We start from the raw sequence: 59155 nt of genomic DNA on the forward strand, positions 1-59155 counted from the left end.
CTACACTGGAGCAGAACTTCCAGGAAATCTTGCAGTAACTTTATGTGCCCACTGAAGGCCCAAACACCACATAAGTAGCTATTGGAGTGCCTCAGCTCCATGGGGGCTTCGCATGGGCCTGCAGGTCAGGAAAGTATCCCTTGTCCTGTCGATGAGGAGAGCCCATGGCCTTGGGCTTCAGCACACACCACAGATGCTCAAAGATGCTCTAAACCAGCACCTCCAGTTTCTTTCCCTCCCTGGCAGAAAGTTCCCCCAAATGTTTTTTCTGTTGTTGCTCAGTGAGACCAAAGCTGGGATAGTGAACACGCTCCAAATGCAAATGACAGCCCCCTGGGGTTTTAGAGACAAAAAGAGTTTGCTTCTTCTTCTGTCATGGCCTGGGCACAAGAGGGGTGTGGGAGGACAGGCTCTGTGTGCCAGAACAACTCTGCACCATTTTTCAGAAAGGCAAGACTGTGAGTAAAAGCAGCAATGAACTCCTCAGCCTACCAGCACTGAAAAATAGATATAGTACATAGGCATTGGTTTATGGAGCTTGGATTGATTAGGAAAAATCTCAAAATCTGGAGACTAGCCACTAAAAAAAACATCCTGGGCACTGAAATACTGCATTTCTCCCCCCAGATGCAGGAGAAAGCAGGGCAGACACACAAGAGCAGCACACCTAATAACAGTGATCAACGACTTGTCTGTCATGGTAAGGGACACGGCACACTGCAGAAACACATTGCAAGCAATGCAGAAGGGTACATCCAAAGGTAATGGCACCGGGAGAAAGTACCCAAGAGGAGTTCTTTTGGAAATTTCTGGATTGTTTACTGCAGGGTTAGGGCATCAAACCAGCTGCAAACTTGGACTGCACGGGACTGACTTGAGCACTATGGGGTGTGAGTGCTGCTGTTTCTGAGGACATGGCATGAGATGGAAAGCATCCTCTGTGGGGGAGAACATGTGCATGAGAACACGGCTTGTTGTGTAACTCAGCTTTACGTACACATAAACAGGTATACATCATTTTAAAGAAGACACCGCTCCCACTGCCACTGCTGCATGCATCTGAATATCTTTTCTGCTGACACAGGATGAATGTATTGAAAATGAGTGAAACTCTGTGGATGCATGTATAAACCACCTAAACCCACACACCTGGGGAGTGTGGGCAGTGCTGAATATGTGTTTTAGCACTAAAAACTACTTCCAAAGGTTATTTCTTTGGAACAACGTAGTGGCTTGCAGCAGTGATTCAGTGAGATGCTAACACTGCTTAGCATCTGTCTCCATGTCAGCTGTAACATTTACACAGACAAAAAGTAAAAAAAAACCCAACAAACCCACAACCAAACAAAAAGACAATAAAGTTTGTCCCTTCTTTCTTTAACCAAGCTCAAAGAACCAGTCAGACACAACCATGAATCACATAAAAACAAAACTAATGCTACAATACTTTCGCATTCCCTGGAAGAGGAAAAACGTGCACACATAGTTGCATCTTGATATGAAATGTGGTGTGATCTGTCTCAGCAAGACACCTAATGCAGCCCACTCAGCACTGTGGTACCTGGCTGTATGTGGCATTCCTCACAGCATTTGCTCCAAAATTTCAGTCTGCAGCCACATCCTGGCTCCCTGGCCCCTTCCTTTCTCAAGCTTTGATTTATATTTGTTTATATTTGTTTAAGGTTTGTTTATATTTGCTGGCTTTGACTGGTAGATATTAGAGACCGTCTTTGAGAAGCCTGGTTGACTGCTCGGGCAGTCCCTGCATCTCCCTCGCACTGCTGGCCAGGGAGAGCCCGGGACCCCTCTGTGTTCTGTGCAGGGCTGGGAGCAGCCCCCGGTCCTGCCACAGCCCCGCAGAACCACCACTCTGGCTTACAGACAAACCCCTGCTAACCAGAGGCCAACGAGTGGCTGAGAAGCCAGCGTGCCTCAAGCGCCTTCCAGACTGCAAAAGCAGCGCCGGGGCCGGTTTGTGCTCTCCTGGAGAGCTCCCCGGCTCACTTGGGCTTACACTGTCGGGAAAGAAGCCAGAAAAAAACCCGCAACAAACCAAACCGAGAGAGACGATACCTGTTGTAACTCCATCTGCTGTAAGACATGGTCTTGTTGCTGCCGACGCCATCCATGTCCGGCTCGGCTACGGCGCCCGCAGCATCGCTGGCCTCCCGCCGGGGCTCGGGGTCACGCAGCTGCCCGCGCCGGCCGCCTCCGGCCTTGCGCTGCGGGGCCCAGATCCACCGCCGAGCAGCGGCTTCGCATCGAGCTCCGGGCGCACGGAGCAAACCACTGCCCGCCCGGGGAGGGAGGGATGAGGAGGCTGAGGGGTCCCTGCCGAGGGGACCGGCGCAGGATGTTGGCGGCCGCCCGGCCGGAGCAAAGGCGCTCAGGTGAGAAACTGGAGCAAGGGTGCTAAGCTGCTTAAGAGATTTCCAGCCAAGCCATGCTGGGGAGCAGCGGCTTGTACGCCTCCTGCTCCAGCACACGCGCTCTCCTTATTTATTTCTTTATTGCGGTTGCCACAGATACGGGTCCGTCGCTCTGACATCAGCCGTCTCTCCCACGCCGCCGCGGGTCCCTGGGTCTCGCCAGCGCGATCTTCCCGGCAGACAGTGCTCACAGTCCCCTGTGCAGGAGCACGCCACAGCCGGCCCTTGCCAGCAGCTCTGCGGGACCATCGACTTCCCCTCACACCCTCCCCCTCCCCTGCCTGGTGCAGCTCCTGCACCTGACCTAGTGGGCAAGGGACAGGCTGCTCCAGGGGTCACTAAAAGTACAGTCAAAATGCTTCACATCCCGAGTTTCAGTCACTGGGTTTGCACAGCACACAGCCCCCTTCACCCAAAGGCAGGGCATCAGTGTGACATCCATCCAGCCTCGACCTGCCTCTCTCTGAGCACAGGTTTCAGGCGTAGCACTGGGCCAAGCCACATGCCACAGCTCCTGCCTGCCTTTTCCCAATGGGCACGGCTATCCAGTGCCAAGGCCCACACCAAGGAGCTGCAGGTCCTGCACCAAGGCATTTCTCACCTCTGCCAGCCACAGGGAGCACAGGGTCAGCTCTGCTCCCAGGTGCCCCATTCACATCTGTGTGTGAGGCAGAATCAGACCTTGCTCACTCACTGAGTATTTTCTGATAACAAGCGGACTGTGAACTAGAATTCACACTGAACCACTTACCAAAAAAAAAGTCTTCCAATGTGCTTGTGGTTTTCCTTACAGGAAAACAGAAAGTTCAACAGAACTTGCACAGCATTTCTGCCTTTTGAAGCTGCTTCATTGAACAGGTCTGCCTTCTTTCTTGCATGTCTTCTTAAAATGTTTGCTCGCCATCAGTTTCTCAGTGCCATGTGTTTGTGAAGTTTGGTTGCCATGATGCACAGCTGTGCCGTGAGAGGCACACAGAGATGACTGATGGTGACCCTCTGGACAGGGCACCCATCACAGCTCCTACCCAAGTGTTCAGTTTGGGCAGCAGATCTCAAAAGCATACCTTAGTGACACTGCTTGGTGGACACTCCCAGGCTAAGGAGGATGTCTTCAGGCTCAGGTGTGGGCAGGCTGAGCTCTGCCTCTCCAGAAGCCAGTTCAGAGCCACGCAGAGCTCACCATGCACAGCTGTGCTCAGGCCCCACGGCCCACTCACAGCCCTGAGGCACTGTACTCTGCCCTATGCTTCGCTCCTGATCTGAGGAGTTGCGGTTTCTCAATAGCCTGTAACACCCTGGGCAGAAGGGATTGCTAAGGAGACCTGACCATACCTTGGCTGAGAGAGACTCTACCAGAAGTGATGCCAGGTCAGCACAGTCAGTCCCTGGGCTGTCCAGCTGCACACAGAGGGGATGGGGGACCGCTTTCTAACCATTCCCAGGCAGCTCCAGCTCTCTGGCCTGCACTAGTCTCTCCTGGTCTTTTCTCTCACTGCAAGGTCAGCCAGGCACCCAGCCCTGCTCTTCAGCTATAGGACTCACTCCCAGCTCCTTAGGGTAAGATCTCCCAGTAGAAATGACTAGAAGTCCCAAACATTTATAAATAAGGACTGTAAGAGAATTGGGCTAATTAGGCCCAGTCCCTCATTTCATAAACAACCATGTCTGATGAGAGGCCTCAAGCTGAAGCTCCAGAGATTAATAGATCCAGAAGCTCCTAGAGCTCCAGAAGGTAGAGGAAGCTCCTAGCCCCTGAAGGCAGGCGTGCAAAAGCCTTTCAACCCTTTCTCCCAGGCATTTCTCAACTCCTGTGCAACTAATACAAAACAAACGCTAATGTCTTTGACAATGAAGCCTTGCCTGATTGTCTCTACAGCTTCTGCCTAGCTGCTGCTTTCTTATGCAAGTCTCCCTGCTCTGCTTTCCCCATCTGACTCCACAACTTGCATTGCTGGCAATATTACTGTAAGCCTGAACTTTTCAAAAGAACTTTGGTGGGGAAGCTGAGGCACTCCTAAGCTCTGCAAGGTGAAGACACCCCAATCAGGCCCACACTGGAGTTGTCAGCCGTGGAAATGTTCTTATTGCCGTGTGCTGTTCTCTATCAGCGGTGCCACAAGGCACACGTCATGTCTGTGCAGAGGCCCATCTACACACACCACGTCTGCTCCCTTTTTCAAGAGGTTTCCACTGACCACTGCAGATACAGAGGTATCTCAAATCAGGCCTGTTTCATCCATGGGGAGCAGGGAGGCCTAAGCTTCTGCATTACAACATACTGGAGCAGTAATAAAATTTCAGTTCTTCATTAGAAGCCTTGGAGAGCTGCGCCATGAAGTGACCATCCCAGTGCCAGCTGAGGGAAAGGCTGGAACACAGCTCCAAGAAAGCACAAAAACTTCTTTTCTTTGTTTTTTTTCAGGTGTTTAGTATATGGCAAATGACCTTACCACCCAAATAAATGTGATCTGGAATATTGGCTTGAGCTGCTGAAGTACCACAGGAATGAAACTGGCAGCAGTGCTGAAGCAAACAGGCTGCTCCTGCACATTCATGCTGGCACATACCATGCTGCAAAAAAGTGACAAAGTATCTGCTGAATCACTGGATGGTGCCTAGCAGGTTTAACAGTGGGAAGTCAGAAAAACAACACAGAGCAACTCCAGATTAGGTATTCTGGAAATACTATGAATTGTAAGCATATATTTTGAGCATCCCCAGACAGCAGTTTTTCCAGCAAAACATCGTGTTCATGACTAACCATCTGTCCCACCATCAGATGTCTGTGGCCACAGAATCTGCTCCTTTGTTACAGCCTAGCTCAGGTCCAGTGGGTAGCTCTGGAGAGGGACAGACAGGTCTCTGCATCTGTCCAGCCAGAAAGGTGCTGGCAAGAGCTGACTATGGTATTTGCTCTCATGCTCCAGAAATCCAGCACCAGCGTGGGTGTGCTCAGTGAATGAATCACCAGGATCTTCTCTTACATCAGACAGGGCTAGAGTTGCATCTGCCAGCACTACCACTGCCACAGAAAGTTCCTCAATGAGATTGCAAGTCCTTCAGCAGTGCCAATATGAGTGTTTACACAAGCAAGGATTTCTCCAAAGTCCTAGGCTGCTGCCTGGAGAAGATGATGCTCCTCAGTTTCTGCAACAGGGACCTGTGCAGGGGACAGAAGGGTACTAATTGTCCCTTTCTCCGTGGTTTGGACAAAAAAAAAAATCCTCCCCTTCTCCTGAGGGGTTGCCCATGTTCCACTCCCTGTCCACATGATCTCCAGGTGATGAGGAGATGAGAAAGGACTGAAGACAGAGGGCTCCAAGCCACGGGTGGAGGAGACCCGTCCTCCTAAGCACTGTCATAAACAGGGGCTTTTTTCTGACAATGACTGTCACATGCTTGGGGACACCCACTGCCTCTGGCATGCTGGGGGCAGAGTGACAGGGTGATGCTTATGAGATATCAGCAGGACACTACTGCATCCCAGCAGGTGTGCCAGCTCCAGAGGGACTGGAGCTGACTTGAACAAGACACTCTCATTCTCCTTCAAGGACCAGACAGATTTTAGGATAGCATGGGAAAACCCAAGAAAAAACAGTTATAAACCCTCTGACACCCGGGCAAGCCTCCTTGCAATCCCCTAACAGAATAAATATCTGGGTCTCACATACAATGAGACTTGAGTTTATACCTGAGCCCACACACAACAACCTTCTGGGGTTTAAACAGCAACCCCAGTGAGGTCCGTGAGCAAGTCAGCATAGCCTCAAAGCTACACACATCTATCCAGACAGATTTAGGAGTTAAGAGCCTCCATCATTTGTTGGCACCACTCGCTCTTCCTACAGCAAAAGGTATTTGGCCAGTAGCAACATAAGATGCTACATGTGTCCATGGGGACCAGTGTGAGAGCAGCACTGCAGAGACTGCCTCCACCTGCTGGGCTTTGCTGCCTTAAAAGGGACATGAGAGACCTGTGAAAAACAGCACATCATTAAAAAATATAACAACAAGAAAAAGCAAAGACAGGCTGCAAAGTAAATCATGTCCTACCACAGCTGAAGAAAACTGCACAATGGCATCTGTGTTGATGAAGACTGGCTATGCATAAGGAGGAGAAATCCTTACCAATGGAACCAGCAGTGGAGACTCCAGGCCACCTACCATCTGTGCTGGGGACTAATAAGCCAGTGCCTCGATTAATATAATGTTTTGTATTGGGGAACTAGAGATGGAGGAATGCTGCTGCTGGTTTTTCCACATGCCCTCATATTACACAGCCAAAATAAAGCTTATGAAATCTGGGCTTAACTATTTTGCCTGAAAAGAAGGTATTTACATCCTTACCAGCATCTGGTATGTTTCTGCACTTCATCTGCCTTTAAAAGGACAATTTAAAAAATATTTTAAAAGCTTTATCAAAGCTTCTAAAAATCCCCTCCAAGAGTCATTATAATTTTACCCTGCTCCTGATACAATAAACAACTTCATCCCTTAGTCTGCAAGCACTTTGCAAAGAAGCCAGCAGCACTATTTGCATCTTACAGAAAGGGAACTGAAGCAGCATAGCTTTCCCAACAGCAACCAAGAACCCAGACCAGAGCCCCGCCGTGCCTGCAGGCTATCGCTCTCCACTCCCACTGCAGTCTTCCCAACCCCTGCACGCGCCCAGGAGACACCCACCCTCTGATAATTCCCTGCCTGGGGGTGTTCTGGAACCTGTCATCCTTCCTGGCAGCCATGTGACCTGTGCTTGCTTCAGAGTTCCTCTCTTGACAAATACAAGCAACTGGGGCTGCATTCATGAGAGCTTGACTTCTTCCTCCCATCTGAGCAATTAGAAAGTGCTGTATTTACTACATCTACTAGATGTATGCTCTCTTTACTCCATAGCAAATTCTACAGTTACTAAACCAGAGACAGTCCATAGTAGCATGGCTGCTGAGCTGTATTTTTTAGCAGATTCTGCGTTCCTCATGGAGCAGACTGCTGACAAGACTGCGTGCTGGTTCCATCAATTTGTACAGTCCAGATTGCTAAGGCCATCTCTTAGTAGTTCATTAAGTATTCTCATCCTCTACTCATCTTTTTGCTAATTTCCCACTTGTGCAGAAAGTGTTGAACTTCAAACATAAGACTGTGCTGAGGGATGGTTTCAGGGGCCTTCAATAAAGCATTACTCTGTTAATAGGAATTAAAAATGAAACACAAAAATTGTTCCCTTGAGTTGAAAAACACACAAGGCTGTCCTGGACAATGCTGCTATATCCAATCACATCCCCCTCCCTTGGTGCACCAGTGGCACCCACACATTTGCCTGGGGCAGGAGCACTTTGCAGCAGCCCCATAGTCCCCAGAAGTCAGCTCACAGCTCTGCTGTTTGAGACAAAGCACAGGGATCACTCCAGCCTGGGGCTTGCTGCACTCAGGCTTTGCAGTTCAAAAGGTCCGGTTTCTGTTACTGAGGAGGCCCTAATGGTGCTGGGTTGTGCTGGGCATGCAGTTTGAGAAGGTGGCACTCTACTCACATGGATCTTATCATTTGCACAGACAAGCTAACAGACATCTTAAAACTAGACAAAAATGAGGAGAAGAGAGCAAACTTGACACAAGAGCAGTCCTGGGAGAGCAGAGCAGAAAGACACTAACATGGAAGAAGCTGGGTAGGTAATACATGGCCCCAAAACAGTGCTCAAGTCCATCAGCTCCAGAGATAGGCTGTGAAGGAATCATCCCGGAGTTTTAGAGGACTGAAAGAGGAGTTCAGAACTTTTTTAAGCAGAGAAGGGGTGGGGGGCGGGAAGGGAGGGAAAAATATTGCCTTGATTCCAGTCCCCATCTGCTGGAGAAGTTCTGTATTGCATCCATTCCCCTGCACCAGCATCCTCCTACCTGTGAAACGGACAGCTTTATCAACAGAAAAAAACATGGAGGCTTTTAAATATATATATATTTAAGAAACCTGGATAAAACGGTGACCCTGCCTACCATAATCCACATCATCAGCAAGGAACAGAAACAAATACCTAAGCATCAGAGAAAACACAGCTTTAGGGCTACCAAGCTGAGAGGACTATACTCACGAGGAAAGACTGGGAGACTTGGAGCTGTTTAGCCTAGAGAAGATTGAGAGGGAATGTCATGAACACTTATAAAGGCCAGATGTCCAAAGAATGGAACCAGTCTTTTTTTCTCTAGTGCCCAGTGACAGGACAAGGGGTAACAAGCTGGAACACAGGAAGTTCCACCTGAACACAAGGAGAGATTTCTTTCCTGTGAAGGAGCCCTGGCGCAGGCTGCCCAAAGATTTTGTGGAGTCTCCTTCTCTGGAGGTTTCCAGACCCACCTGGACATAGTCCTGTGTGATCTGATCTAGGTGAACCTGCTTTAGCAGGGTGTGGACTGGATGATCTCTGGAAGATCCTTCCAACTTCATTCTGTGATTCTGTAAGGATGAACAACTTCAATACAGCTCAGTTGAAGCACACAGCCCTGATGCATTCTGCTGCTGTGCATCTTTATCTGGAACGTGGTACGGGCATAGCTGGGCACTGCTCTGGGTGAGCCTTGCCAAATGCCATGCCCAGGGTGTCTTCAATCTGCTCCTCAGCCCCTAGTGCTCCTGCAGGCACTGGGCCCTTCCCCAGTGAGCCCACACTCACCTCATGCACACCATCTTCCAGAATAACCAAATCAGGTAACTTCCTCGTTGCTAAGACTGAGCTCCTGGTGGGAATGGGAATATGCAGCTGGGATGTCCCATAGTAATCATCCCACTCAATCTCTGCTCACAGGAGAGATTGCTCCAGCCTATCTCCCAGTCCTCATTGGTTACTCTCCTTTGGGCTCGCACCACTTCAACAATGATCTTGTACCAGGGGGCTCAAAACTGCATGCAGTTTTCAATATGGAATCTCACAAGTGGAGAGAAGAGGAAGGAATGTTAATCACTTCCCCTTGATTTAATGACCATGCTCCTGTCAGTACAGCCCAGGGTGCTGCAGGCTGCCTTTGCTGCCAGGGCACAGTGCTGGTTCACATACAGCTCGCTGTCCATCAGGAACCCAGGTCTAACTTTGTCAGACTGTCCCCACCCTGCATTGTTGCAGGGTTTTGTTTGTCCTTGTCAAATTCCATAAGGCTCCCATGGGCCCATTCCTCCAGCCCATCAGGGTCCCTTGGGATGGCAGTTCCTCTTCCAAGTATATTGTCTGGGTGCCTCGAGAGCTTGGTGTGATCTCTAAAGATAAGAGTGCATGCACTTGTCTCCTTCAGGTTACTGACAAAGTGTGTCACAATAAGGAGAGGCTGAACCCCTGTGGGACCTTCTTGTCTACCTGGAAGCCAGCCCATAAGCCTTTCAAGGCCAAGCCAAGAGTCAGTTTCTTACTCACCTGGTTACTCCCTCTACCCTGACTGTAAGGTCCTAACCCAAAAATACAGTGGGAGAAAGCAGTGAAAGCCTTGCTGAGTTACATCACCGCTCTCTCCTCATCCACAAACTCAGCCATTTTATCACAGAAGGCCGTCATGCTGGTCAGCTGTGACTGGCCTTGGTGAAATGGTACATTTGTGTGCACCATTCCCAACCTCTTCTGTCCCAGGTGCCCAGAAGGATGTTCCTGGAGGACTTTCTTTGCAGCTCCCCCAGGACAGAATGCAGGATGACTCCCTGCAGTTCCCTACATCGCTCTGTAGGCCTTGCTTGAAGATGGGTGCAACACTTGCTTTCCTTCAGGCACCAGGAATTTCCCTGATTTCCACTCAAGATGGCCATAGCTGACTGGGCAGCCTCACAAAGACATGAGGTAGTTCTCTCACCACTTTTGATGGAACCTGTCAAGTCCCATGAATTGGCAGGGGCAAAGTTCTGTGAGGTAATCCCCATCTGGATCCTCCCTCACTGCTGCCAGCTCTCCTCCTTGTACCGTTTCTCTAACCATGTGGGCCTGGGGAAGGATGTTGGCCAAGACTGAGGCAACAAAGCCACTGGGTACCTCTGCCATACCTGTGCCTGTCACTAAACTGCTCATTCCATTCAGCACGCCTCCCTTCTCCTTGTTTGGCAAGTCAAATATAACTTCTGGAAGACGAAGCCAGAGAGGAATCATCTGCAGTATATCATTACAAAATAGCTTGGAGGAGTAAGTGGGATTCAGCCCTAGTCAAGAATTCAAACAGTAGTTGCCAGTACTAAGGGTTCTGCCAGTGCCAGTGCTACGGTTCTGCAAGTAGGAAACAGGTGTGTATCCTCTATTTACTCATTCAGAGCTCTCCAAAGACATCAGGAATACTACTGTGGGAAGAAGTCCTCACAGAGCAGCCCCTGGCAGCACTGCATAGATAGTCATGGTAACACTAAGATGATCAGGGGACTGAAGCATCCTCCTTATGAGGAAAGGCTGCAGGAACTGGGGCTGTTTAGTCTAGAGGAGAAGAGATTGGAGGAGGGATCTCATTAATATTTACAAATATCTAAATGGTGGGTGTCAGGGGGTTGGGGCATCCTTTTTTTTTTGTTGTATCTTGTGACAGGACAAGGGGCAATGGGATGAAGCTGGAACACAAAAAGTTCAATTTAAACATAAGCAAAAACTATTTCACTGTGAGGGTGAGGGAGCCCTGGCACAGGCTGCCCAGGGACAGTGTGGAGGTTCCTTCGATGGAGGTTTTCAAAACCCACCTGGACCTGTTCCTGTGTGACCTGATCTAGGTTGACCTGCTTTAGCAGGGGGGTTGGACTAGATGATCTCTAAAGGTCCCTTCCAACCCCTACCATTCTATGATTCTATGAATACAGCCCAGACCTCAGGACTTGGCAGTGGCAGATTCCTTCCCAGGCGCCTCACAAAATCAACCAAATGTGGTATGAGACCGTGGAGGACATTGATTGTATCATTCAGCTGGCTACTGTAATGATTTGAATGATCTCAGGGGGTTGATCAAGAGAAAGATAAAGCAGCAGAGGTCTCAATTCCTTTTAATTACAAAAAAAAAAAGAAAAAGAAAAAATCAAGGAGTTAAAAAGACTACTAAAGGCACAGTTCTAAAGGCAACTGGAGTAGGGAGATGAGCAACATCAGTGTGTGACTGGCACATTAGGAATCCACAATACACACACAGAGTACTCCCTCCCATTTCCCAGAAATGCAACTGGATAAACAGATATTTAAAATGTGGGATTAGGGAGGAACAAGAAGTTAGAGCAAGGATACAATACTTTCTCAAACCTTGAAAAAGTAGCCCTTGGAATGACTGAAAACCAGTATTTTGAATGAGAGGGATGACAAAGTAGAAGAGGTACCAGGTCACACTCCTAGAGTTGTATCAAGGCACAGAATTACTTTGTAAATAATAAAAATCAGCTCAAGACACAAAGAGGCTTAGTCTCACTAGGAAAGGGATAGGACAGAAAAGCCTTTATGGTGAGACAAGAAGCCAGCAGTTCAGGAACATGACATTCTTCTGAGAGGTAGTGAAAGATGAGCATAGTTGACAGTTTGCAGAAGAAATAATAGAGTACCATGAATTTTTACTGCTTAAAAGTCACAGCAGGTGTTGTCTGAAAGTTGCAGTAGGAAAGAGAAAAGCATTAGAACTTTGTTTCACTTTCAAAGGTCAGTACTGAATCCAAGAGACTTCCCCACTCCTCAGGGAAATACCAGGACCGGTGCCTAGATGACAGGGATGTTTTTCTCATGCAAACAGTAATCCTCATTTAGATGCCTGATTTAGCTGAAGTGTTTATACAGGTTTCTGATTGTAAATTGTACATGTCCCTAATGATATACAAAGATCACTTGTCTTTCTTCTCCTGTATTTGTGCTATACTGTAATTAACCCGCATTTAATGGTTTAGAGTGCAAGTATCCTTCCTGCCTTTCACACAAATTTCTACAGAACCACTATTTATAGATCATTGTTTTTTCCCTAGCTACTGATTTTACAGAGTTCACAGAACAAAATATTCTCAAATAGCATTGACACATGGCCCCATTTAATTATAGATCAACAGCTTTGTTATGGTTCTTGCTGTTCATTCCTACCCTGCTTGTAAAAATAAGAACTTCAACTCTGTACAAGGGGCTGGGTCAAGGCAGCCCTCTGAAAAGCCTCCTGTGTGCCTACTATAGTGACATCTCCTGGTTGTCACTCAGATGGTTCTCCTGCATCTCCCATTTCCAGCAGGACTTAGTGCAGAGCCAGTGAGGTCACCTCACCAGGAGCAGCTGCAGGAGGGCTCAGTGGGTGAGCACCCGGGAAGTGCCACAGCTTCGGTTCAAATTTCCATCATACCCATTAACTGACATTTTCTTGAGCATTTCCTCTTCCTCATGCCCTCACCTTCACTGCACATGGCCTTTAATTCCACCTTTCACCTTTTGCTTAGAGGGGGATTTGCTATGTGAGCCCACTACCTTAGAAACAATCACAATGAAAACATATTCCACTGCTTGCTGCTGGCAGATCCTTCTTCAAGACTGCCTCTCTCCTCTATGCAGATTGCAGCTTTTTACAGGGAGAACAAACTTGCACCATGTTTTGGATATATGGTCTCTGATCTCAAAACGCTATTTATAGAATACTTTTCAAGACATATAAGCTATTCAAATCAGAGCAGGATCATTTTCTACATGTCATACGAAACAGTAGAGGCATTCAGAGGAGTATTTGTACCAAACTATTGCTCTGCAGCAATTCAGTTCAAGGGAAATTCAAAATCTCTAGTACACATTAATTCACACCCAAGAGACACTGAGTTATAACACTTCATCATGGCCTGTAACTGCATTTTTGGTGCCCATACTCTGCTATAGTAACTTCTCCCTCTCTAAAAAACTTTCATATTGGGAACACTTTATAAATTACTTCATTTTTAAGAAAGTGCTCATGTCACTATAAATTACTGTCTACCAGTTCACAGGACTCTGTTTAAAAAGTAGCTGAACAGACCAGTAGTTGCTGTCCAGTAGCAAGTCAAAGCATTTAGATCTATACACTACTTGCTGTCTGTCTCAGGAACATTGCATGCATTAATCCAATTTAGCTTTTGTGGGGGACATCATTTGCCCTTTATATTTCATCCACAAAAATGTTTCAAACTCTCCAAAATAACTGTGGTCTCAAAGTCTAGTGGCACACCTACAGAAAGGAAGCATAGCACACATTCACAACATTGTTTCTGGGTATTACAGAATTGTAGTTTCATCCACTGCCTTTTACACATCTGCTGCTTCTCATTTAAAGATCTTCATCTCTCCAGCTAAAGGCTATTAACAGTCCCACCCATCCTTGTTTCTGCACCCAATCTGTTGCACGCACTCAGGCCACAACACAGAAATGTGGCAAGGCTATTTTCCTCCTCCTTCCCTTCATTATCACTCCGCTGTGATTTTTCCCCTTTCCCACTCATATAGCCTGAACAAAGATTGTAAAAGACCAAGAAACAGATTTAGGCAGCCACAAAGTCAAAAAAGTCAAAGCCACAAAGAACAAAATTGATTCCTTTCAACCAAACCTTCCCATGGTCAGAGCTCTATGAGAATATCTGAATACCAAGAATATTCACAAGTGTTCTGGCCTTGCCACACAACACAACACAAGGATTAACACCTTGAACATACTTTTGCTTACCCTCTTCTTACAACCCAGAGCTCATTTTAACTGAGCTTTTCAACAGGAACAGGTAAGTAGGGCAGAAAAGCCATATTTACAAAGTGGGAAGTCTGCATGCTCTGAGCATGAGCTCAACTTAACAACCTGAAGCCTCCAGGTTTTGACATATACTGCAGCAGGTCAGTCGAGTAACATGGGAAGCAGCGCCGTGTGGTTTTATAAATCCAGTTAAGAGTGGTTATTATCATGGTTTTGGTCCACAAGAGTAATTGGCTTCCAAAATCTATGTGTAAGTAAAGTGAACAAATGCATTCCCTGTTGAGCAGATTCCTGAGCTTTTCCAGGCAACAAACTCCTAAATAGTAAGTGCAGAGAACTGGCAGTGCTCAGCCTGTGCTGACTGACTTCAGGAATCTTCTGTTTGGAATAAGCTCATTAAAGCTTTGCAACAAGATCACAGGGTACGGCTGGGCAACAAAGGCTACAGCCATGCCACGGGTGAAATCTTGTCACATAGCTACTGTTAGAAGAGCATTAGCTAATATTTGAGTCCAGACTTGAATTTTGTCAATGATGGCTAAGCACAAGGCCAGAGTTTCCCTTCGTATCAGTGGGTGTTAACTCCTTCCATATATTTTGCTTTATTAGCCTTTTTACTACAGCTTATCTCATTACCTGCTCCTACAGTGGGCTAGCCAGGCTCCCTTAGGGTATTGATCTGAGGGCCTCCAGCCTGACAGCCTAAACACTGAGCACTTCACAGAGCCCACAGCACTGCTCAGTGTGAGGCAGCAGCAGGAAGAACAGAGGGAGGGCACTGTCAGAATGCACTGCACAGCATGCCCTGCACACTGCAAGACCCTACAAACACCTTATTAGATAAAGGAAGGGAAAAGAACTTTGATAGGAATATCTCCCACTTCACATGCCTACACAACTCTGCAGCTTTGCTGCACTAGGTTAGTTTCAACCTGCAGCAGAAAGGTTGACGAGTTGCTGACACACAGGCCCAATGCAACAGGCTGGAAACAGGCTAAGCAAGTAGTCCTACTTATTTATCCCTTAACATTTTTCTGTGCAATCAAGGTTAATTTGCCAATTCTCATCAGCATCAGTGGCTCTACATCACAAAATAACAGATTCCTGGGGAGATGATGGAATAGTTCTGGAAAGTCTCCTCTTTACCCATTATGTTAGTGAACTTTTGAGTATGGACACAGAAATATTGCTCGATCAGAGAAAACCAATACATTAACCAAAGCAGGCACAAGGAACTACAGTGTACTTGCACAGAAGTAATTCTCCCCTTACTCCTGACCAGCCACAAAACTTCACCAATTGCATAACAAGGTTTTTGCCTATAAGCAGGTCAAGTCTCCTCATTGAGTGGAGTAGCAGGCATAGTAGGTGCAAGACCACAGAAAGTGAAGTTACTTTGTGTTTTGAAACAGTGATTCACGCTCTCCTCCTTGCTTTAGGGAGGAGCAGGAGGTCATTTGTGGATACATTTTAAGCACCTCAAATTCCTCAACTGTGAATTTAAATGTGAATTTAAATGGCCTTGAACAGAAGTAATCACAAACACAGGTGACAAGCCTTTAAGCACTTCTTCTGCCAGCCATAAGAAAATCCCTCTCAGGTTGTAAGCTAAGCTGCCATGTCACAGCAAAGTGGCAATGTTGTGAATTCCCAATCCAGGGCATATAGATCAGGGCTATTAGTTTTGAGAAGCAAGCACCACTCTAGAGACAGAAGCACCATTTTTTTACCATTACCTTCAGGTACAACAATTAGAAAGGCAAATCACTGAAATACATTAAAAGCTGTTTTAAACTCACAGCCACCTAGATCATCGTCACAGGTCAAAAAAGCCATTTTTCTAAATGCTTGCTTCAAAGAGTATCAAAAAGCCTACATTTAATAGCTCCTTTAAGTGCCACACACAAACTAGTCTCAAAAAAATATTTCCCTGCACATTCTCTCCAGTAAAAGCCTTAAGAACACATGCACAGGAATACACTGTCTTAATTAATAACCTTAGAGCAGACTTCCATAGCAGCAGCTGGTGCTCTCACTTCTGTTTAACATGTTTATAAACTGTGGCATGTTTACAATGTGGCTTCGAAGACAGGAGTAGGTTGTTTAGTGTCAATCACAAAGCTATTCTGCTTCCCATAAGAGTAAAAGTAAGGCTCCACCTTCTCTAGGAATTAGTCACATATTAAAACATCCATGTATACAAAAGGCTACTATTTTAAAACCTGTCATGAGTAAAAGGTTAAAAAAACCCCAGAAACTGATGGTTGTACCACACAAATTCAGTCTCAACACACAACCTTGTAATTTGATGTCTTAGCTCATTCTAATGCCACATATTTAGTGATTTCACTGCAGAAAGCTTTACTTGTTTAAGAAAACACATGGTGGCTGTAATTTTTTACATTGACTTGTAAAATGTAACCTAGCTTCCAAATGTACTTCCATTGCAGCTTCTTATTTGAATCTTCTACACATCATTTATAAGCAACCTTTCATTAACCAGTAACTTTTTCTAAAGGAGAGTCAGAGGGGTAGGAGGTAAGCTACCCATTCTCTCTAAATAGTACTATACAACCTAATTTAAGTGACATGGAAACCTTAAATCCCTCTGCTACACATGGCACTAGTGTTAATTCTAAGTCTAATGCTTTGCTGCCATAAAGGTAACTGGAATTTGTTTAAGCACTGTTTTCTTGCAGATTTTTACAGCTTGATGGGAAGGCATCTGACAGCAAGTAGAGCCTGGAAACACAAGAATTGTTGATCAGACCTCTGATTAGGTACTTCAAGTCAAAACAAACATTAGCTTTTATCATCTGTCACGACTTAAATCAAAATGGCTTTTCTTTACTTCCAAGTTTGAAGAAAGGTCACATTATCACAGAACAGTAGGGGTTGGAAAGGACCTCTAAAGATCCTCTAGTCCAACCCCCCTGTGCTAAAGCAAGTCAGCCTAGATCAGGAAGGTTGTGCAGATGTGTGTATCTGTCTCCTAACCAGGTCCCATCACCACCCAGAAATTCAAGTTTTGGAAGAGGAGTCAGAAAGAGGCAATGTGCTTACCCCCCAATAATGGTTAGATCATCTTTAATTCTAGCACCTGAAGTTATACAAGGGTTTGCTTAATAATCAAGTTTCAAAGAACTGTTGGACACATTCAGTAAGGTGACAGCTGTGCAATACCACTCAGTATTTCAATATCAGGGAACATACTCTTGAATTGTTTAAACACAATCCACAGAACTCAAAATTAAACAACCATCCACAATTTAACTAAACAATCATTTAAAAGTCTTACAGTTTAATAATTCACATAATGGTCAGTCTTTAGTAAGGGACATTGAAATTCATTAAAACACAACACTAGATTTTACTCTATGGGTGTGTTGGGCAGGCACATAATCGGCCATTCTTGAGTATAACCGGAAGAGTGAGGAGAAGTTTACCACAGTTTGGCAAATCCCACATTTTGTCAGTTAAAAGTGAACTGTGAGAATTAAATACTCATCTTTACATATACACAAGTTATGCTGTGAAAGCATATTTGCTTACAAACATATAAAAATACTTGTTAACTAGTTTGATAAGAAAATAATGTATAAAAGTATATAGCAAAAACATTTAATCATCTCTGACAATGGAAAGATCAAATTCATTTTTATATCACATGAAACAAAAACAGCTACAATTTTAGTTTTCCTTAATCCCTTACCCAGAAATACAAAGGAAGACACAATTTGCTCCAAACAAATGATGTGAAGTTTCTTAATAAGCTGAAATGCCTCGATTCAGAACGAGCTCAGGTATTTGGCCATATCCTAATAGTAGCAGTAATCATCCCGTAGCTGTTCTGGATTCATAAAATAAATACAGTAGACTGTTTTGGCCACTGAAATAAAACTGCAGCATAAATGAGAGATGAAAATTTTTGCTGACAATGAAATTCAGTGTAGGTTTCTTAAGGCTAGCTGAATACTCAAGTCTAATTTATTAAACTGAGGGCAAAAAAAAAGAGCCAATCCGCCCCTTTAAGTATTGTCTATACTTCAATATAGGTCTTTGTAATAGCTAGTGAAATGTCAGAAGTAAAAATAAATTAATTCACAAGAGACAACTTATGCATGACTTCAACACCTTGTCCTACACGGTTTTGTTTCATCTCCTTTGCGAATAAAACTCCACAAGGTGCAAGCTCTTAAGGGAGAGAAGGAAGGATCTGTGGTATTAAAGAAGCAGCCTTAGTGTTTTGTTTTGAAGTTTGCCCCAGGATGACTGAGTCTTCTTCAAGAACTATTCTGCCAGCTCCTTGGACTAAGGCTATTCTGGTGACCACTTTTAGGACATGCACATATAAGGCTAGACCAATACCAGAAGTGATGTAAAATGATGGAAAGAAAAAAAAATAATAATAATCTGGCAGTTGATAGCTTGGTTCTTGGGATTCTCAGAAAATAACACAATGGCAGCCTTTCTTGTCTTTTTCTTTCCGTGTGGGTTCTGGTGAAGGAGGGCACTCTTGTTCTTGAAATTTCCTGAAAACAGACGTTTGAAATTAAATTCAGAAGACAATTTTCAGCTAAATACAATGAAAGAGTATATTTAATGCTACTGTTTTCACACTTTTATAGACGATGGACTTACTTTTGACACACTCAAAACTACTGATTAAATAATTGATCTGTTTGGCTTATTGTTGTGGGTTGGTTTTTTTTTAAGGAACACCATTTTTTACAGAAGGTCAATCTCAGATTTAGTTTATCAGGATAACTTACTGGGTAATCGAGAAAATTCAAGACATTAAGGTGGAGAAATTCTCTTTCAAATAGACATTGCATTTTTCCTAATACACAGGAATGCTTTAGAACGGAAAGCATTGGTCCAAGTTTACAGGTAACAACAAGCAGAACTTCCCAGCAGCTTCCCACTACATTCCCATTCATTTGTCATAGCTATCCATTAACATAGCAACATTAATTACCTAGTCTGATGTTTATCATACCTTATAACTCTGACAAGTTCATGAAAAGCTTGGTCTACATTCAATCTGATTTTTGCTGAGGCTTCCATGTATGTTACTTTAAGCTGCCGTGCTAGCTGCTGACCTTCCTCCTGTGTCACCTGTAACAGACATCAATTATTACATTCAAGGCTTCAGCAAGTTCCTATCAGTAGGCACTACACACACACATCTATGTCCCCTCAAATAGTAATGCTTATTTGGACACAAAATATTTTCCACAGTCCACATAATACAACTGGGAAATAAATTCACATCTTTTCAAATGCAAGTGAAGACTTCTTATTTTTAAAAGTCTCTGCAAAAGACAAAGACTGACCCTCCAGGAATTTCCCTCACTGCAGCTGCTTTGGTCTTGTTATGCAGAACTGAAGACAAGTTTTCCTTAACAGGCAGACAAGAGTCTCTCACTCCTCAAAGCAAGTGCTTCAGCCAACATCTGCTGGATTACTAACAGAACTGTCAACACTACAGCTAAATTCACCTTCTCCCTGCTTCAGCAAAATCTGGAGAAAAAGAAAAATCAGATGACTACTTCTAAAACAAGAACTGGTATTTTGCTTCGGAATCTTTAACAAAGTCACTTTTTAAAAAACCACTATGATACAGCAAAGTATTAATATGGCCAGCTTTTTTAGTGTAGCTTAAATTACAAGAGATCTAAAAATCCACAACGCCTTCAGGCTACCCACAAAGATATTAAAGAAACCCCCTCTACCTCTTGAATGCCTGGGACAACAAAGAAAAAGGAGATGAAGAGGAAATAAGGAGCATCGTGAAGAGTTGGTATAAAGTTTGAAGTGACAAAGAGGAAGGCAGGAAGCCAGCAGACTATTATAGGAAGGAGGAGTAAGTCGGTCAGAGGACAAAACCAAAGGGGAGGACTGCATATTTTTGGATGAAGTAGAAAGATGCGAAGTCAGACCACAGAAGGCCAACCTGCGCAGTGCAAAGCTTCAATGGGAAGGTCACCCACAGGGCCAGGGAGGAAAGGGCAGTATTTAGTGATAAAGGGAAGTACAACAGATCTTGCCAAGACAATGACTAGTGTTAGAGATGTCACAGATTACACTGCTCCCACAGAAAAATATTAAACCAGCACACAGAAAGACTGATAGAGTGCGAACAACAATCAAAAGGTTTATTTTTAATTTAGTTTTGAAAAAGCATCCAGATTTTCACTTAAATTAAAAAGCTACACAGAAATGGAAATAGATGGGAACAGAAAAGTATCATTCACCGCAGTGCAAGACATAGAAGGACATTTTGACTTGCAAAATACTTTCCTAGCAGCTACACATATTATTTGAGAGCTTTCATGGACAGCCTGGTACTATATTCATACATCTACTGCTGAATTGAGGGCTGCTCCCATCAAATCCCCATGAAGCTTTACAAGGAGACCCCAGTACATTGTGCCAACAGTTGGAGTAACTCAAGATGCCATCTGCTGATCTCAAACACTCACAGAGACTCTGCATTTGTTTTCATGTTATTACCATCAGCTGAAGCCAGAAATATCCTCAAAACAACTGAACCTCAAGATCAACTACTGGAGCTGCATTTAACTGCAGGGCACAAAGTGCGAATGACTGGGATCCCTCAATACTTCACTACTGAAAACTGAATGGTATTCAAAGATTTTGCTCTCCTAGCCAGGAGAAATCCACTTCTATTTTCCTCCCTAGCCCCAGATGTTGAAATATCCTTACTTCAAAGCTTATGAAGGCTGCACTTTGAGAAACATTCACAGCTGTTTTCTGGCATATCAGAATCCCTCTAGGTTTGCACTGGAGCTTCCAGAACCTTCTGTGCATCTCTGCCTCATTCAGGAGACAAAACAAAATAGCAACATGGCAGTTTTTGCAAAAGTAACCCCCTTTACTTTTCCTCATCCCTGCATATTCTACTGCAGCCCCAAAGAGTGAGAGGGTAAAGTCTAATAAAAATCAGTAATTGGGAAGGAATGTGTAGTCCTAAGGAGAAACTGAACCCAGTCTTTAAATATACAGTTACTACTTTCTTCATTATTGTACCTCTAACACACTTCACATACAAGTCAAACTAACACTAATTCAGTCAAGCTACACTTCTATGATATTCTGCAGTTGAATTACAGATGCAATATTAAAGTCCTTATTGTATTCACTAGAGTATCTGCAACTGCTTAATTCCAAAACAATCTTTTTGTCACTCTTACAAACGTATTAGCAAGGAGCTTGTGGCCAATTTTAGTGACTTCAACAAAGTCAGTTAAAAAAATAGTTGGTTTTGGGCACACTACCAAAGCAGTGCCAAGGCTGTAAATTAGAGGCCAGAACATACCAGTTCTGTTTTCAAAGCTGAAGGAAACATAAGTACAAACCTGGAAATACTTGAAAACAAAAATATGAATTTACAAATGCTAGTTATCTATAGAAAGCTCAAAATCAGGCAAGCCATGGGAAGATATGCAGGTACAATCCACCTGTGAGAACAGAGGCATCACTGTACATGGCCATAAAATAAACCACCTCAAGAAGTTATTGTCACATTTTCATACAAGTTCACAATATTTAAGAGAACAGCCAAAATGAAGTGCTAACGAATTCTGGCAGGCCATCACCAAGGTCTCTGTACCCACCCACCACTTGGGCCAAGCTGTGAAGCAACGAGTCTGCAAAACCAACATTAACTGCTGTTTACTAGCACTTAGGTTGATGGTGATCGAGGTCAAAGCAGACAGCTGCTCGCTTGGGATCATCAACTTTACTCATCAACTGTCTCTGCACAAACTGAAGTCACATGGACCTCTCTTTAAAAAACCCTGTTTTAAAGGTATCTAGCAGCAGAAATGAACTTAGCATTAGGTCATTGTATTAGTTCCATCATGATGCAAAAGCCAGAGCTAGCATTTAATGAGAGCACCTTCCTGTTGCAACTTGGATGTTCCTTGAAACTCAGCCATCCGGGGAATGATCAGACTTGACCCAGTGTAAGTAAGTGGTTACCTACAAAGTCATCCTGCACTGACAAGTCTACTCCTCCATCAGTAGTGATTATTACTAAAACAACTGGTCCTTGTCTTACTGTAGAAACATCCAGATTTGTCTGAGTTGTTTGGAATTAATCCATTTGAGAGAAAGCCTGATACACAGCATTTACTTTAAGGGAAGAACAGTGAAAGACAGTGCTTCAATTTTCATTTCAGTCACTGATTTGTGACTGATTGGGGAACCTGAAAACCCTGGTGGCTTTATTCTTTATCATACAAATCCCGAAGCTTAATGCTTGTTCATCCTGTAATAACTAATTTTTCTTTGTCAACCTAACCTGTAGTATGCCTCCCATACCACAAAGGAGATAAAGTTACAAGAAGTCTGCTTAACTCAAATTACCCATACAACTATTACTATAGCAAATCACTACTTCAAATTTCCTTTCACTTCTCTTCTTTTGAAAGAGTTGTATTACCCCACTGCTTTAGACTACACCTTTGCTATGCCCCAACACTTCATCAAGATCATACTGTCACCTGCACAGTTCTGCTGTACCACCCAGTTCACGTGTTTCCTGAGGAACGGTTGCCACCACACAAGGATTATTAGTTATGCATCATTTGCTTCTACATTCATGTTATCACAATGACAGTACTCTGCAGTATGTTCAGCTACAAAACACAGTTACTTGCATAAAGGTGTGGTCAGGCCCTCCAGACACCCAAACTTTCATACACATTTAACTCTTTTGTGCTCCAGAAAGATTTGTTTGTCAAATTACCATTTGCTGATCAAAACATACTCTAAATTAAGTTCTCTAACTTAAGTTTCATGCTCTCAGAGGTAGCATCTGTTCTCTATTTCATTGGTTTGCCTCTTGTCTTTCAGGAAAAGGCAGATGCCTAGTACAAGTAGCTTTGCTCTGAAAACCTTATATCCAGCTTCCTGAATTTCTAAAAATGCTACTTAAATTCTGAAGCTGACAAATGTACATTTGTGATTAAAAAAGACTGTGAGATGACTTCCTATAAAACTGCCAGATCAGTAAAAGGACTGCAGTGTGACACTCTAGCCTAGCTGACCAGGTTTTGTTGTAAACAAAGCGAGGCAGACTGAAAATGCAAAAAAAAGTGCAGAGTTCTAGCACTTCTCAAGTTTCTGCCCACAAGTCACAGCCTGGGACACCCCACACCTCCCACTCACCCCAGCACTCCTAATCAAAGTGAGGGAGTAATCTCACCAGCAAACCTGCAGCCAGAGCAGGCTGACATTTTTCCACACCTGGGGAGGCATGGTAGCAGGACTAGCAAGCTAGTGCACCTCACTGACTGGATGTCTGCATCAAGACTTGATATGCTGTAGCAGGAGCCACCCCACCGATGAAGTGAGGACTCTGGCTGCATTTCCCATCCAGTTGATAACATCTAACTGGTTGCTGCTGCCAAAGGCGAGGTCTCACTTACTTCCCCCCACCCCAACTCCTCCCCTCTCTGCCCCAAGCCACAGTCCTTCCCACCCATTCTTTTGAGCGCTGGCACTCTAATCTTTCTGCAAGCTGACTTAAGCCACACAGGTCCCAGAAAGCCATTCCAGCCCATCTTTTTTTCCCTCCTGTCTGGAGAGATGATTCAACTCACAAAGTGCTTGAAGCAAGAGCTAAGGCCAGCAAAGGAAAGAAGGGGAACATGAAGTCAAGAAGGAAGGGAGCCTCTCCCTTCTGGGGGCTGATTATGTCAGCTCAGCATCCCCAAACCACTCCTTCGACTGACTTAAGGCCAACTGAAACACACCATGTGAGAGGGAAGAGTTACGAACACATAACTAGCTGTTTCAGCAAACCCTGAAGCACTTTTGCAGCTGTCTAAGCCCTAGCTCATGATGGAAGTCACAAATCCACCAATTTGCATGTAAATCATGTGAGTGATAGAACCAAAAGTTACACTTGTCAGCATCTAACCAATTAAGGCAAAAAAAACAATCATAAAAAGCAAACGGAATTTTTTGGGACACGTGAAGTTAAGCAATTTGGAAACAGCTGCTTTGAGCTGGAATGTGTAAAAAAGCAGGTAGTAACCAGGTAGAAGGGACTAGCAGGAGAACTGGCAACAGGCACCTCTTTCTTTAAAGGAGAAACTTGTGGTGTAATAACATTAGGAAGGTGGAGGACAAAGAATAAAGTTTCTAGAAAGGAATCTACAGAACTACCAGTTAGATTTGCAGGTATCCTCTGAGAACTGGGGCTGATAGCAATTATATTATTTGCCTCCCAAAGCATGTGGATATTTGTCCTTTAGCAATTACACCTAGCAGGACAGTTCAGTTTTCACCTAAATGCTTTGCATGCCAACATTTGTGCAGGAGGTAAGTTACATGATGCTCCATGACCTGTAAGGTTAAACTTGGGAATTTTTATGGGGGCATGACAGTAACTGACAGGTGGAAGAATTTCACTTCTGCCTCAGACAGCCTGATAGCTCCGTGCACACCTTGAGTACATGACATTACTTCTGATGAGCCTGCGAGTGATGACTATTGTGATTTCATTTTTTGTGACAACTGTTCAAGACAGAATCTTTCAGCATTCATTTTAATTTTGCCACAACCTTTCTACACAGGTTCTGAGGTAAACAGGCTGTGACAACCAAGGGATCAAACTCAACAGGACTTTTTTTCTACTGAAGGTTTAATGTAGTAGTGAAGAAACTCAGTAAAAAGCACCACACTAACTTCACTTAACTGTTTAATGTTATTTATCAATCATGTGTTTGCTACCACGTCATCTTACTGTCTCAGGAGAAAATACTAAACTTCTGAAATAAGTTGCTGAAGATCACAGGTTACCTGCCTGTTCCTTTCCTGCTGATGTAGTAACATTATCTTTCAACTAGAGGTGAGTTTGAAATCTACTAGTTACAAAACTTAAAAGTTTTGTTGCTATACTTCCACCTTTTAAAGGTCTACATCAGCTTTGCAGAAGTGGCCAAATAGAAAACAGTGAATAGGCTGCTCGTTTATACAGAACAGCAAAGAACAGTGGAAGTAGCAGCACTGAAGTCTCGGGACATTACAGCAAGTGCTGGACTGCACTCTGCTTGGCACAGCGTGCTATGGTGAGTAACACAGCAGAGGAATTAGACACGTTCATGCTTGAGTAACCAAGTCATGACAGAAAGCCCTCAACTCTGTGAATAAATTTGGTAACAACGTAACCCCCCTGAGTCAGAGTGGAGATGTGCTGTACTTGGAATGCCATCAACTCGTAAGATTCTTCAAGTACAAACTGAGTGTAGCTGTGTTCCCTGCACTGCAATTACTTTATGATGTCATTTTTTTGTTTGCTTCTTTTCCACACTCTGTTTTGGGGAGGAAAAGTGTAAAGTTTATATAAGAAAATGAGCAGTAACTATCAGCAAATGAATTACCTGTCTTTGGTGGTCCAGATCTGCTTTGTTACCGACTAGAATCATAGGAAACTCATCACGATCTTTCACTCTAAGAATTTGTCGCTGAAACTTATAGATTTCTTCAAAACTGTAAAAGAATAAAAGTACAGCATCAGTGTGCTAATTCATAGATTCTCAGGTTCTGCAGAAGTTCAGAAAAGACGAATCACCTATTTGGACTTGCCTTGCCACACCACACAAACACAGACAGCTGCAGGCCCTCCACCAGTGCCCACTGTTAGAGCATAACCAGTCACACTGGTCACATTCAAACTAAAATAATCCTCAGCTTAGCAGTGTGCTATGCACAGGACTTAGGTGGGGCTTCAGCATAAACAAAACCCTTCACGTGTCTCAATTTAGAGGGGTACAGATGCCAACGTGTGGTAGAGAATCAGAGCGCCACAGTCCTTTCTACAAATACTGACTCTGGTGTTCAACTCTGGTCAGAATATTCTAACTACAGTCTAGAGAGCCTGGTGATCAATATTTTCAGCTGGCAATCTCCACAGCTACTTCTAAGAATTTTAGGGAAAGCCACCAAAGCTGGAAAAATGTATTTCTTGAAAAACAGGGGGACTGAATCAGAAAGCTTTCCAATTATCAACTAAGTTATGCCAGTACTTATACCATTCAAGCAGTAAGGAATATTCCAGCAGTGCTTAATGAAATGTGATCAAACCAGAAAAGTTCTCCAAGGAAAGTACACTAATCAAGCTAATTCTGGCCTAAGCAAAGATTTTTTGAAGGAAAAAAGAACTAAAAAAAATAAAAACCACTGTTTTCAAGTAAACACAAAACTATATCACTCCATAAGGAGCTTCAGCACAGATGCTTGCAGACAATTACATATCCTTTGAGCACATTCCAGTTATATATAGTCCGAAGCCATTGACACTTAGGTTTGCAAGCTAAAATTTAAAAGCAAGATGATCATCAGTAAGAAAGTTGCATTAAAAGGTAAATAAATTACACAGTCAGACATTGTCATACGAGGATGGATATTAGCCCATCCATATAAAGCAGTCATAAGAAAGGTGAGAAGGAAGGTATGCCACTTAGCACAGCTGGCCCTCCATTTATATATGTTGTTTTAAAACTCTGCTAGCTAAGAAGCCTGTAGCAACTAGAGAAAGTTTCTAGATTTCTTCTTGCTTCAGAATTCCTTCCCAGCACACAAGCAAGCAAGACAGACACCGCTAGCAGATACTCCACTAACATACAAGGTAAGTCTTTAATCAAATGGATATCAGAACAAAAATGAAAATCTGCACTTCAGAGATCTTTGAAAGACTTCACAGGAGAGAAACATGCAGGTTTAATGTGTTAAAGCCTGCTTAAAATCAAGGCAGACTCTTATCCAGAAGAGAAAACAAAACCTTAAGACTTTTAGACAAACCAAAGAGTTCACATGATGACTTCAAAAAAATCCACTGCTCTGCAGCAAAAATATTTATGTTAACACAAGTGCTTATTATGTCTTAAATTCAAAAATCCAGACCTCTGACAGAAGTTTAAGAGTTTCTTCAGGAAAGCACATCCAGATAAACTTGTAAATTTAGCAGCATTCTTAAGTGCAAGATACAGAGCTGTTAAGGTCAGAAATTATAGAGTCTAGACTGAATGCATAAGGAAGGGAGAAACCAGAACATTTCTTTCCATCATTTTATTGCTCTTCTGTTGCAATTCCAAACAAGTGGAAAGACAGATCCCTGAACACTTCTCCTTTATCACTATCTATCCGATTAGCTCAATGAAAGAAAATCAGTCAAAATGTTAAGTGATGGTCTGCATATACATGGCAGTTTCCTACAGTGAACAGGATCTACTTGACTAAGCTCTGTGAGCTTCTAAAAATGTTTCATCTCAACTCTGTGGTGAATCAGTTATGCAGGTTCCAGTCAATTCACAGGAGGAAGAAGAGCAAGTGCTGCCTACAAGAGAGCACAGAGACATTCTCCAACCTGGAAACACCCGCACAGAAATCAGAGGCAGCCACTCAGTTCTGACAAGCATACAGCAAGGGCACGTTTCTAAGAACTGCTCAGACATCAGAGCACGTTGCCCTAAGTTCAAATTTCTGTCATTTCCAGGGAAGTATTCTGGACTGCACAGAAGTGTTTCAACAGCTGTCATTTTTTAGTGTATGCTTTGAAGTAATGTAATGCAAAAGACAGATGCTTTCAGTAAGTGATTGGTTTAAAATGAGGTTTCATCAGTGCTGAAAGATCATCACACCACAGAATCTAAGAGTGAATGCATATTTAGTGTTTCAGTTTCAGATTATTTCAACAAAGGATAGGTAATTCATTATAACCTCTCTTTAATAACTTGACATCAGGCTTACCTTCCTCTGTCCGTGACTGAGAAAACAAGCAGAAAACCCTCCCCTGTCCTCATGTACTGTTCACGCATGGCTCCAAATTCTTCTTGTCCTGCTGTATCTAGAACTGAACATAAGCAAAATGTTGATTACTACAGTTCATGCTCTTAGAGTACAGATTGAGGAAAAAAACCCCACACACATAAGGCATAAGCACTTCAAATCCCATTAATAAAACAAAGGTAGGTGTCTTTTTCAGCTGCACCCTTACATAAAAACCATGTGCTGGTACAGTTTACCTGCACTACATTGCATGCATACAGATGGAAACAGAGGCACCAGGAGCTGCAGGCTGCGAGCATCACACTTCAGCCAGGCTACTTACTGTCCAAGCGCGCAGCTCTCTCGTCTATCACACATTGCTTGGTGTATGAGTCTTCGATCGTTGGATCATAATCCGTAACAAAATAGGACTGTGGAAAATAAAACAAGTTTGTGTGTAAGACAAGCACATCCAGGAAACTCATCAAGTCAGAGGCTAAAACTGTATGCCTGCAGCTTAGAGAAGATGAGCAGCTTTCATTCCCATACATATCAAATTCCTCCTTCTCTGTGCTCAATGCACTATCCTGACAGTTCAGAAATCAAGCCCATCAGGCATGTATGCACTCAGACGAATGGCACAGTACAGAAGGAGTACTACCTGTGTATATTATTCAGTTCTATAAGTCAGTAAGGAAATCAGAGCGCTTTAAAAACTACACACTGGCTCCTAGACGCAAAAAAACAGGGTTTGTTCTTGCAGTAAGAAGGTATCATCAAAAATAGGAATGTGTCTTCTTATTCACATCAAAATTAACAGTTCTCACTGAAGCATCTTTCCCATCACACAAATTCAAACCGAATATCAATAAGACAGCACTCTGTTCCTCCAAACTTAGCAATGTCAAGCAAACAGATCTCATGGCAGAGAAAATAACAACAACAAAAGAAGTAACTGAAATTACAGCACTAGTCCAACTAAGCTTCTCCAGACACATCACTGCCTGTGCAGAATACAGTTAACTCTGTTCTTGCAGATACAGCTTTATTACTGTGCTTGCCTTTGTTCTTGTCCAGTTCCAATTTGGAGCTGCCCACAAGGGCTGCATGCAGTACCCTGTCCTGACTGCACCCAGCTGACCCTCAATATTTGGCCATGACTGTACTGAGTTACTGGTTTAACAGCATGGACATGGGCTCCTCAGCAAAGCTCATCAACTGAGCTGCAGCTGCCTCATTGGGAGGAACACATCACCAGTCACAACACACTTTACCAGCTGTGAATACTATATATAACTTATGCTCACATACCACAACCTCACCATCACGCAGTTGGCTAAGGAAGAGTATGTACAGGTTCCTGTTGATCAATTAATTTAGGTCTGGCATCACACTGAAAAACTGCTGACCCCTAAAGCAGAGACACTGAACAGTTCTGCACACCTCCTTTGCATTTTCAGTAGACATCAGTAAACTGTCCTCTCCAGATACACCTACACACTAGTCTCAGTCAGTCTGCATCAACGGCACCACCGTGTAACCATCTACCTTTAGGAAGGGGCAACATTAAAACAACCATGTTCCTTCTCTGAAGAGGATAAAATCCTAGCAATCTCTCCCACCACAGATACTTGTGACACACAAGATGCTATAATTCACCCCTTTCTCAACATGTTCATCTAAGTTGCTCATTTATGGTAAGAAATGGTTTCTCTCTTTTAGAACATTCACACAGGTTAGGTAATTCTCCTCCTCTACCACCCACCCCACAGTCCCAAAAATCCCCCCAAAAATTCAAACAAGTCAACAGGCCTGAGACCCTAAATGGAGCACACAAATAAACAGAGTTTTCCAGCAGAAGCGTGCCCATTTGCAGACAGCAGAACATCTCACCATGGAACAAGCCCCCAGAAGATGCTGTACCAACTACAAGGAGTCCCTTTACCTGGCTTCTCTGAAGATTTAAAGACAGAAAGAACAGAGTCTTCAAAATTGTTCTTATGTTTTCTGCTGCCTGTATCCATGAGTCAAAAAGTGCTATCCAGGAACTTAACCAACTTTTTGAGGAATTATTTTATTCATAAACTATAAATTAGGTCTTCTGTGGCCTTTACCAAACTTTGACAAGATGAAGAGAAATTCACTTACATGAACATACAAATCTGTAAATAAAATCATTTACAGAATCTGACTTTAGAAGAGATGATCCCAAGGAAAGGAATTTAAGTCCTGAGTTTCATTAAAGAAATAAAGTATTTATAAAAAAAAAATCCAACACCTTAGGTGACTAAAAAGTGGTCTCACTATCACCCTACCTAAAATGAAGGGTTTGACTTGGAATAAAAAGCATGCACTTTTAAGTTACTCTCTATGCCTCTCCAGCTTCAACTTTCATTTCTCTGTCCTGCAGAACTCAAAATTACTGTCTGATCCATTACATCTATGAAGTGGTAACGTATGCCAAGTTTTATTTAAAAGGGAGAATTTGGAATCAATTTAATTTATTCTCATGCATCAGTATTAATAGTCTACCTACAGCAGCAAGTTTGTCTCCAACAAGGGCAGAGTTCTTCACTGAGAGAGGCTACAAAAAGAAAACAATAGTAATCTCAGAGGAATTCTTCATATTTTCCTTATCTGTCCAAGGGCCAAGAACTGCAGTATGTTCTGTATTCTCCAGGGCACCTCTGTGATCCCCTCCACCCTTTGCCTTTTTTTATTTTGTGCTTGAAAAAACCAAAACTATACACAAAGTGAGAGTGCCAGATGAGACAGAGACACGGAACAGGATTCTCCCTCAAAAAAGGGAATGAGACTAAGAGACACATCTCAAGTTCAGAATGAGCACATGCCAGAGGTTCCCCATTTAATACGTCTCTTATGACCAATTTCTTCCCTCTCATGGAGCTGTGCTGCCAAATCTGCTGTCACGGCCACTACAAGAGAGGTTTGTAAGGCAATTAGCATTGTGGTTTACCTCCAGGTGATGGACAAAGCTAATGTGCCTGAAACAGCTGCTGTTTTTGAAGGAGTCTTCCCAAATTGCACTGGGACTACTTGCTGCAGGGAGCTCACCAATCACAGTTTGCAGACCTTACTCAGACTGGGTTGACTTATAAAAATTAGATGTACCAGATGCAGTATTTATCAGTCTGAGCAGAAATGGACCTTACTGCTGCTGTACAGGCAGTGTTTAAAGATTTAAAGGATGGCAGAGCATATCCTGAAACACTATATGAGGCTGTACCTTCACTTCTGGATGCCATCCTTAAACAGTGGGACAGACCCAGCAAGCACAAGGCCATACTCCAGTATAAGTAGCTTTGTAGAGGTCAAAGAGTTGTTAGTCCCTTAAAAGACTAACAGGAGTGCAATTCCAACAGATGCAAACTAGTGCCAGTGTACTGGCCTTAAACTGACACCAAGTCTAGCCAAACTAGAGGAGCACATGCAGGCCACAGTGTTTGTGTACCCAGTCCTGCCTACTGCTGTCTCCCCTTTATGAAAGATGCACATGCAAGTCCTAACACTTCAAAGCAGTTGCCCTGCTAAGCTACAGAAATGCTGTAGATCTGATATTTGTCTCAGACACCAACTGATAAAATGCACATCAGGCCACTCTCTAGGGTGATCCATCATAGATCAAGGTGTCAGATTTGCTCTTCTAGAAACAGTTGAGTTTCTATGATAAATCTGAGGAGCTAGACACAGTACTGCACATGAGGCCTTACCAGGGCAGAGTAGAGGGGGAGCAGAATCTCCCTCGACCTGCTGACCACATTCTTCTTGATGTATCCCAGAATGCCACCGGCCTTCTTGGCCACGAGGGCACGTTGCTGGCTCATGGTTAGTTTATTATCAATCAGGACTCCCAGGTCTGTCTCTGCAGAGCTGCTCTCCAGCAGGTCAATCCCCAGCCTGTACTGGTGCATGGGGTTGTTCCTTCCCAGATGCAGGATTCTGCACTTGTCCTTGTTGAATCTCATGAGGCTCCACTCTGCCCAACTCTCAAGCCAGTCAAGAACTGATCCCTGTGGAACTCCACTGGCCACAAGCCTCCAACTCAATTCTGTGCCACCAATCACCACTCTCAGGGTTCTGTCATTCAGTCAGCTCTCCATCCACTCACCCACTTTCTAGAAAAGAAATGAGAAGCTGACCCCAGTAGACTCATCAACTACTCCATTTACCCAAAATATTAAGCAACACATTTTCTGCCTGCCAAGGACACAAGGCCCTTTTTTTTGGAAAACAAAGCAAAACAAAACAAATCCCGTAATACCCAATTAAAACAACCCCAACAATCACATCACATCATCCCCATCACCTATATCACTTGTAGTTGGGCAACACAACCAAAATCCCTCCCTATACAAACACTTTGCATGTTAAAAGCGTATTTCCAACACAATCTCCTGACCTTTGCAGGAACTTCTACTTTTGGTGCTCAGGAACAATGACATTATAATACTGAAAACTTATTCTAGCAGTCTTTCTCCATTTAAGGTAATAGCAATTCCTAAATCGTTGTTTCAGTCACTCAGGTCTTTTGGCAAGGAGAATGTGTGAAAATCTGCTTTGAGTTAATTATCTTTCTCCTTTGTAAGGCTGCCTTTAATATACATAAGGGAATTCCTCCATTAGCTGGACTCATTTATAAGCTCAGGAGTCCCACTCCATAAATTAATAAAGACAACTAAGTAAGTAAAGGTATCTTACATGGAAAGATGGAGAACCCCAGTGCAGTTTCATAGCGCTTATCCAGTTTTTTGTATTTACTTTCATAGGGTCATCAACAGTTCATGAGCCGAAAAGCCAGTGGATTACTTTCTTGTGCAGCCACATTTAAGTTTTAAGGCAAGAGCAATGGGGAGCTGCTATAAGCTGCAGCCCAGAGGCTGGTTGTATAATGTGCTTGTTATCTGTACTCAAAGCTTGAAGGATATACAATGAAAGGCAGCCCAGCATAGTGAAAGCACTCCACTACCACTAAGTTAAAGGAGTGGTACATGCCAAAATACATATTCAACCTTGCTGTGTCTATAATCTGTTTATATTTACTAAATATACACTTAATGCTTCAAAGATCTACTAGTCATTTATTTAAATTTTTTCCAGATTAAGTTTAGCTTTTTGGTTTGAACTCAGTGCAAGCAAGGAAACAGGAGGGTTTCCATCCTCCAGCTGAAGTTACAGACCAGCTCTGGATTTAAATAGCACCTACAATTTCAGCATTGCAAATAGCTCCAAAATCCTTCCTAGCTCTAATCTATAAGTTAGAACTGAAAACAAACATGTTACACATCAAAGCTTCAGACTATATTCCCAAATACTTGAAATACATGATCCCAAGACATGTGCTAGGTTGTAAGCACTACTTGACAGAATATTTCTTTTGACAGTTTCTCCTCTGAATACCTCTAACACCATCATCTCTTCTCTAGGTTTCTCCTCATTTCTCAGAACTTCACTAGACCCGCAGCTTCACTAACATCTATCTGCTCCTGTTCCACTCAACAGTCATAAAGCCAACACGGGATCTGTAGTGACATTCCTTCACCATGGCTTAGAACAAATAACAGTATCACCTAAAGTCCTATTACACGCCACATTTTTCTGGGTTAGGTATTTCTGACTTGATCAAGAACAAGCCTGACCAACAGCTAACCAGCCTTCTTCACTGACTTTTTTTTCCCTGGTGTTTGTTCCAAATCACAGGGAAAAAAAAAAAAATCTATGCCAGAGGTTAAGGCCAGAATTGCAGTGCCCTGGCTAGCTGGTCAGACCACAAGCATATACCTTTCCATTGGAGGTACCTGGCTACACTGTAAAAGTCTTCTCAGACCACAAATTAAGACCTAAATGACTGACTGCAAAAATCAGTTTGTAAGCTTCACTGCTTTGCCATCTGTGGAAATCTCACATCCTCCACCTTCAGCTCTTCCACCTAAGGGAAGTGACACATCAGCCAAGCCTATAGAATGACCATGATGTTACACTGTGCCCTTCTCCAGGCTGCAGAGGAGACTAAAGACCGCTTCAAGGAGTTTCCATCTACTTTTACATCCCCATCCCTAGAGCAGCACTTCCTATATGAGCACAAGGTTTGGTGTAACCACAGATGTGTTCCATGTAGTGAGTGGCAGTAACCTGCCACTTCACTCAAGCCCTACACTAGATCCCCTTTCCAGAACCTACCTGCCCAGCAGAGCCTCAGCACCTGAAGACATTAACTGAAGAACCTCCTTTTAGTAGGACAAAGGAGGCTCTTCAAGTCATTTTAAAGAAATATTTAAGTTGGCTAGCTAGAAAGCAAGGGAAACATGCAGGAAAAAAAATGAATCTATTTCTGAAAACAAACTTAAACCCAGACAGCATTTCAAAATAAAGAAACAGACATGGCAAAACATACAAATTTAGTATTTTGCAGTGCCTCTGTACTTGGGTCACAACAAAAACAAACAAGACCAGCATACCACTGATTAGATAGCCTGTGACAAGCTTGTTAAATACTTACCATATGCCTCCCAAAGAGCAGGTGGCTCCCTAGGACCTGGTGGCTTTCAGACAGGATTAATGGGTTAGTGTTGTGGGAGCCGAGATAGATGCCGTCAGGGCTGACAACAGGCAGTGCCACCTCTGCAAAGGGCATCCCACGAGACACCACCAGAAGGGCTGCAGGAGCTGCTCACAGCAACCCCACATCCCTTTAAGTAGAAGTGCTTGATGTGCCTTGCTGGCATAAACAGTCATCCTTTGTAGAATGCTGGAGTATTTTGAACATTGGGAAGAGTAGGGAACCAAGGGTCTAGAGCTATATTGATAGAGCTCAGACTGCAGAGATAGTGAATAAGACATTGGATTATGTTACAGAAGGCCAGGTGTATCCTCCTTCAATTACCCCATATTCATACAAATCTTTAAGTTACTTTCTTTTTATTACACAAACAGTAAGAGCACCTGCTCCTTTATTCTGCAAAGATAAATTAAGAGATAGTCAGTGCTTGTAAGCAATCAATGATGCTTCCTGCAATTTACTTCCCACTGCTCTGATGTATACTGCCAACATCATTATGGCTATCCAGGGAAACAGATGTCATTTGTAACTACCATTATTGCAATTACCCAGTGATGTGAAACACTTGATAATTCCATGAACAGTGAAAACAGAGACAGAGCAAGAAGAGGATTAAGCTGAAGAAAGTTAGAGAGAAAGATGCCACGAGCCATATAGAAGCTAAATCCTTTGGAAATTCATAGACAAATTGAAAAGTCTTTATTTGTTCCTTAAGAACTAGCATTACATACTTATGTAATACTGGTATTTATGACTAAGTACACACTTAATCAAATCTTGGTGGTTCTGTTAAATAGGAAAATCGTAGTGGAGAATGGAAAGTTGTTGAATAACCCATCACGGCCTCAGAGTGAATCCACTAGGTTATTCCCCAAAACATTAATCTGAAGGCTTCTAGAAGAGGTAGAGATCTTAATTTCTGAGTAAGAATTTGTAGGATACAAAACCAAACATCTGACTTGCTTAAGTACAGGTAAGTTTTCCCCTTTAACTTTTTTATCCAACACAAGGACAGTCAGGACCTTGTGCTTAGACTAGAAACACTAAAGAAGACAGGACTCGGTCCTATTACACAGCTATCTACTCTTCCCTCTCCTCCCACTCCACTCCCTACACTTTCATATACAAGGATCACTGAATAAGCACATCAAAAAAGGAAACCACTAAGAAATTTGTGTCCAGTGCATAGGAATATTTACTGCACATAGTCTAATAAAACACAGCTCTTTTCTTTACAGGCTTTGTTGTGGTCACTACCCAAAGTACCTAAAAGCAAAACTAACTTGGTTTCCCTCAAAGGTGTTGGGAAACATAAGTTAGGATGGAGAAAGCAAGGTGGGAAAGGGTACAGAGGATGAAGTGCCTTTAATCTGAATTCTAAGTACCTTTTATTTTTTTATTTCCCAAACGAACACTTTAACTTTGTATCTGTAAAACACAGTTGTTTCCAATGATGCTTCTCTAGACAGCTGTACACTTCGAACTGTGGCTGAAACCTGTGGGATTTCAGCAGGACTGATTCACATTAGGGATTTAAGAACCATGTTGGTTCTGGAGCATCGACTTATTGTGCAGACCCCACAGTCGACTAAGACTCAGGAAGATGAAAGTCTGAAATTCAACTTTTGTGCTCCAAAATGGAACATCCTTCATCTCTTTACACCTTTCAACACTACCAAAAACCTGTCTGTTAGTTTCTGGCTTTTCTCCAACTGCTACTTAAAATAAAGCAGCTTTACCTTCTCCAACCCCACCTGGACTGCAGCAGCAGAGGAAAGAATCTCACTTCTATTGCCTCTCAAATCTGACAACCCAGGTCACGATTTGCAAAACAGCTCAGCTTACAGGCAGAACTAGATGATCTTTTGAGGTCCCTTCCAACCCTTAAGATTCTGTGAAATCTGCAGAGCTTAACGGTTAAACAGGTAATTACAAGATTATGTGAAAAAAAATTAAGAATCCACCCAGAGACAAAAGATTAGCTTAGGGAAAAGAAATTGTCTTTGAAACATAACTAAAGCATCCTCCCTGTGCATGTTTAAGTCATAGAGGTTTAAAGAATAACTGTTACAGCTACTTTACTGAAAAGTTACTTTCTTGAGCTACTTTATTGAAAAGCCTTTTCAGTAACATCCTGACAAGCTTAAACATAGACAACTCTTGTAAAGCATGAATGCATCCTCAACACTTGCAATTATGGACAGAGTGGATACTGGTTACACACATGTAACATGAACACTGATGAAAGAGGTTTTTTCATATGTGTTTTGAAGTGCAGATGAAGATGTTTGATACTTTTTTTAAAAAGACAGTATTTTAAATCTCCTTTAAGTAAATTTTCACCTTCTAAACTCAAACTCAATCTGTACTGTGTTTATGTCCCCTTTCAGTTACTAGCTTACAGTTCTCCACACTGTCCATCAAGTCAATATTAGGTTCCTACCAGCTTGTGAACATTTGCCACCAATTTACAATTCTCAAATTTCTCAAACTCAAACCACACCAAATACATACACGCAGACCCCCGGTTTAGGCAATATGTGCATTAAACTTTGGCCTCTTGAATACTTCCTGGTGATGCAGTTTTTATTACTCAAGATCAGAGAATGTACACTTTCACTGTCTATTAAAACTTCTTTGTAATGCCTTGAATTAATGTCTACTATTGCCAGTAAGCACCTACAGAATTCTTTGAAGGCAACTATGCAATTTCTCAAGTCAAAACATGTCTGACTGTAAACTGTACTGAAAGCATAGATGAGTCTTGATTTTATTTAATGTCATATTTGCTTCACAGTAAATATGTGCAAGAACTATGAATACATCAAGTACTCAATCTTCCTGATCTTGGCCACTTGAAATTCAAGGACTGTTTAAAATCTTCACTACATACTATCTCTTCATCTATAACATTTTATCAGCTTCAGACAGTTCTCAATGTAGCAGCTCACACAAGCTTTTCAGGATGAACTCAGGTTTTTATCTCAAGAGGCCCATGTTATTTTTTTAGAAGTATGTATCAGATTTTAGGATATGTGCATAATCAGATAATGGGGAATATAGCTATAAGTTATAAGAAAGTAAGGTTATTAGAAAAAAAATCCCCAGTAGGGCAGAAGTAAAGTTACTGGAATACCTTTTCTCATACACAGGAAACTGTTAGAATACCTCAAGATACAAGGTGTAATGTAAGAGCTTTTGATTTTTAAATGTAAGTACAGTACCAGGGTAAGACAATCAGTCAAAATAGCTCTTCACTTCAGTAACTTAAACCCAACCAGAGTCAGCAACAGACTTCAGATCAGAGGCTATGAGGAGACCTATGTTTAGGGTATTTACAGTCTATTAGAGAAGCTACTCCACAGCTTCTTGAGGAACATACCGCAAGAACTGAAACACAAGTTGGAAAAAAAATGACTCCATGGAAAAATAGTAATTTTTTTTTTATACCTTTTGGATTTTAGTACTGTTAACTCTTGCTTCATGTTTTAAGTACCTGAAGATGTTTGAGCCCCGAGACTCTACAGCAAGCTACGGTCAAAAATTTCTGAAGTTCATGCCATTCTTATTCCAAAAGTAGGAAGTAAAGATTTGTTTTAGCTAGTAAGAGCCTTTTCCTACTATTACTATTGCATTTCAGTTCTCTACAACACCAGGCACTATCCTCAGTTGTGTAGGTTTGTAATAGTTTCAAAGCAGATCTGGGCTCAGACCACAGTTTGTGAGAAAGAGACGGGTAGAAAGCCTGAGGAGGCAAGTTCTCTATTCTTCCTCCTAAAACATCTGTTTAACACAGAGATACAGACAGGTTAACTAGTTCATTAAACCCAAAGCTTACAGTATTTTAATTTTTTTTAAAATCCCCTAAATTCTAGTCAACTGTAAACCATCTTTAAATGCCTAGAGAATTCAATAAAGCTCACAGCATATCACTAAAAGATGCCTTTTCCCTCAACTCTAATATATATAGTAAAATATTTATATATCTATATAAAACCAAATCTATGTATAAAGTGTCACACAGGGATTGAACCAAAAGAGGGAAAGTTTCCTAAGTTTTCATCATACTACTACATCTGTTAGAAAAGAAACACAGAATCATTAATACATAGGTAAATAAAAGTTAAGATGACTCTTTCAGAGCTGGTAACACATCTCATTTATACCTTGAGTTCACTAGAATCATAGACAATACACTAGTTCCCGTACTGTAACTTTTTCATATTACCACAGTGAAACACATAGAACTTTTGAACATCAGCTTGGACAATATCCAACATGAAAACATTCAGCTTCATTAGCAAAGCCTAGAGTGCTTTATTTTTCAAAGATTTACTAACGGATCATTAGAAGCTAATTACTTTGGAAAAAAAGGCTATAAAATAGCATTTATATCTAATAAGAACTATTGTGTCAGAAGATAAGCACAGCTCTTATAGCTTTATTTGTCCAAATTACGTATTTATTCAACTCCAACCTTTGGCCTGAGACTAGACTGTCTAGACTCATTTTGCAGACTACTGACAATTACTATAATCTTTAAGTTTTGCAAGTGTCATAACCAGAAGTGCCAGGAAGGCTGAAATTCCACCCAAGTTATCTAGCCATCTTTTTCTTTAGCAAGGATAATTATTACTAGCCTTCGCCTCCAATCCTTGCCCAGTCAAAAGCAGCTGTCCTTTGGAGACTTGAAAATTTTGAAATGAGAACACCTGCCTACCCATGAAACAGTAGACTTACTGAAAGTGTGTTAATCATTCAGGAGTGCTAACATTTGCAGATACATGGTGCATGAGGCACATGGAGCAGTAAAGTGTGCCACAAAAGAAAAATCAATTAAGACAAAATCGTACTGGGCAACTTCACCTTAGATAAAAAGGTATGTGAACAGCTTGCAGGTGGCAGGCTACCAGCAAAAAGCTCGTGCTAGAAAACTACAATAGTGATCATGTACTAAATGCACCTTTTTAATTAGGCAGTTTAAGTTTTCCTCACCCCACACCAGAGCATGAACGCCACACCAAAGCAGGCTGATGGCCCCAATACCTGCAAGGCCCAGGCCGCAGTGCGGGCACCTCGGCACTTAGGAGGAGTGCCGCAGCACCAGGGATTTGTGCAGACCCGTATCAGTCACCATACTGTACTCTAAGATAAAAGTGGGCTTTCTGCCTCCCAAAACCATTTCTCAGAAGTTTGTGGCTAAGCAGTAAAACCTCAGATAAGGGGAGAATTTGTACTGGTCAACAAGCTTTTTTTTTTTTATGTTTGATGTGATCTGTACTTTCAGATTTGGTAGCTCAGGGCAGGGCCAGTACACAGGATTCCACAGGGACCTGGAAGGGGAACAGAGCATCTACATACCAGTCACTCCTGAGCCCAGGAACAAAACACTCTGCAAAGAGGTTTTTCATGAGACTGACATTTCAGCATCAGATTTTTAACCCAGATACATCAAGGGAAGTATTCATAATCTTACTTTGGGATTTAGAGCCAAACAACAAAATGCTTAAGAATATTTTTCGCCTTGTCTACAACTTAAGGTGTCAGGTTAAACTACCTAATTGTGTGAGCAAAAAGGAAGAAAGAGGATCTCTTCCAAGGTAGGGCAGACCATGCAAGAAGCCTCTTTGCACTAGGGACGGTGTTTTCAGATCTTCCTGGCACACAAGCAGTCCCTTTTGTTTGACTGCTTGGGCACAGTATTGGACAGATCTGACTCTGACAGAGGGAAAGAAAAAGAGATCAGGCTTGGTCACTGTCAATTGAACTTAGAGCAATGTGACAAGTTACTCCATCCTTATAGCAAGACAGAGAAATCCTACCTCATCTTAGCAGAGAAACACCTGACAGATTTCAGAGATTCAGGCTAACCTGAATCCTTTTGATGCCTGTTGAAAGCACAGGTATTTTTATTAAAGACGCTAGTCTCACAGGTGTAGACATTACTGCTTCATAAGTAGTGGTTCGAACTAATACCACTATTTCCAAAAACTCCAGGTTTTTATAAGAAGAGTAGAAATCCAATATATGGAGTTGAATGAACTGCCAGCGCAGACTTGTGCAACTGAAACAATGCTTCAGCTGAACAAACGTAAGTAATACTCGGTATCTGCCATCACAGATAGAGCAGAATACAGTGCTTTTCTTTCCAGCCTAATCAGTGCTTGCAGAGAAGTTAAATTTTAATGTTCTTGAAAAATGTCTTCATAGACTCTCTTACTATTACCATTAGATTTCAAGATTACATGTTATTACTCCTTTGCACCTGATAACAGTGCAATTCAGACTGGTTTTCTCATCAGGTGCTAAGGTGCAGCACAGTGCATGAGGATAGGTTACCATAGGAAATGTAGCATTTCATTTCTGACCTTTCAGAAGCAAAGCCATGTGTATTGGATCTTTCACATTACTGACAGTTCAATGAAGTTCCTTTAGGAGTAATGGAGAAAAAAAAATAAGTATTCTAAATAGAAATAAAAAACAACAACAAAACCTCAAACCAGACTCACAGCTGCTCCATGTTTTGTGTCAGTGTCCCACAAGTCACTGACACAAGCAATCTGTCCTGCAGTAGTTCCAGCCCCTGTGTTTTATTTCCTAGGTCTGTGCACATGGCTGAGCTACACTTGCATCCATTCCTCAGCAGAACAAAGTCACTCTGAATCAGTGAATTCACTTTTAGAACATACTTGCAGACTAAACCCTGAAGTTTAAGTACAGCAATTTTCCGTGCACCTCCCCCAACCCATACTTGCTCAAGAGTATCAACCTGGGCAGTACCTATTTTAACCAAATTGCTTTCACAGCATGCACAAAGTCACACGACAAGCAAGGGGAAGATGTTTTCCTGGCAGAGGATACATGGACGGTGGAACACAGGGAGGGCCAAACAAGAGGCTGCACAGTCACCCCCAGCAGCGTGGTGGTCATGAAGCCAAAACATTCACAACGGGAACATTTACTAGAGATGTTGACAGAAGCAAGTTCTTGAGTGGTATTATCCTCCCAATTAAGGCAGTTTTTAAAAACACAACGTAACCAATATCGTTGCAGATTGCATGTGGGGAAATATGTACAGACTCAAATTCCAGGAACCAGAAACTCTCAAGTGGTTTTACAGTTGCTAATCCTGACATGTGAGCAAGATTTCATTGCAAAAAACTGGTTGCAAGCTCTGTCTCACTAAAATATGCTTGGAAGTTGATCTACCAGGAAGAGATCCTAAAGCCTCAGTAAGCAAAATTCAAATGCTCTCAAGCAGTGCTAGAATCTTCAGTCTCAGCAACTTCAGATTTTTAAGTCAAAAGTGAGTGTCAAATGGAAATACGTTTGTGCCCTCAAATTTTATTAAAAAATGCTTTTGCCTTCAATATTCAGTATGCATATTTAAGCAAGCACCAATTTCCATCTAAAAAAAAAGCATATTTACCAGCAAAATATTTGCTTATACTAAAACCAACCACAGTGTTTCTTCCCCTCCGCCTCTGCAGCTGCAGGTGTAATACCACTCTTAGTCAGCATCACTCCAAACCACAGGGCAAGGAAACACATAGGAAACTCAGAGGGAAACTTAATAATTCCAAGTAAAAAGTATGGACACCACATAGAATAGAAAAAGATAAAGATAACCAACATTACTTAGCATCTACAGCATTAACAATGTTAGATGAGGATTTCACCTTAGAGCTAGCAGACCAAAGCAGTTAGGTATTAATCATGTCTTTTACACTTTTAGGGCTGTTTTTACTCAGAATATGATTATCCCCTAAATCAAATGCTGTTCTAACCACTAAAAAAAAAAAAAAAAAAACCAAAAAACACCTGCATCTCCTGTAGGGCACCATCCTCAGTTAACAAAACCCAGCTACACAGCATGCTGAAGAGTGTTAGCAGGCTTGCTCTCACGTTAAGATCTGCTTCACACTATATAATGCCACAAACTACAGTTTTATGTGCAAATACCTACTTTCACATTACAAAAAGCCACATCTATTACGAGCCACATCAAGAAACTGCAAACAAACCTTGAGCTGAGGTGCTACATAGTCAACCACCACAGGGAGTCAACAAATGTTTTCACAGCATGGCCATTTATGGTAGCAGTAAAGAACGCAAATGAAAGATGGGAGCAGTTTTATGCTGAGCATAAACTACTTCCCTGAGAGAGCTGATTCTAAGCAACAGAAAACACCCCCATGATTTGCATGAAACACTGAATCCATGGATGATCCCTCATTGTAGGGAATCCAGTTTGAGACACAAAGTAATTTGCTAGAGTCACACAAACCTTAGACTAACTCGAAAGCAAGGTCTAGCATTTACTTCGCCAACATCCTGTTTAGCAGTATGTTAGAGCAGGTTCCAGAACAGTTCTCTACCCAGAGTCTGTGAGAGGTTCCTCCAAGGGGAAGGAGAGCTTAGAGAACAAATTGAGAGCAAACACTATAGACAGTCTCATTCAGAAGCACACATGAACAACCAAAAGGAAACTTCTTTGAAGAACTGGATGCCTAAGCAAAACCTGGGCTCTCCAAAGAAAACCTTTTCTCATGAAACTACAGGCATTGCAACTCACTGAAACACAAGTGCTCCAAATACTAACCTAGCCAGATATGCTGTGATAGCACAACACATGTAGACATTCTCCACTTCTGGTTCTGTCATCTAAAGCTTATAAACACAGCCTTGCTTAAGTAGCTGGCTCAGTAATTAATGTTGTAGGAAGGGCTTTGACATCAAAATGCTCTTCCTCCAGTGTAGAGGCAAACACTCTGGAGACTATTAAATGAATCTGGAGAACTTAATACTATTGAGAAATACAAACTGCTATCAGATCTAAAAACATTCATCTTCCTTTTTGCATTCTTCCCTTGCTCCTTACCCAACTCTTATATTAAAAACCTCTGGGGAACCATCTGTGCTGTAGAACACAAACCCTTCCAGGAGGGTATTTCTAGTATTGTATTGGCTGGTGTTTCAAAGCTTAGCAGCCTCACTGCACCCAAAGCTCTTTCCTTTCTGTTAATGGTATCTCATTCTTTCACATGTTTTGCTTTAGGGAAATGTCCCATTCCAACTAGAAGAGGACAGACTCAGTACCAGCTTACTTAACAGATTGCATCTCAAGTCAGTTAAGCAAAATATTTTTGTCACCTTTTTGTAACATTAACTTTCTATGCTTATTTGAGGATTCTAAACATATTTCAGCCCAGTTTTCTGGTGGCATTTCTTATTAATAAGAGCACAAGTAAAGTCCCCCCCATGTATGTCCACACAAACCTTCAAGGTCAGCTCTTCCTCAAATTTCACTTGAATAGATTCAGTTATTCTCTCCCTCTCCTGCTACTCTTGTTCTAAATAAAGCACCACTTTGTAGTTTAGCAAGCCTCCAAGTTCGAAGGGAAAATAAGGGATGCAACACCACTAAAAATTTAAAGCACTTGTTATTCTCCTACCCTGCACTCATGCTGACCAGTTCATCATCCCATCCTCAAGATCGGCAGGCTTTTGGATTTTTAGGCTTGTTGAAGGTGTTAACTTCAAAACTATGGGTGCAAAATTCCGACGTTTCAGTTTAGGAACAGTATACAGTCAAGAATCGTTCTGGGGGTTTCCAGCAAGGTGATTTCCCTTAACTCCCCTGTGTGCTCTCATTCTTACGAAGAATTTACATAAATTCTCAAATAAACCGGTGGTTTTTTTAAACTTATGAGCTGTCTTCAGCCTGCACAGAGCAGCAAGATCACATGATTTACTTCATCTGCATCAGAGCATATGTATCAACTTCTCTATGTAATATTTCCTTACAGTCTTCAGTTGAGAAGAAAAGTATCACTATCTAGAAAACACAGATGCACACCAGATACACTCAAGTTATGAAAGGCATCAGTAAACATATTGTTTAAAGCATGTACAAGTATGATCAAAGTAAGGATAAGGGCTGATGAAAAAAACACCAACTCTATCATACTAGTCTTATTTCTCCACTTTAGAGAAGTTGGTTCCACCACCTGCCCCAATATTTTACCATTACTAACTTGTAACAAATCTTCAATGAGGTAAGCTATCTTCTTCAGGACAAATTCTGTGAAGAGTCACTGCCACAAAAGCAACTCACTAATTTGCTCATTACTAAGATATTTTGCCTTGAAAAAAGTTACTTAGACCAATACTCTTAAAGCAGATAGCAAGCTCAAAGAGGAGGCTACTTGTATGAATCCAACCAAACAGCACAGAAAGTATTAGGTGTTTTTTTTGTTTTAACACAGGCTAGAAGCAATTTACAAGGATGATCCCTTTTGTTTATCATCTTACCATGACAAATTAAACTTACACTATCAAATGCTATAATTGGCTACACTATGCTAGTTCACAGCCTTGCACCTTGACAGGCCTTTCAAGAATTTCCAGGAGAGACGCTGTTGTTCCTGAAAGGTAATCTTGCTGCTCTTAGTTGCCTTTTGACCCCTGTAAAGCAATCCATCAATTCCCTACCTCATTTCTGGACATCATCATGCACATGGAGGCTGATGATATAGTGCAGAAGGCACAGCACCAGAATAATTAACTATCCCATGCAAAGTGCAAGAAGAAAGAAGGCAACCCAGGAGTTTCTGTAGCAAGAAATAGGGCAATTATGAAGTCCCCAAATGAAAATATTAGAAACAAAACATATTCAAATTTTCTTCTCTCCAAGCAAGCTCATATCAATAGAAACTGGGCAGTTAATAAATAAATTACTTGAGCCTAATTTTTCACATGTACAGAAGTGAGGAACTCATACAAAACTACCCAAATCCATTGCATGTCATAGCCCTCTAGTATCGTAACAGGTTAGCAGCACTTGAAAAAGTGGTTTTATTGTACATCTAACAGGGAAGACAGCTTCAAAGATCTTGTCCTGAAGAAAAGAATATACTTCATCACCTAACAACACTCATTTTCATTAAAGTTATCTATACAGCAAATTCTAAATTCAAATTGTAACTTGCAATACTGTTCCCTGGCCCAACAGGCACACACAATAAAGTGTAACTTTAAGCAGATAAAGTCATTACTGGACATTCATGAGCAAAGTACTTGTGCAAATGTTTTGTTTAAATGTATAAAGAGGTAGAAGTACAGTAAATGCCATCTTAAAATGTGTGATCAGTGTGCAAATACTTTCAATTTGTTTACTTTCAGAAGAAGGGTTTAGAATGTATGTGCTTTGATCAGAGGGTTTGTGTTGTTTTCTAAAAACCTACTGCTATTTCCGCTCCCATACTCTACCCAGTAGTGATCTTGTGGTAAAGGCATTCAGTGAAGAGAAAACAGAGCGTGGAATGCACAGGCAGTCAGCCTTCTGCACCAAAACCACAGGAAAGCACATCAGTTTCTCTCATTTTTATAGATTAGAAACAGGTTCTTCAACTTCATCACACTTTGAATAATGGACTACTCAGTGTTATTCAGATTTCCAGTAATAGTAGCTGAGGTCTCTGGACAGGCAGTACATCAGTATGAAAAGCAGAAACTCTTCAGATCACCTTAGCTCCCTGCTGATTAACTCCTACATAGCCAAGTGTAAACATACCTCTGAACCCAGCCATAACACCACACAGCTCTGCCAGCTTTTAACATGCAGCAAAACTTATGCTGTTTACAAAGTGGGCTACCAATTATGGGCAAACAGTTTCTCCTCTAAGCTTTCTTCCAGCACTAGAAAGCATTTTAATTTAGATGGTAGGTCTTATAAATTTGTTTTCTGTGCCTGTGTTAAAAACAACCTTTCATAATGACCAAAACTGGTTAGATGGGCTGTATGCACTACAAACAAACTGAATTGAATAAAGACCACTCTACTGCATTGTGTTCGTTTTTTTGGTTTTGCGGGTTTTTTTTGTTTTTTAAGAAACAAAGCAGATTTAAAAGTCTTCTTCAAATAAGTTTTGGCTCTGACAACCTACATGCTTAAGTTTTAGGAAATGATTGACAAATCCTGAAGACATAAAACCAAACCCAGGGGTATCTTCCTATAGTGATTCATAGTGGACCATGATAGCCCACTGCTGGGGGGCAAGTGGCTGACATCTTGCAACAGCACACATTTAAAAGCCTGGAGTGGGAGCTGATCGTCAAATACTTCAGCTCAGAGATGCTCAGTAAACCAAACTAGCATACAGACTGGATTTTGTTCAGGAAAATCAAGTAGTGTAAGTCCCCTTCACTTACCACACTGCCTGTATCTTCTAGATTTAGGACAGAGCAAAGGTATCACAATCCATTCAAGGAAGAAGTTACAGCAAGATGATAAATACCTAACTAAATAGGGTCAGGCACTCACAGTAGCATCTCATAACTACTATCACTGGGGATGAGCTTTCTTGGGCTACTCAACTGACGTGGAAGTATTCATGTATGAAACAGCTAAAGCACAGGCACCGCAGGAAATTCTCAAGTTTTAACATAAGATGTTCAGCTGTTAGGAAATCCAGTCTCAATTATCTGCTCTGAAGCAAGTGACTGCATTTTAAATTATTCATCTTCTGCAATCACCCTTAAATTCTTCCAGATCACCACCTCCCCTCATGCAGGAGGCAGCACCTTTTTCAGGAGATCACATCAAGAGACACAGGGGTTTTGTTTTTATTTTCTTCAAAATATTTCTAAATTGAAGAAACACACAGAACACAGAATTTCTAGGTGCAGCTTTAGCTCTTAAGATAGAAAATCCCAATCTCTTAAACCTTGCGCGAAATCCCTAACTCAGTGAGACTTTCAAACCCTAGGTGACAAGTCCACTGAATGGACATCCAATCAGCCCAGATCACAGTATTTTCAAATTCTGATGAAAGTGAACAATTCTATCATCTGTTTCCTTTTTTGGGAGAAGACTTCTAGCATGTCAGTTAAAATATTTGAGTCCTCCCACAAAACAAGTCAAAGCAGCTATGGAGGAAGGGAAGCCACTATTAAAAATGTGTGGAATGTAACCTACTTGGAAGAAGGCAGATAATAATGGGACAAGGAAACTCATACAGTCTCACCAACATAGATACTGGGAAGTTTAGAATACATAAATATTCGTGAATTTCAACCACCTTTGTGGAATGTGACCAAAAAATTAGTCACACAGAAAAAAAAATCATCAAAACCTTTGGTTACCCCATACACACTATATCCATTCTAAGGAGTGCAAAAGGCTTCTTCGATAACAAAAGTGTCTTTCACTACTTCTAGAAGCTGAGCTTTGAAGTGTCTTTTATTAAATTCAAAGAAGTTGAGATGCATGCATCGATATATTTGAGTGTACCTTTGCCAGAAAGATAGAAACAAAGCAGAAACTCCACAGTAGACAAAACATTCCTATAATTAGTAGACTTAGGACACATGTATTAATTGAGAATTTTTTCAGGTTTTCAACATCCTAGTTAAACAAAAACCACTCAATTTTAAAACATCTCATCATAGAAATAATGCTCTCAGAACCGAGGGGATCAAAGAGCTAACCAGACACAGGCAGTGAACTAACTCTCAGCCTCAGTGGTCTCAGAGATGCACAGGCACCTACTGTCGCTAGACTAGTCAGAAGACCACAATCACTTGAAGCCTCAGAACTGACATTTTCAGCTGAACCTGAGAGAAATCAAACCTCTTCCTCCATTAGCTGACCTGACACAGTCTAACATTTTTCAGCTGAACACCCTCTTCGTCAGACAACAGAACTCACTCATCAGTATTACAGACAGGAGGCATTTTGCAACTCCTGTTTGCTCTACACAGTAAGAGCAACGGCTCTAAAGTCTCATTTTCCATCTTGAGCAGAGCTGGAACGGGTTAACTTCCCCCCTGTTGCACAAGGCTTCATGCAGTTGTACACACATCATTTTCAGTGGTTAACCCACAGCAGAAGTTGCTGCTTGTCCCATCCGTCCCCCATTCACTCTGCCTGCACACGGGTCTCAAAGCTGCATTGGTCCACACTAGCTACAGAGAGTTTGCCTGGGTTTTTGTCCTTTTTGTAGCATCACCCCTGACAGCTGAAGCAATGTAACAAAGCAAGTTATGAACAAAAAAACTGCTAGAAACAGAAGCATTTCAAATTATCTTCACTGCTGAAGAGCAGTTTCCATGTAGCACTTAATGCTAAAAAATCATGCTCAAGAAGCTATCAAACAGCCCAACTCCCTTCTCACAATCTCCTGATGATACTGAAGCATCTCCCATAATCTATGTGTGGTGCACATCTTAAATACTTAGTTATTGCAGTAATTCACCAGGACGAGAACTTTAAGATTTTTTACTTAAAAGTTAGTAGCATCACCTGTACCACATAAAACAACATCGCACCAAAAACTAGAGCAGAAATTAAGCCAAACACACAAGACTATACAACAGTTTACTGTTTATTTTATCTTTGCCCCTAATTTATGGGAAGGGATCTCTGAACCGGAAAGAGCTAGATGCACAAGCATCCGAACCAAAGCTAAGCAGTCAATGGCACTGGTGGTTGGTGACAACCCATTATGAGCCAGCAGCAATAGTAGGAAGGCAGGATATTCAAGACGATCCACCCACTGGATGCCAGAGGCAGAACATTTCACTTCTAGGAACAAAAAAACCCACCTCACTATACACACATCCCCTACTCCTACAGGGACAGAAATAAAAGGTATCGCCACAGTTTAAAACTTCTCATTTAAATACTCTCAGATTGTAAGGCAAGGCATATTTGGCTTAAGTGAAGAACTGTTTTACCTTGCTTATGAGCTAAGAAGGATTTTGGCTTCATGGATTTACCTTCAAACTTGAGGGTCTGGAAAGCATTTAGCATGGCACACAAACTACTGACAAAAGTCTTCTGAATTTACTGCAGCACTACAGGAGTGCTGCTGAGCACAGGGGAAGATTGTCTCCACCCACAATATTTTAAGACCCCCAAGGAGGATCTCAAGTTACAAAGTCCCAGCAGGCTGAGAATCCGGTTCATCACAGGAAAGAACACAAGTTAAAAGAAAGTCTAAGTATGGGAAATCAAAATGATACAGCATGTACAACTGTACCTTGGGAATCTCAATCAAGACATGCAGTCAAGATTCAGATAACATCATTTGGGATCTAGGGGGAACAAGAAGAATAAGACGCAAGGGCAAAGAGAGTAAATTTCTGGAAGACTTGGAAGAAAAACTGTCCTAGAAAAATCTTTAACAGTGACTGAAATTGCAAGGCAAAGTTGAAATACACTTATCACTGCATTCTTAGTAATGCTGCATCATACAAACGCCAGAATCCTTTTAAATACATCACCGTTACTTACTTTATCAGGTTCTGCTAATGAAGATTTAGGGTGAGTTAGGAAAGGAAAACAATGTATTTATTTTTAACAGGATCTTGTAGCAGATGCACAAGTGTATTATCAACAATTAAGTTTTAAAGATAAACACAGAAATACTATTAGAAACACGCAATTTAGCAACCCCCTACCTCAACCAGCATCCTTAACACTATCCTTACACAGAACGAGTCTAATAATAGGAGAAATTTAGCAGATCACCTTTCGACCCAAAGATGCCAGATTCTTCACACAGGTTCACCACTGGCATCCTATCATTCCATGGTCTTCTTAGCATGCAAGATGCAAAATATTCAGATTTGCTTGCAGGTTTACAGATTTATATCTGCTTAAATGAGGAATGCTGAAGATGCTCTGTGGTAAGAGCTGAGCCAGTTAGTTTTGTCAGAAAAACTCAACACAGTAACTGTGCCTTACAACCTCTCCTTTCTTTAGCAAATGTAACTAGTAACTCAATATACTATATCACTACTGTTACAGAACTCAGAATAGGACTGTAAAAATAATTTGATAAGTTGTGTGGAAGCTCAAGTTTATTTTCAAGCTTAAAAGACTTGAGGGAAATGAGACACACGATAGTTATTAAGATGTGTACTTAAGGTTAATCTGATGAGAAACAATGCTTTTCACAGGTCTTCTAAACAAACACCTCGGTAGAGTACATTGGTTATTAGTGTTACTTTTTTTTTTTTCACTTGAACTACTAGCATTTTTGTGTGTCAGTGCTAGATGTAGTTAATGATTAATGCAGACGGGCCTTTGCAGCTAGTACTTCATGCTATCTTTAATAGTGCCCTCTGCATACATTCCTACCTTCTGAACTCACTCCTATCTAGATCCACCCAAAGCGACGGCTTACTTTCCGCACACAGCTGAGAAGCTGGTGCAGGTCTGGTTAAATGAGCACAACTGCCAGATGAAGTTGTTTGCAGAGCAGCACAGTGAACCAGACAGGGTAACCAATCCCAAGGAAAAACATTCCCTGGTTATTTTTAACTCTGATTGCTTGTGGAGTTTCAGGGAACTATAGGGGAGTAAATAACTATAGCAGCAAATTCCTGGGGCAGCGTGGGGGACTTCTGAGCATTTTTCCTTACTGGTAGTACTGGCTTATCAAATCAAACCTTCATTACAGCAAGGTCCTGCTTCTTCAGGCTTGAAGGATAAAAATATCTCCCTAGCCTGGCTGTCCCTTCTAAATAGCAAACAATGGAATTACCCTTACTTCCCAGGCCCTTCCATTTCTCCAGCCACATCAGTATGCTGCTACCATATGCTGCAATGACCCATGGCAGCTTCAGCATGGCCCTGATGCCCTCAACACAGCCCTCACTTTCCCTCACAGCTTTGGGGAGCTCCATGAGAGCCTCCTCCAGACACACCTTCTCCTTTTCAGTCCTTTGTGAGTTCTCCTGTGAACACACTTGTATGTTGCCCAAATTCACCATGGCACTCATTATCCAACAGGATGTCCCTTTGCAAGTAGTGCTTACAGCACTTTGCCAGGTAACCAGGGAAGTTACAGCCCTCCTCAGTAACCCCCACCCAGCTCAGGCTCGAGGCTCTGTGTATACTTAAGGCCAGCTACAGTGCAAGTTCTCCAGCCTTTCCCTTTCCAGCAAATCCCTCACTGTAATGACGGGCAGCCCTTGCGCACAATGTTTGATTAGTCGCAAGATCAAGCACTTCAAACGTGAATACGTGACCTTCCTTAACCAGGAGCAGCCCATGCACTGCATTCCAGCCAGCCCTCTAACAAGCAGCCTAGTGAAAGCAAGCAAACTATTTAAAAAAAAAGGTAATTTTAACCCCATGGAAGTTCCATCTAGCAGCAGTGCTGCAGATCAGGCAGTTTATACGTTAGGATATGACTAACTGAATTATACACATGATGTGTCATTGGAGAAGAATAAGTAAGAAAACACAAAGCAAACAGATTAAATAAACATCCTTATTTGTCTGCTATTTACTTCAAGTAATCAAGTTAGAAAAAGAGAAATATTTTCTTTTGTGTTACTTGTTTCCTTACAGGCTATCCTGGACCCAAGCTGACACCATACTTAAGCTGTCAGACAGAACATAAAAATGGCAGAGAACAGAGGTAAAAAAAGGGCCACTAAAAAAAATAAAAACAACAAACCTATTTACAATCACAGGGTATATCTCTTAGTCAAGAAAGGAACAGTTCAAGACACACAGGAAGGGCCTCACTCACTGCTCAGCTATATATTATTCACTTGGGATTCAAGTCTACTCTCTGTAGTAACAGGCTACCACTGCTATCTGTCAGCATTTCGAAACAAAAACTCCAGAAACCTGATAAAGGCAAATCATTTGCCAAGCTTATGCTTATGGCCATAACTGAAGATAAGACTACCAAACCAGTGCAGTTAAACCACGCGTATGGTCAGAATTCACAGAGAATTTATCCACTTGGAATTTATCCACCAGTCTAGACCTCAAGAGTAACTAATTTAGGAAGGTCTGCAAAAAAAGCTAGTTTCCTACCAGCTAGCCAGAAGACTGCTACGTTTCACTTCATGAAGCTGGTGTTTCCTTTCAGGTCCATCAAGGAGTTCTGCCACACCACCTTCATTGCTGGCAATGTTTTCAGTGAATGCAGACAGGTTGCGTAAGGCAAACAAACACGAACCATTCAGGTCCTTCAGAGTTCTCTGAATATAAGGGCTCTACTTATAAGAGTCACCCTCTGCCACCACTACTAAATACTGGAATTCAGAACTCCGGCCAAAACCAGAAGCAAGAGCCTCTCCCTCTAGCATGGGAAGAGGCAAAAGGGTTACGGGCCAGCGGCTGCCTATTCATCCCCAAGAGCAGAAAGGGCACACCAAGCAGTAATCCGGTTAGCTGTGCCAGCACTCCTTGTGCAAGTGGCAGGAGAAGACAACCTGATAACCAAAAGGTACGTCAATATTTACTTGCTATATAAGCAATTGCTGCTAGGGGTTAACACGTTGGAAAGGTGTTTCTGACTGCAGCGTAGTTTAAGTTATCCCAAAGGAATTTCACTTTGGGAAAGGACTGCAAGCTCCTCGAAACCAGAATTATTGGTATCTCAAAATTTAACACTACTCCAAATTTATGTCAGCTTGTGAACACAGCTCAGCTCTACCCTGTATAATACAGTGACCCTGCTGGCTAAGTGCGTTATACCACTGCTACACCAGAACACTCATGTGCAAATCAACACCTCCTTCTTGCCTGCAAGTGAAGCCCAAAATCACCTACTACATTTCCCAGGCTGTAGATCTACAACTAACTGGTGTGAGATAATTCCTTTGTTTGGAAGAAGTGCTCTCAGAAGCAAGGAAATGAGTAGTTTAAGCTTCACAAGAAGTGCAACAAGCAGCCCTTATTATTTCAGGTGACTGCATCACAAGTGCTTTGTTTTGACTGGGATTTTTATTTCCCACCTTTAACCTCAACAGATGCCAACAATCAGTCGCTCACCATCCCAAAATGTATTCTGTTACCTTGTGTTACTTGGTGCTACTTACCATAAGGAGGCCCCAGGCTTTATCAGAATGTAAGCATACCAGTCCCAGCGTAGCCCTGCATGAATCTGCAGCCTGGAATTCATGGTATTTTATTCCTTTGATTTTCTTCCGTGCTTAATTGAAGACCATTTTTTCCTGTCGGTCATCAACGGTTAGTCAGAATATCTAGAAAACTGCCGAGGGAGTTGCACATCCCCCAAGTCTAGCACACAAAAGTGGTACACTAAGACATCAGGGTCTGTCAAATATCCAGCACAATGCCTCAAACACCAGCTGCATTTTCAGTTGTTGCTTTTCAATCTGCTTTAATACTCTATTTTAGAGCTTCACCACCAAGTTCAGAACAAGTTACTTTCCTGCCCAACAGGTACCTCAGAAATAAAACACTTTGTTATAACCCACCTGTACTGCTAGTTAATGAGAACTAATAGTCTTGTGAAAGTAGTAGCTTGAAAAAGGAAAAGGGGGAAAAAAGTCTGACCATCTGCAAGTCATATATGCCTCAGATGACATTAAAGAATCAACAAATCTAGATCCAACTCGTTTTGCTCACTATATACAAGAACAGTAAGCTCAGCTCCAATCAGACCACGTTATTGAAAGTTTAAGAGCAGCAGGAAAACTATTTTATAAATTTGGCAGTAAGAATTAAGCTCTAAATACAGCACAAATTAATGTAAACAAACAAAAAACCCCAACCACTGAATCCCTACATACATTTTAGATCACATTAAGTGAAGTTTCAAACATGTCTGTGCATTACCATAGTTAACATAAAGATGATTAACAAACTAAACTCAACTCAGCCACACTGAATTACACGCGGTCAATACCACCTCAAGGATCCAGCGACATTTATTAACTAATGCACTCTTGTTAGTCACCAAAGTCTACTCTGTGTGCAAAAATGTAAATATCATTGTCACAGAACAAAAGCCATAGTTTTATGAAGAAAAGTATTACAATTTTTAACAATTCTGATCAAAAACATTCACTATTTTGTGGAGTAGATTAAGTAAAAAAAAAAAAAAGGCAGCAGCATGCAGTAAATGGCAACTGCAAGACTGAGAAAATGCATGGTGTGATTAGGTATTTGCTAGGCTGTACTCCCTCTGAGCAAGGAAACCTGAATATTACAAAGGACTGAGTTAGAAGGGAATGTGGGGTATTTTGTGACAAGACCTCTGCATGACAGCTGGAGAAAAGCTATTGTGGCAACAGCTGTGTGCTCTGCACAGCCCATACTCCCAAATACCTCAGCCTGCTAAGAGGCCAGTTAACTGGCTGCAAAGCATTGAAAAAGTTTTCTGCCTCTTGGGATGTGAGCGTGATGGATTATTTGTTTATGTTTTAAATAAGAGAAGGAATGCTTAGTTTATCACTTTGGGTTTTATGAAATACTGTGGTGTACCATTGAACTATCATTCACTGTGGCTTTCCTAAAGTTTACAGCCGAGACAGATCCCATCAACTCTCTACAATTAAAACATCTTCACTTCCTGTCTTACCAGTGCACAGCCTTGACAGCAGTAAATTCATATATCATATCCTGATTTAAAGGAAATGATTTGATATTTCCAGGATGAAATCCTGGCCCACCAACAGCAGTATCGAGCCGCGTTTATCTCCCCAGAGGAAGGATTTTGAGGAACACACCAGTCATACAACCACCGAAAGCTTTGATCTGCTAATTTGTACTCCAAAGTTTCTCCAAGTTGTTAGATTAACTTCTCAAAAGTGAACTCAACATCATAAGCAATTATACACAAGTGACCAGTTACATCTCATGTACCATTCCCACTGCACTGTACTAATTAACACAACAATGTCAAACCCAGTGTGTCAAAGAGCTTTCATTGTAGGACACGGGTTTGCTCACTCAGATGCCTTACAAAAACATTGTTGTTTCAGCTCAGACTGAGGCAAAACCTTCAGGAACTGATACTCTCACACACAGGACAACATGGACAGGAGAGCTTTACAGGCTGATCAACACTACAGTAAGAGTTCAATCTCAGCCATTACTTCTGGTGAAAGAATGAATGCTCTCTGTTGCCTCACCAACACCTAAAGAAGGCTAGAAAGGGTGTGCTGTGCACAAACCCCAGAAAGCTGGCAAAGGAAAGAAGATGGGCTGGTTCTTCTTACATTCTCAGCTCCTCATGTTCTAATTTATTTCCTCTGAAGTGAAGAAAGCGATTCCCCATTTCCAAATATGAATCCCTCTTTGTCTTTCAAAAACACAATGTAAATCCCAGCACATGCTTTCCCATGACATCCAACCACCACAATAGTCCTGTTTACTGGAAAATAATCAGCAGCACTGAAGTAAAAGCAAGAATAACTGTACTTAAGCAATGATTTACTGAAAATCAAATAGAGTATTATAGGAAAGCAAGACCAAGTGTGGAAATACTTGCTAGTACCAGTGAGAAAAAACTTTCCTTTAAGTTTCAAAACAGAGTTGGTGACAGACATTTTAAATGCAAGAAACAGAGAAGCAAAAAGAGAACTTAAATCCTTCACTGACATCAAAATTCATCATGTGGCAAGAGCTAGTACAGCTCCATGTTTTAGTGAAGGCAACTACAATTTTGTCACTTAATCCTAAGAAATTCCAAAAATGAAGCATGTGACTTGGTTGTAATCAATTTTAAAACAATCTGGATCAGTTTCTATGCAGTCTTAAGAGGCAAACAACATATCTGGCAATACACTTGCCACACAGAAACTACACAAGTGGTTGCATGGTATCACATGCACTTGATAACATCAGTGCTTTAAGAGCTCAGGAAGATACTGTGATGTATAAATAATACACCAAGTCTCATCTCTTATTGTCTGTAACTACATAGCAAGCATAGAAAGAGTACAAAACTGTGAAGTATCTGAGGTTCTACTCAGAAGGTCTTTACTTCTCACCTGTTTCTCTTTTTTTTCCAGAAGGCTAAATTTTCTGCTAAACATCAGTTTGTAGCGGCAAGATTTTATCTGAAGATGAAGCAGCTCAGAAGGTAAAAATATATACATAACTTAATACACACTGACAACATGTTGTTTTGCAAAATTCACCCTCAACATGTCAGTCCAACACTACAGTGCTGTTCCCTCAACACTATTTCAAAGGAAACTATTTCTCCTATTAATCTGAAGCAATCCTGATACGTGACAAAGCAGATTCAGGTTCCTTTTCTGAAGATATTTGCTGAAGACAAGTGTCAGACACAGTACTTGTGCCAAAACTTTCCTTTCTATAGGGATGTCGCTCAAGCTTTTAGTTTAAACAATTAATTTCTACCAGCACTCGAAGTTACCAAGGACTTGGCAGAACCTTACTGCTATTAAAATCAACAGACACACCCAAGCATCAAGCATGAAATTTGGGGTTTTTTTTCCCTTCTTATATCTTTTAAAGAAATCACATCAGGGTTTTCTGGTGAAGTTAAAGTCACACAAAAGCCTTTAACTTCGCCGGGGACTGAAGAGATCCCTTCAGCAACATTTTCCAAAACAGCAGCATCTCAGAACTGAAGCCATGCCCAGTTGCACACATTACTGTCACCACTAGTTTCAACATCCACAGGAAGATGGAGGCAATACCATCTGCAGCAGCAGTACCAGGTCCATGTGAATGGCACTCTAAACTGGCCTTAGTCAACCACAACAATCATCTCCATATACAAGCACTAATGAATTCAATCCCCACACCATGACGACTGCAGTTTTTCTGGCCCTGTCATCTTCAAACAGACCAGTGAGCCAGTACCTGACCAGTATCTGACCAGCTACTTAAGCTTCCGACGAACAAGGCACCTCTGCAGTTCATATTTCCATTCCATCTCAAATGCATCATTCAAACTAATTTCCCAAGAACTACCTCTTCTACGGTGTCAGTTATTTTACCTTCCTGTACAATACTAGGTCTTCAAAGCATTAATTTATCCAGCACTTATCCAGACTTTGAAAGGGCTATTTTCTATGTAGTTAGTCTATGCTGCAGACTAAATTCTCAGGATAACGTTACAGCTAATGAACACACAGATGTGTGTGTACAAGTGAAAAAAAACTGAACTAAAGAAATAGTCTATTGGTTTCCAGATCACTTACTCCAACAAACTACTACTTGCAAATATCATTGCCCCAAGCATTGAAAGATGAGTTTGCCTCGTTGTCAAACAGCTTGTCTTAGGGGCAAGTAGAGTAGTACAGTCTCTCCTCAGCAGTATCAAAGTAGAATCAGTAGAAAACAACCAGAAAGTCATTCTCTCCCGATTTGCTGATCTGCCATCGGCAATACCAGCACACAGAACGCAAGCAGTTGTCTCCTCCTTCCACCATAAGCAGAGGTAGATTAATAACACTCCCATGACAGCAGTAGAAATGCTAAAAGCAACAGGGCAGAGGCTAAAATAAATACAGTAGATATGACAGAACGAGTGGTGGAACATCAAAAACGGCTCTTCCTCACGAGAGCGACATGCACACCTCATCACCTATTCTGTCACGATTTTTACTGAAAATGGATTGAAAGAAAAAAAAGTTCAATCATCCAGAAGTTGACGCACCAACAGCGAGAGCTCAGAGGGGCGGGGCGATGGCGGGGCAGGCGCGCCCTCCGCAAATCCCGTTCCGCTCCTGGGGGAGCTGCAGGAGCCCCCACGCCCCGCTCGGGCCCGCAGCAGTGGCACGGGCTCAGCCCCGGGCGGCCGCCTTGGCGCCGGACGCCCCGCGCCTCCGCCGCGGCTGCCCAGCGCGACGGCCGCTTCCCGGGCGGAGCTCGGGGCCGGACACCGCCCGCGCACCGGGAGGACGCCGGTCCCAGCGCCTCGGCGGCCCCGCCGGCCGGCTCCCCCAGCGCTCGGCGCGGCGCAGCCGCCCCACGGTGGCGCCGGCCACAGGAGCCGGGCAGCGCTGCAGGGCTCCCGGCGGGCCGGGGCCGGCGGCAGCCCCTTCCCGCCCTCCAGAACCTTCCCGGGGGCTCGCGCCGCCCCGGGGCGCCGCGCCCCATCCGCCGCCCCGGGCCCCTCAAGGTCACGCCGCCACCTCCCCGCCCCTGGCTTCCCGCTTCCCCGCGGGGCAGCGCGCTGAAAGCCGCCGGCGCCCGGCAGCTCCGCGGCGCCTCCGGGAGCCGCCGTCCCCGGCCCTGAACCGCCCCCCACCCAGCCCCGCGCTGCGCGTCGGGCATCGCCCAGGCCGCGGCGCTCGGCCGGGTGGAGCGGTTCCCCTCCGCTCCGGCCCCTCACCTGGATGAACTGGATAGTGAGCGCCGACTTGCCCACGCCGCCACCGCCCACCACCACCAGCCGGTACTTCTCCTGCCCCGGGCCGTCCCTGCAGCCCGCGGCCATGGGGGAGCCGAGCGGAGCCGGTCGCGGCAGCGCCGCCGGGCCCGGCGCCTCGCTCTCTCTCTCTCTGTTCCTCTCTCCCGCTCGCCTCCCGCCTGGTCGGTCGGCCCGCCGGGGCTGGGCAGCCGCAGGCCCCTGGTGCGGCAGCGCGGAGCGAAGGGAGCAGCGCCCGCCCCCGCCGCCCGGGAGCCGCGGTACAAATGGCCGCCGGGGGCGGGGCCGCCTCCCCGCTATGCTAATGACCGCCGGGACGCGCCGCCCCTCCGCTCCCCGCCCGGGCCCCGCGAGCGGCGGGAGCACGGCCAGCCGCTCCGCGCACCGCTGGGGAGCGGCCACGCTGCCCCGCGCCGAGAGGTGACTGCTGGTGTCCTCCTGGGCTTCGCTGGGCCCCACATCCTCCCGCCCCTGAGTGCTTGGTCCACACTCAGGAGCCGCTTTGGATGCCCACGACAGGAGAGGGAGGTATTACTTCCCCGACTTGTAGCTGTAGCTGC

The 59155-nt window shown here is 42.7% G+C and overlaps 1 protein-coding gene across 2 annotated transcripts; it reads right to left on the reverse strand.

Moving 5' to 3' along the window:
- Positions 1-17154: 17154 nt before the first annotated feature.
- Positions 17155-58871, reverse strand: RRAS2 (RAS related 2). Of its 2 annotated transcripts, none has more exons than XM_061999620.1 (6): positions 58560-58871; positions 28231-28318; positions 27870-27972; positions 25502-25610; positions 19084-19202; positions 17155-18616 (listed from the first exon to the last, which is right to left on the reverse strand). In XM_061999620.1, exons 1-6 carry the CDS (start codon positions 58662-58664, stop codon positions 18529-18531), a joined length of 612 nt encoding a protein of 203 aa, XP_061855604.1. In that variant the 5' UTR covers positions 58665-58871; the 3' UTR covers positions 17155-18528. The 2 variants fall into 2 exon arrangements, with proteins under 2 accessions (XP_061855604.1, XP_061855603.1); XM_061999619.1 differs by lacking the exon at positions 58560-58871 and adding an exon at positions 52307-52369.
- Between the last annotated feature and the right edge of the window lie 284 nt (positions 58872-59155).

The sequence above is a fragment of the Colius striatus genome, chromosome 7, assembly GCF_028858725.1.
Source record: "Colius striatus isolate bColStr4 chromosome 7, bColStr4.1.hap1, whole genome shotgun sequence".
Classification (NCBI taxonomy): domain Eukaryota; kingdom Metazoa; phylum Chordata; class Aves; order Coliiformes; family Coliidae; genus Colius; species Colius striatus.

Coding starts and splice junctions, on each gene's coding strand:
- RRAS2 (XM_061999620.1), bottom strand. CDS start 58,664: ATGGCCGCGGGCTGCAGGGACGGCCCGGGGCAGGAGAAGTACCGGCTG. Junction 25,611..27,869: donor TCAGTCACGGACAGAGGAAG/GTAAGCCTGATG, acceptor ATTCTTTTACAG/TTTTGAAGAAATCTATAAGT. Junction 18,617..19,083: donor GAACTTGTCAGAGTTATAAG/GTATGATAAACA, acceptor GTCTGTTTTCAG/GAAATTTCAAGAACAAGAGT.